At 36.6% G+C, this 72089-nt stretch overlaps 4 protein-coding genes and 1 long non-coding RNA gene across 13 annotated transcripts; 2 read left to right on the top strand and 3 right to left on the bottom strand.

Moving 5' to 3' along the window:
- Positions 1 to 15262: 15262 nt before the first annotated feature.
- Positions 15263 to 17209, bottom strand: LOC110919391 (60S ribosomal protein L4; the record flags this gene model as incomplete). The annotated part of the gene is made up of 2 exons (XM_022163664.2): positions 15263 to 15268; positions 16394 to 17209. Coding segments are annotated over 2 exons (822 nt in total), but the record flags the coding sequence as incomplete, so codon positions are not given.
- A 197-nt stretch (positions 17210 to 17406) lies between these two features.
- LOC110916055 lies at positions 17407 to 23859 on the top strand. 9 transcript variants are annotated; one of them, XR_004884082.1, is made up of 9 exons: positions 17409 to 17642; positions 19128 to 19602; positions 20237 to 20354; positions 21874 to 22007; positions 22459 to 22544; positions 22794 to 22902; positions 23193 to 23302; positions 23406 to 23438; positions 23566 to 23732. XR_004884082.1 is itself a non-coding variant. In XM_022160800.2 (9 exons), the coding sequence occupies exons 1-8, from the start codon at positions 17564 to 17566 to the stop codon at positions 23623 to 23625; spliced, it is 1095 nt and encodes a 364-aa protein (XP_022016492.1). In that variant the 5' UTR covers positions 17409 to 17563; the 3' UTR covers positions 23626 to 23634; positions 23787 to 23859. The 9 variants fall into 9 exon arrangements, 4 of the variants coding, with proteins under 4 accessions (XP_022016494.1, XP_022016492.1, XP_022016496.1 ...); XM_022160800.2 differs by lacking the exon at positions 22794 to 22902 and adding an exon at positions 23787 to 23859 and having other exon boundaries at positions 23566 to 23634; XR_004884080.1 differs by lacking the exon at positions 22794 to 22902 and having other exon boundaries at positions 17407 to 17642; positions 22428 to 22620.
- A 10229-nt stretch (positions 23860 to 34088) lies between these two features.
- On the top strand, positions 34089 to 34790 carry LOC110917382. Its single transcript, XR_002580524.2, has 2 exons — positions 34089 to 34312; positions 34399 to 34790. It is a non-coding gene; the product is annotated as an uncharacterized LOC110917382 (long non-coding RNA).
- Positions 34791 to 36415: 1625 nt separating this feature from the next.
- On the bottom strand, positions 36416 to 46520 carry LOC110916750 (beta-glucosidase 42). The gene is made up of 13 exons (XM_022161430.2): positions 46354 to 46520; positions 40201 to 40267; positions 40035 to 40093; positions 39813 to 39888; positions 39610 to 39684; positions 39442 to 39529; positions 39048 to 39273; positions 38865 to 38980; positions 38572 to 38783; positions 38281 to 38312; positions 37705 to 37807; positions 37219 to 37327; positions 36416 to 36788 (listed from the first exon to the last, which is right to left on the bottom strand). The coding sequence occupies exons 1-13, from the start codon at positions 46477 to 46479 to the stop codon at positions 36551 to 36553; spliced, it is 1527 nt and encodes a 508-aa protein (XP_022017122.1). The 5' UTR covers positions 46480 to 46520; the 3' UTR covers positions 36416 to 36550.
- Positions 46521 to 52476: 5956 nt separating this feature from the next.
- On the bottom strand, positions 52477 to 59526 carry LOC110915465 (beta-glucosidase 42-like). Its single transcript, XM_022160168.2, has 13 exons — positions 59292 to 59526; positions 57645 to 57711; positions 57489 to 57547; positions 56725 to 56800; positions 56527 to 56601; positions 56357 to 56444; positions 55419 to 55644; positions 54800 to 54915; positions 54514 to 54725; positions 54197 to 54228; positions 53809 to 53911; positions 53471 to 53579; positions 52477 to 52905 (listed from the first exon to the last, which is right to left on the bottom strand). The coding sequence occupies exons 1-13, from the start codon at positions 59415 to 59417 to the stop codon at positions 52710 to 52712; spliced, it is 1485 nt and encodes a 494-aa protein (XP_022015860.1). The 5' UTR covers positions 59418 to 59526; the 3' UTR covers positions 52477 to 52709.
- Between the last annotated feature and the right edge of the window lie 12563 nt (positions 59527 to 72089).

The raw sequence follows: 72089 nt of genomic DNA, 5'->3' as shown, positions 1-72089 counted from the left end.
GGCACGGTATGGCACGTTTTCCCGCTGCACTAGTACGAGGTCATCCGGGGTTTAGGGAATGTGACTCTTTCCTGGACAACTCACAGTCCTTAAACTGTGTTTATGTTGTGTTTGTGTTGTTGAACAATGTTTAGGTTGTAGGGTGTTTCCCGTTAAAAACAATGTTGTTGTTGTTGGATTTTAAACTAAATTGAATGGATGATCTTGCATGATTTTATTTCATATAGCTTTGTTATGATTAAGCTATGGTATTAAGAAGTCACACCAAATTAACCACGCTTCCGCAAAGCCAGGGTGTGACATTACATTGGTGGTTTGTTTGGGTAAGTGATTTGAGTAACGAGACGTGTGTAATGTGATACAAGCATGGTGGATACGCCGCTGGTACTTCCTATATATAAGTGCTTGTATTATATTACATGTCGTAGCGTTATTTAAATCATTCAATTTGGACTTATACATTTTATACAAATAACATATTTTTCACAAGACATTGTTTTACAAAACAGTTTGTTTTATACAAATTCATTTTACTTGGTTATTCATTTAACCTTACATTATTCTTTTAAATATACATATCTATCATCGCTTTTCAAATGATTTATAAAACAAAACATTTTACAAGGATCATATGACTGACTTTTTGTTAAACAACTTTTTCTAAACTTATAAGTCATGAATCCTAAATCAATAAAACCTATGTACTCGCCGGCATTTTTATGCTGACGTACCTATTTTCACATGTGTTTCAGGAGATGATGCATAGGATTGATCAAGATACACATAGGTGGACTTGGGCCTTAGTGACAATAAAAGATGCAAGACTAGTAAATTTTGTTGTACTTATTTGTTTGTTAAGACGTTGTAACTCTTTTAATCAATAAAACAACATTTCAACTTTCCATGTGTTATGAAACAATGATTCTGTTACAACACTCCCTGACGATTCCGCCACGTTTTGTTGTTTTACGTGGTCAGGGTGTGACATTTAGGGATGTGGATACTAAAAAAGGGGCTAAGAAAGTGGTTTTTCTAGTTAATAAAGATAAACCGAAATTTGAATATAGGCCGGTTGGGTCGAAACCTAATAGAGAGGTGAAAAACTCGGATCCGTCTGCTAGTGGGGTATCTAACAACCCGTTTGGGGTTCTTAGGGACTATCAGGATGATGATGGGCAAATGAATGAGGGGTTGGGTGATGATTTAGATGACCCGGATGACGACGAGGTAGTGGAAATGTACAATGAGAGTAATGAGTTTATCATGAAGGGTACCAAAAGTTCTAGTGATTTAAAAGGGGCAAGCACTCCTTCTTCAGAGGTTTTAAATGGGTAGTCTAGCCGTTTGGAATATTAGGGGGTTGAACCATCCCCTGAAACAAATGGAGGTTCGCCAGGTCGTAAAATGCAACAAGTTGAGTCTTTATGCGATTCTAGAGTCTCATGTTGATGTTAGTAACTTGGGTAGAGTGTGTAAAGCGGTCTTCCGTAATTGGAACTGGACGTCGAATGGAGGTAGGTGTACGAAAGGTGCTCGTATTATCATTGGCTGGGATCCTGGGGTATTTGATGTTATGGTCCTACAGCAAACGGATCAGATTATGCACCTTCATCTTGTCAGTAAAGCTAACAAAAAGGTTTTCTTGTGTTCAGTGGTCTGTGCGGCTAATTATTATGTCACTCGTCGAGAGTTGTGGCACCAGTTGTCTATGCATAAAGTGTTAGTTAACGATAGTCCTTAGGTTATCATGGGAGACTTTAATTCGGCCCTTTATCTCGAGGATAAGTCCATGGGTGTCTCCTCTATCACGGCTTGTATGAAGGAGTTTCAAATTTGTGTAGAGAAGATTGAGGTGTTTGATATTAATAGTACGGGCATGCATTTCACTTGGAACCAGAAACCGAAGAAGGGTGTGGGGCTTCTAAAGAAGATTGATTGGGTTTTGGGTAATTCTCCTTTTGTTGATGCTTTTCCTGGTGCGTACGTCTTATTCAAACCGTATGGGGTTTCGGACCATTGTCCATGTATTCTTAATCTCCCGGTTGCTGAAAAAGTCAAGCCGAGATCGTTTAAGTTTGCTAATCTATTGATTCATAAACCTGAATTCCTTGATATTGTGAAATCAAAGTGGGATACTCATATTAATGGCGTCCATCAGTTTTGTGTTGCTAAGAAACTTCGGCTTCTGAAAACTCCGTTGCGGGCTCTTCTGTTTAAACAAGGAAACCTTCACAAAAAGGTTGGTGATCTTCGGGTCAAACTGGAGGGTATTCAACTTGATATTGATCGTGATCCTATGAACAATGCTCTCCGTGTTGCTGAGTCTACCATCCAACGTGACTTTCAAAAGGCTTGCTTGGATGAGGAACGTTTCCAAAAGCAGAAATCTAAGGTGGATTGGTTGGTGGCAGGTGACTCTAACACCAAGTTTTTTCATATGTCCTTGAAGTGTAGGAACCATATTACTCAAATTGATGCGGTTATCAACGCTAATGGGGTTAGCTATGAGGGCGATAATGTTTCTACAGCTTTTGTCAAACATTATGAGGACTTTCTGGGTTGCAAAGGGGACGTGTCCCTCCAACCGGCGCCGGATCTTTTCACTAAAACCTTGAGCTCGGAAGTTGCCGCTAATATGATTCGTCAGGTTACTTTGGAAGAGATTAAGGCAGCTATGTTTAATATTGGCAATGATAAAGCACCAGGGCCTGATGGGTACACTGCAGCATTTTTTAAAAGTGCTTGGCATATTATTGGTTCTGATGTATCCAATGCAGTTCTTGATTTCTTTAACAAAGGGAAGTTACTACAGGAGCTGAACCATACGCTTATTGTTCTGATCCCTAAAGTCCCCACACCTTCGCTTATTACGGATTACAGGCCGATTTCATGTTGCAATGTTCTATTCAAATGTATTAGCAAGATCGTTACTGGCCGTATGAAAGGAGCGTTGGATAGTATTGTCAGCATAAACCAATCGGCTTTTGTGCCAGGTAGGAAGATTTCGGATAACATCCTCCTTACCCAGGAATTAATGCATAATTACCATAGGAGTTTCGGGCCCCTAGATGTGCTTTCAAAGTGGACATTCAGAAAGCGTATGACACGGTTGATTAGAGTTTTCTGAAAAATGTGCTGCTTGGTTTTGGGTTTGCGGAACGGATGGTGGAGTGGATTATGTTATGTGTCTCGTCCACGTCTTATTCAGTTTGTATTAATGGAAATACCCACGGGTATTTTAAAGGAGGTAGAGGTTTAAGACAAGGTGATCCGATGTCCCCGTATTTATTTACTCTTGTCATGGAGATCTTGACCTGTATCCTTCAACATGCTACCAGAATTGACTCGTCTTTCAGATTTCATAACAGGTGTGAAAAGCAAAAAATCATTAACCTGTGTTTTGCAGACGATTTGTTCCTGTTTTCTAGAGGTGACGTGGCTTCAGTTAAATGTATTATGGATTCCCTCTCAAGATTTTCTAAGATGTCAGGTTTGGTTCCTAGTGTCCAGAAAAGCACGGGTTTTTTTTGTAATGTGCGTAATCAGGTTAAATGTGCTATTATGAGTATTATGCCTTTTGTTGAAGGAGTGCTTCCTGTGAGGTATCTGGGTGTGCCCCTTATTACTTCGAGACTTCTTTATAAGGATTGTAGTATTCTTATTGAAAGACTGGAGAAACGTATCTCAAACTGGAAAAATAAGCTCCTCTCTTTTGCTGGTAGACTCCAACTGATTATTTCTGTATTGTCTTCTATGCACATCTACTGGTCTTCTGTCTTCATTTTACCTGCTCGGGTGATATTGGAATTGGAAACTAAAATGAGACGTTTTCTTTTGGGCTCAAGGACCCAACCAGCATGGGAAGGCCAAGGTTTCGTGGAAAGCGGTTTGTGTCCCTAAGTATGAAGGTGGTCTCGGCATTCGTCGTATTGGTGATGTTAATAAGTCCTTAATTACGTCGCATGTTTGGAGCATTTTGTCTAAGCGAGAGTCTTTATGGGTGGACTGGATATACTCCTACCGGCTAAAGAATAGAAATTTCTGGGAATGTAAATCCCCATCGAATTGCTGTTGGAGTTGGAGGAAAATCTTGCAAATTCGGCCTCTTCTTAGATCTTTTATATGGTCCAAAATTGGCGATGGAAAAAGTACTTCAGCTTGGTACGATTACTGGTGTGATGCTGGACCCCTCGACAGTTTTTTATCTCCTAGAACCATCACTAATGCGGGGTTTTCGCTTCATGCTAGTGTAGCCGATATTTTAAATAACGGGACATGGTTGTGGCCTGCTGCGTGGAGAGATTTGTTCCCCGTTTTAAATCAAATTAATGTGCATATTCAGCCGAGTGTAAATGATAGGATTATTTGGAAGGTTGGTAATGATTTTCGGACCCACTCGTCGGCCACGGTTTGGGATTCAATTCGGATATCGGAGCCAGACGTCTCATGGGTGAATATTGTGTGGTTTTCTTAGTGTATCCCAAGGCATGCTTTTCTCATGTGGTTGATTATGAGGCGTAAACTTCTTACTCAGGATAAAATTTTACAGTGGGGAGCCGAGAGAAGAGGAAACATGAACATGATGTGTTGCTTGTTGTGCTATGCTGATTATGACTCGCACAACCATCTGTTTTTTGAATGTCAATACTCTGCGCAGGTTTGGAATATCATCAGGAGCAAAGTGGGGATGTCAAGTGTAGATGTGAGTTGGAGTAGTATAGTGGACTGGTTAGCGGCCCGGGCATGGTCAAAATCCGCTGCTAATTATGTTTGTCAGTTGGTTGTTGCTGCTTCGGCTTACATGATTTGGCAGGAAAGGAATGCACGCTTATTCAGGAATCATGCTCGCCCTCCAGATACGCTGGGTGCAACGATTATCAATATTGTCCGTTACAAGCTGATGGGAGCGAGGTTCAAGAACACAGCCAACGTGAGAAGGTTGTTGGAAGACTGGGAGATCCACGGGGATGAGCTTATTGATGCGGCCGGCTGATTGACTATAGAGTTCTATGTTTTTCTAGATTGTTAGTCTAGTTGTGGTTGTTTGGTTGTTCTTTGTTTTGCGTTTGCTTGGTTGTTGGTTTACTTTGATGGGGCATGTCCCATGTCTGAACTAGTGGGGGTATTTCCTCACTACTTGTTTTATTTGGCGTTGTGCATATATAGAATCACCGGGGTAACCCTTTACCCAAAAAAGTGCAGGTTGTACGAATCACGGGCGGTTATTACGAAGAATAGAGATCGAAGACCGAGTCACAAGATAGATTGAACGGGAATAATTGAGTATGTGGTTTAGCAAACAGGACTTATACCTTATTTTTGTAAAAGATACATATTAAAACGAACTTTCAAGTAAGTCAAGATGTTGTAATGAAAGAAACTTTTATGGCATGAATTTCCGCTGCGACTTTTTGTTAAATACGTATTAGGGCCTTACAAGTTGGTATCAGAGCCCGGTTTGAGAGAAATCAAGTATGAGGAGGTAAATACTTGAACTCAAACCCGTGTGCTCTTGTGACCAGGAACCCGTACAATCCAAGACTCGATCAAGATCTAAAGGTAGAAGCGAATGTAAGTATGTACTCAAATATGCATATAAAGAAAACTAACAGTATGTTGTGTGTAAGGTAACCATGATTATTTGGAGAGGATGATCTGCGAATGCGGTCTAGGACCGACACCAAGGCGTGTAATAAGACAAATTTGAACCCAGGTACGTAAATTCATATGTGGGTACATGTAATGATAAAACCTATTAAAGGAAGGATAATGATGAAATAGTAATGAAGTTTTGAAATGTTACACGTGCCGAAATCTAATCCTTCGGACATAAGGTGATGATTACATGAAGGCACGAAACCAGTATGTGGATTGCGTACCTGGCCAGTACGCGAGAAACATATGACGTTCGTGAGACCATGATAATGTTGCAGGTATGTCGAAAGGATTGGGTATTAGGTGGACATGTGGGTGAGAATAATAAGACTCTCAAGAAAATTTAAAGCACCTTATTTAAATGGAACGTGTGAATGATATGTTTGAACCCGCGAGACGGATTCAAACATAGAAGTAATGGAATGTATGAATGATATGTTTGAACCCGCGAGACGGATTCAAACATAGAAGTAATGGAATGTATGAATGATATGTTTGAACCCGCGAGATGGATTCAAACATAGAAGTAATGGAATGCATGAATGATATGTTTGAACCCGCGAGACGGATTCAAACATAGAAATAAGGGAATGTATGAATGATATGTTTGAACCCGCGAGACGGATTCAAACATAAAAGTGATGGAATGTATGAATGATATGTTGATATCCGCGAGGCGGATTCAAAACATAAAGAGATGAAAGGTATGAGCGATATGTATGAATCCGCGAGACGGATTTAAGAACGAAAGAATGACCATAAATGGCACGCAAACCTAAATTTGAGTCAAGGAAAGAAGTTTTGATTAAGCTACATGTTAGATGTGTTGATAACTGACCCTTGGGAGTCGGAATAAATGACGGGCTATGACTTGAACAGTAACTTAAGTATGGATGGGAAGGGGAAGTTTTGCAAAAAGGTTAATGAAATAATAATAAGAATGAAAGAATTGTGAGCATTTAAAACCCCAAATAAAATAAATTTGGAGAAAAAGTAATAATGACATGTACCGATGGAAAATGCTAATTTTGATGTTGGGCTTGTTGGCCATGTTCATCTGAACAAGACATTGTTGAAAGGATGCGCATAGGCGGATACTCAACAAATTAATGGAAGCAATCAATGTAGGTATTGCATGAACTCATGAAGAAACGGGCCGACTCGGGCCACAAACCGTTGGGATACACAACGAAATCAAGGTTAGTAAGATGTTTAGCTTGTGATTATGAGTAAGTATTGATATAATTAAATGTTTATAGTATGCTTATGATGATATGTTGACCCCTCGTATGAACATGAAGATAATTAGAAGTAACAATAGTAATGGGATGTTGAGGTTGACTCAAAGTGAACAAAATGAAAGATTGTATATGATGTGTGAGTAGAATGAAATAAATCGATTTATTTCAATTAGTAAATGTATGAATGTAATATGCTTAAATAGGAAGTTAGAAACAAGCCGTAGACTTAGGTCTGTATGAATAATAATTGTATACAATTGGAATAGATTCAATGAATGAAACGCTAGTGATGATATGTGCTAGGAGCTAGCATTATAAAGTAAAAGAAACTAATAAGAGCTCTGGATCAGACCCTGACCCTTGTGTGATTATGAGAGTAAATTACTAATTTAAGAAGATAGGGACAATGCGTACGATTATATTTATTCATGAATAAGACTTATGTAAAGATCCCGAATGTATTCATGTTGTATTGAGCATCGTGAATGGATAGGTGAAAAAGTAAGAGTAGCATTGGTCTACTAAAAATGAGAAAGGTTTCGGGGACGAAACCTTCTTTAAGGGGGGTAGACTTGTAACGCCCCAAAATCCGAATTTATATATTCGCTAGTATGTTTCCAATGTAAAACATAAAACAAAATGACTAGGCTATTTAACCTAGTTAAATAGTTAGTCAAAACAAACAAGGAATGAAATTGGGACAATTATGAACAAGTAACAAACATGAGGGGCTGAACTTAAAGATTTAAGATGAAATTTGTGTAAAATACAAAGTCAGTAGTTTTTGTGTGTGTGTGTCGATACCAACAAAGGGAAGAGGAGGAGAATGCTCAAAAGATGCAATTTGCTCAAATTGAAAGGGGAATTCAACCCAAATCTAATGCATGTACCTGAATTCTTAATCATCTAGCCCTAAAAATCACTTGGTAAGTTGTAATTTTTGATTTGGTGATTTTGATATGAAGTGGGTTTTGATCAATCCACGAATTTGTATGAAATTGAGCATGAATATGTGTTAGTATCATCCTAGGAAACATGTGTTAGGCATAAATTCGATTCATTTGATGTTTTAAGATAAAAACCCACTAGTTGGGTGATGAAGATGACATGGGTGTTTCACCATGTCCAAGCCTTGCTCAATTCGTGATGTAGTGTAAGGTATTAGATGGATTAATGTTAAATGGATTGAGTATTTTATAGAATATGCATGATGTTTGGCTATGATAATGATTTGTGAAAGATTATGTTAATCCATAGATGAACTAGGAAGAATGTGCTTTAATTAGTTGTACAATGTGCACTAAATGCTGTACGTACACCAAGTGTATGATAAAATGTCTAAGTGAAGTTAAGATGTGAGATTGTATGAAATGGCTTGATATATATGAATGAGATGAGGTAATGATGTAATTAGTAGTATACTAACTTGAAGAATGTGCTTTAATTGGAACTCATACAAGAATTCGGGTTGAATGTATGTCTTAGTCAAGACTATGCATTAAGGACTTGTACGTTGTGTTTAATATCACTAAGTGATCATGTGATTGTAAGCACATTTGCATCGTGAGTAAGAAATGTATATAGTGTCATTGATATAGCATAAATGATGTTACGGATATATGTGGATAAGTCGGAAGTTCATATGATAAACTGTTGACTTCTGAAAGTCAACTACACATAGGAAGCATAATTTGACTTGTTGTTGTAAAGGTAGGATATTAGAAAGTCGTATGGTACATGTTACATCAATACGCGTTATATGGAATGACATGGTAAATTGTATGAGTTTGAAAGGATGTGAACTTGGGTATATGTCTTATGCTTGTTATAATTGACTAATGAAAGCCAAATGTGAAATATGAATTGATATGATCTTTAACATGTACAATTGTGTATGCTAACGAGAATGTGAATTGATGGCATGAAAGTAGAGGAATCATGTCAAGATGGACTCAAGCATGAAAGGCTAACGGGTCAAGAGGAGGCAAGGAAGTGGATACGGACACGGATGCACAAGGTAAGTGATTTCCGAATCACTTCTTAGTTTGTTAAGTAAGGTTATGTTCTAGTTAATTAGGCATGATAATTGAAGTCAAATAAGAAGGGTTGTATGAAATTGATGATTTACGTTAAGTAGGCCGAATGGGTCAAAAATGTGGTTTTATTACTATACCGGAAGGGTTGTATAAGTAATTGATTACGGTACTATAACCGGGTATGGGTAGAATTGTACATAAGTACGCTAATCAAGAATCGGAGACGCGGATTAATAGTCTAAAGACTCGGTTGTGAGTCATGGTTAATAGACAAACAATTTCGCATTTGAAATTGTATTTACAAAGTTTGCTTTCGTATAAATGAATGACATGAATAGGTTTAACGCATACCGGGTATCGAGTTTCATAAATCCCAAGTACGAACCCCGAATAATGGAAAAGTATTATAGTTATAACGTTTATGTAAGTTTTGGGTTAAAATAAATGAGTAGTTTGACGAAAACATGAACGGGTCAAATAAGTGAAAGCGGGTATATAAAGCCGAGAGCTTTAAGTGAATATTTTCCTTAAACTGGATGTTGGATTTCAAGTTCATATGACAGAATGTGAATTTACAAGCATGTAGGAAGAAACGGGAGGTTAAACGGGTAAACGGTTCAAAAGTTATGCGCGTTTTAGTGCGTACGGACGACGAAACGGAACTGCAGAAAAATGCATTTTCTAGAGGGCGTCGCCGACGGCCTCCCCATGTTCAAAAACCTGAAATTTGTTATCTAAGTTGATTTGGGTATAGTAGGCTTCGGTTTGTTATCCGTGGACCACGACGGGCCTCCCAAACATGATTTTGATCGTTCCTTTGACGTTTATGGGCTATAAATCTAAGTCTAAGTACCATGTAATTAATGTATGGATATATAAGAGGTATGTAAGATCTTGGACATGTACGTAAGAGTGTATGTACATATGTAGACGTGTATTTAAGTATGTATGAAGGTACTTATGAGTGTATGCAAGTAAGTAGAGACGTAGTAATGCATGTATGTATGTAGACGTGTATTTATGTATATGTGAAGATACGTATGTGTATATGTACGTATGTAGAGGCGTAGTGATGTATGTGCGTACGTAGATGTGTATATGGTATATATGAAGGTACGTATGAATGTATACATGTATGTAGAGATATAGGAAGGTATGTATGTATGTAGATGTGTATGTATGCATGTAAGAATGTATGTATGCATGATTTAGATACGTCGAGTAATACGTTATTAATAGTGTGCCTTGAGAATGAAAAGTAATGCAGGTACATTATTGAAGCCTCACCAGGATATGGATACACAGATGAAATGCTTAAAGTTAGAAAGATAACGAAATGGGAAGTGTACGAGATTGAATCTTGTTTATGTATTGTGTACTAATGTTATGAATGTATGTGGTGAGTGCAGGTTGTACGAATCACGGGCGGTTATTACGAAGAATAGAGATCGAAGACCGAGTCACAAGATAGATTGTACGGGAATAATTGAGTATGTGCTTTAGCAAACAGGACTTATACCTTATTTTTGTAAAAGATACATATTAAAACGAACTTTCAAGTAAGTCAAGATGTTGTAATGAAAGAATTTTTTATGGCACGAATTTCCGCTGCGACTTTTTGTTAAATACGTATTAGGGCCTTACACAACAAAACCTGGAACAGCATAGCATTGCTCGATGAAGTCCTCCACTCTCCTCCATCAGAGTTCCAGAAGAATGCAGAAGAGTTTCTGACACAACTTCTAAAACAGGATCAGAAAATCTGCAACATGCTAACTGACCTGAAATTCAAAAGAGACCATAAAATCACATGGAGAAAGGCCAGAGTCTACGAAATCCTAGCATGTGTTAACTCTAGCGTGTAATACTTTATAAATATTTCATTAAATTTGTATTTTTCTATGTAGTAGTTCATTTTAATAATATAAACATGCATCTTAACATATTCTAAAATGTCAGTGTAAATAAAAACTCTCAACATCATCAACAGTTAATCAAAATAAGAAACAAACCTAAAATGCAAAGGTCTCTTCTCAACTGTTGTAGCATATATGACTTTTCACGATATTGCATGAATCTATACTTTCTATAAAAGGAGAAAATTTTCCTGACGCAAGAAAACCTGACTTTTGATTTAATGAAAATCGAACAATGCAAGTCTCCCATCAAAGAAGATACCACATGCAACTTTTCACGATGTTGCAACAATGATACTGCAACATCGATATTGAAAGGTTGATGTGTGATGGGAAGCTTCATTGAAACGATGATGTTGGAACAATGATACTGGAACGATAACATGTAAACATAATCAACAAACATTCGAACAAAGAAGTGTAATCGGAAATTAGCGGCTGAATCACGAGAAAGATGCATCTGAGAGAGAGATACGCTCACAGATGTGAGCGGGAGAGATTTGAATGTGGAGCCAGATTATTAACCCTTATTTATAGGATTAGAATATATGGTTTGAATTTTGAATGTGGAGCCAGAATTTTGAATCTCAACAGATGTTTATTGGGAACTGATGTTTGATTATAAAATTATAAAATGTTGAGGGCAGATGTTTAAACAAAAGTTTAAATGTTGAGGATTTATATGGGCAGACCTTTCCTCAGCAGAGGTTTGGAATATGAATATGGGCCAACTTTGAATTTTAAAGCTTTTAATATTAGGCTTTATGATGTAATAATGACATAAGAAAAGTCTTGTTGGACATGCTCTCTAGCTGACACATCAGCTTTTCTTATGTCATTTGGATTTCTCCTTTTATAGAAAGTATAGATAGATGTGTAATCACGTAATGAGTATTCAAAATCACGTAGTCAGGTGCTGGTATTCAAAATCACGTAATCACATAATGAACTAATGGGTATTCAAAATCATGTAATTTTTTATGAAAACTATAGCAATAGGTTGTTTTAGCCATTTGAAAATCAATGGGGAAGTTTTTTAAGTGAGAAAGGACTAAATTAACCTTTAAGCCAAGGACACTTATCCTTCTCTAATTCTCACGTACACTTCGTATGAAATTTTTGTCTTGTACAAGAACCAACCTCTAAATAAAAATATATGTTCTTTAAGATATTTACATTACTATATTTATTCAACCGGTATAATATATAGAGTTTTTAAAAAATGTAATTTTTTTATTATTTAGTATACAAAATTACATTTATTCAACCAGTGTAATACACATGATTTTTAAAGAATAACTTTTTAATATTTGGTATATAAAATTACATCTATTTAACCCGTACAATACACGGTGTTCTTACAGATATCGCCAAACCTTTTCGGTTGTTAATGGCGGTCAAGATCCGGGTCTGCGGACTTGACCCGGTAGCATTGTCGGGTCGGATTATGGCGAGATGGCGTTTACCAGAGAAGAAGTTGATGCACTCATGAATACCAAGATCTGAACCAAAGATAAGTTCAATCTTAAGGTGGGTTTCTAAAATTTTTATCTGATTTTATTTTGAAGGGTGATTTTTAGGAAAAAAAGTGACATGATGATAGATTATATTAAAAAGCTTAGAATGTGTGTAAGATGGTATCAAGAATTTGAAGGGGTATATCTCTAGAACATGAAAGTTTGGTCGGAGCTTGCTTTTCTAGCGTCTTGCAGAGGTGGTGTCAGAGATAATGAAAATGATTCTTTTTTTAATTAGGGTGGGGTCGGAGGTCGAGTATATATACACAGTTATATTTTTTAGGTGGAGGAGGGGTTAGCAGATTAACATCGAGTTCAGCAAATTACAGGATAAAATCTTAACTTTAAGGAGATAGTGACGGAGATAAGGGATTAATACAAAAAGAACAACTCGAAATCGATTAGAACGAGGACTCCGAGTCACCGGGTAAAAACGAAAGAGAAGACTGTGGAAATGAAATCTTTATATATAAAAATATATACACACATTGGCGCCAAGTCATCAAGAATTGGCCACGGATAAAAAACCTAACTGAGTTAGTGTTTGGTTAACGACGTGACACCAGAACACATTAAGTCTATCTCCAATGCATCCTTAACACCCTTGTCCTTAAAAGCCCTTACCATTGGAGCAATGATGCCCTTTGAAACCCTTAACAATGGAGCCCTTTAATTATGGATGCATGTTTGTATTGGTTTTGGTGATAAGGTGGACCTAGACTAAAAAAAAGAACAACTTTTATTTAAGTATTGTGTGTAGTGAGTAGGTGATGAGGTGGAAATTTAGAAGAGTAAGGATATTTGTAGGGTTGGAGATGAAATGAAGGTTTTTAGGGATTTGTAAGGATATGATGTCGCAGTTAAGACTATCTCCAATTCTAAGGGTGCCCTTAGGCGCCCTTAGCTGCCTAGTCAGCTGCCACATCATATTCTTACAAATCCTTAAAAATCCTTAAAAACCATAATTTTATTTCCAACTATATAAATATCCTTACATATCCTTACATTTTCCACATCATTACCTATTTTTTATTTAAACTTAATTATCTAAATTATTAAAATGTAAATGTATTATAATTAAATGATTATACAATCAATATACGTAAATAAATATGAAATTTAAAATAAAAAGTAAACAATATTTAAGAAAACACACACACACATATATATATAGGGGTAGGGGACCGCTAAAATGAAAACCACATCCAGTTGTAAGAACCATGAGAACTACACCGTACGGGGCGAGTTGGACCAAATTTTTTTTTCATAAACGTATATGCGTGTATTATAAACACATTTGTAAAAAAAAATTCAAAAAAAAATGTGTTCTGTGTAGTTTTGAGCACAACAAGTTTGTGTTTACGGGTACCGTAAATTTAATTTACGGTACCCGTAAACACAAACTTGTGGTGCTCAAAACTACACACACGACATTTTTTTTGAATTTTTTTTACAAATGTGTTATAATACACGCATTTACGTTTATGAAAAAAAATTTCGTCCAACTCGCCCCGGATCAAAAAATTCTCATGGTTCTTACAACTGGAGGTGGTTTTCATTTTAGCGGTCCCCTATATATATATATATATATATATATATATATATATATATATATATATATTATAGATATATCTTTACATATCCTTACATTTTCTACATCATCATCCATTTTTTCTTTAAATTTACTTACTTAGATTATTGAAATGGATTTAATTAATTAAATGATTAGATAATTATTATTACTATATATTACTATATTATTATTACTATATATTATTACTATATATTACTAAACGAATTGCAATGAATAGTAATTTTAATATTATAATAATATATGGTTTTTTTAATACTTTTATTATTTTCATATTATAATAATAGTTAGAGTAAAGTTCTTTTTGAGTCCCTGTGGTTTGTGTATTTTAACCATTTGAATTCAAAAACCAAACTTTTCTTGATTTGAGTCCCTGTAGTTTCTAATTTTAACCATTTGAATCCAAAATGTAAACAACATTTAAATTAGAAACATTTGGTTTTTGGATTCAAATGGTTAAAATTAGACACCACAGGGACTCAAATGGTTAAAATTAGAAAGCACGGGGACTCAAATCAAGACAAGTTTGGTTTTTGGATTCAAATGAATAAAATACACAAACCACAGGGACTCAAAAAGGACTTTACTCTAATAGTTATTTTCTTTATCTTTTAACTTTAATCATTTTTTTAATACCAGGGGTTGGGATAAACTTGCTGTCAACCGGTATCGAACCAGTACTGGTATCAAAAATAATGGTACGGTCCTGTTCGGTATCAGTACATGAAGGTAAAAAACGACACTAATACAGAAAACGCCAAAGTTGGTGCCGAATTGATATTGAAAATCTTTTGGTTCGGGAAATTCAGTGCTGCTGCCCGGTACCATTTGCTCATCCCTGATCACGGTTACCGTACGAACAACGGTATCGTACAACTTTTTTTTGTTGATTTTCTTCAACTTTTAGTTTTTTCTTTTTTTAGTTTCATGGCCAATACAGAAACAGTACTGATACCAAAAATACCGGTTACAGTATCAGTTTAGGAAGGTAAAAAACGGTAGTGAACCGGTACCAAGAACGCCAAAAGTCGGTACCGAATTGGTACTTAAGATCTTTCGGTTCAGCAAATTTGGTACTGGTACCCAAAACAATTTGATCATCTCTGACCACGTGTTTCATACGAACAACATCGTTACCATACAACTTTTTTGTTGATTTTCTTTCGGTTATCTTTTAGTGTTTTTTTTACATTTTCTTTTTGTTCTTGTCAGCAGTTCCGTTCGCAACACGCTGGTAGTGATTTCAAAACACATGTAAACACATACTAAATAACAAAAGAAATTCGCCGCAACGCGGCGAACTTCTTTAAACCTAGTTAATATAAGTAATATCAAAAATAAAAACTAAATAAAAACATAAATACATGAATTAATGGTCATTGAATATGAAATCCGTTCAACAAATTCTCTTATTTTAGAAGTTTAAGTTTTAAAGGTTAGTAAACTCTTAATGGTAAATAAATGTATGCCTTTATGTGAGAAGTAAATAAAATAATTTAATTCTTCTTGAATAAATGCTCCAAAGAAAAAGTATAAAATAAAGAAATTAGCACACTAACCAAAACAAATGAAGCCCTTGCAGAAATGTTTTTCTTTTGGATATACCAAAATCAAGTGTTTTCCAATGGGCCCTTAAACAAGGATTTATTTCAAGTCATCTTGGATGGAATTATGGATCTCCCATTGGAGATACTCTAAGGATGCTTAAGGGCACCCGTAGCATTGGAGATAGTCTAAGAGGCTGTTTGGCAACATCTGAATAGTTAAGTGCTGAACCAGTAAGATGTCTGAACCATTAAGTGTTGAACCAGTAAGAGGTCTGAACCATTAAGAGCCTGTATAATGCTTAACCGTTCAGAGGCAAATGTCTGACCAATTCAGATTAGAGGTCTTAACCATTCAGACTATGTATAATGCTTAACCATTCAGAGGCAAATGTCTGAACCATTCAGACATCTGCTCGTGAAACAAACAGTCTGAATCATTAAGTGCTGAACCAATAAGAGGTCTGAACCATTAAGAACACCGTTAAGAGATAAATAAACAACCCCTAAGTGTTAAGTTGAGGGTGACAACGACCAATAACGGGGTAATAAAATCTAATAACCCTTATTTATTTTAGAGTAAACTGCCATTTTGGTCCCTGTGGTTTGGACACTTTTGTCATTTTAGTCCAAATCTCAAACTTTTTAAATCTGGGTCCCTGTGGTTTCACTTTTATTGCCATTTTAGTCCAAAATTCAAAAACCCCCTTTTTTTACTGTTACAGCCTGTTTATTTTGTCTTTTGTGCAGGGGCATTTTTGTCCAACTGATTTTCATTTAACATATTAATAATTAATAAACTAAATAAAATATATTTAATTCTATTAAATACCTTTATTTAATTCCTTTAAATACTCTTACTAAAAAACGAATCGAAATTGAATGAAATATACCTTAGAAATGGGCTGCCTCTTGTTGTCAAGCTTCTCCTTCTTAGCCTTCTTCCTCTGATCCTCAGCAAGCACAGCCATCCTCTTAGCAGTCTTGGCACACGGGTTCAACCTCAGCATAGTATTCAAATTCTTCAAAGGATTCTTCTTCATCGTCACCCTCTTAACCTCCTTTTTAATCGGCTTCACAACCGACTGCGCCTCATCCGAATTAATAATCCTCGCCAAATCGACATTCTCCATCTTCGCCCTGGGCAACACATACCCCCTCTTCTTCTCACTCACCTTATCAACTGAACCGTAAATCGAATCCAACTTCTCAAAAGCCGATTTCGTCCAAATCATAAACCTACTTGAATGTCCACCAGGAGCCAATTTCAACAAATTCAACCTCTCCACATTAGCAATCTCCACATCAGGTATGTTCCTAAACGCTTTCACTAACTTAGCACCCTCAGTTCCGTACACAATCAACGGTCCTTTTCGGTTAATATACCTTCTGTTCCTCATCTTCCCCTTTCCAGGCCTAATCCCAACCGAATCCTTCGCCTTTTCAGCATCCGAATACGCACCGATCTGTTTCAAAACCTTTGCAGCATGCGTTTTCTCCACACCTTCAGCTGAGTCACTAACAACTAGTGGTAACTCCGGCATCGTCTCAATCCGGTGGCCACGCGCCATCACAAGCGACGAAACCGCAGACGCAGCGATCGCCGAAATGACGGCATATCGTTTCTGGTTAACGTTAATCTTTCTATGCCAGCGGCGCCAGATCCTCGTGGGAGCGAACATACGGCCACCGGCGACATCTGTAAATGCGGAAGATTATGATCTTTGTCTTAAATAAGATTATTTAAAGGAATTAAATATATTTTATTTAGTTTATTAATTATTAATATGTTAAATGAAAATCAATTAGACAGAAATGCCCCTACACAAAACCGTAGATACCAAAATGGCAGTTTACTCTTTATTTTATTTTATTTTATTTTATTTTGATGTTTACAAAAAAGCAGCCCCAAACAGGCGGAGAAAACCCTTTTCTTAACTTCTTGTTCTTCTTCTTCCATTGGCAAAAAAGTTGGATGGGTTTTGGGGTTTTGGAGAATGAGATAGTGCTCTTCAATCAATATAGTTAGTTTCCATTCTCATTTCATTGTTTGTTTGTTGCAGATGCTGCTCTTCGTAAACGGTGTCGTCTCACCTACCGCCCCCCCTTCTCCGGTCACAACCTTGCTTCAATCATACCCTGGTTTGCTCCCTTCCTTCCTTCCTTCCTTCCTTCCTTGTTCATCCTCTCCATTATTTTCATTATTCTATAATTTGCTCATTCATTCTTTGCAATCAGTTATTGGCCAAATGTCACCCTAAAATAATCGGAATCAATCATAATGGGGTTATTACCCAAACACGTTACAGATCCTAATACAAATATATGGTATCGTTTTTTTAAATACAGTGTCACCCCTCATATGTCAACTCGTACTTGCACACATATGTTTAGTAGCTAAACTACAAGGGGCATAATGAGTGGTTCCGCTCAAAACGGGTTTAGGTTAGACTGGCCGGGCTGTCAACTAGCTGAGCCAGGCCTGGCTCGTTTACAAACCGAGCCGAGCCAGCTCATTTATCTTAACGAGCTGAAACGACCCAACTCTTTTATTTTTGTTATCAAAATTAATCGTATATGTTTACACATATTGATACATATAAAACAAAATATATATGTATACATACGCATAATGCAGACTTCGTAAATTAAAGAATTTGTAATTTATATAGATTAAAATTTGTGTTATACAGTATACTTTTGGGTTATAGTTTATACATACAACAACAACAACGAACATACCGTGTAAAATCCCACCAATAACAAAGCTATTGGTGTTTGGTATCGTCCGGGGAGAGTAAGAAGTAGCAAAGCTATAGTTTATTTAAAATTTGGGCTGCATTTCGAATGAGTCAAATTCGAGCGGGCTTTGAGCAAGTTGTGAGGTTTTTGAACAACCATAAAAACGGTTTGTCTTGAAGTAAGGGTCAAGCAGTACCAGATGAGTTTTCCCATAATGATTTTACTTTTAATTCTTCATGAATATTGAATGCATTAGTGATTACGAAAATACTCTTTATTTTTTGTTAAAATGATATGGGAAAGATCTAAGTCCTTGAATAGAATGATCTGAGATACGCATTAAAAATATGCTTGACCCATTCTCCTTCCTAAGTTTTTTTCTTTTTTTTTTCTTACCCGTTTGAGATAAATACGCCCCGCTTGCGGTATGCGCATATAATGTATATATGTGTGGGTACTCGGGGGGCAAAAGTGAAAGTGCACTAATTTTAACGTTATTTTAGTAATTGCGTGAAAATAATGTTAAAAGAGGGGGATGGTTGATCATGCATCATGTGGTGGCGTTGATAGCCGAAAGACAAGGGGGTACATGCACTAATTGGCCTTTGTCTTAATTGCCGAGTGTTATGTGCCTTATGTCCAAGGTTTGATGCAAAACTACCATCGAGCCGGGGGTCTCACTGGAAGCAGCCTCTCTATTCCTACGGGGTAGAGGTAAGGCTGTCTACATCTTACCCTCCTCAGACCCTACCTCAGCTTATTGGTGGGATTTACTGAGTATGATGATGATGACCCGTTTGAGATAAAACACAACCCAAATTGACAAACTGATAAATACACGAGGTGAAACTTCTATCACTAATGACTGAATTGTGCACATGTCAGGTGCTTACACAACCTTTAGAACTCAAAACAGCTGTTTAGAATTGGTGTTCTATGAAAGGCATTTGCAAAGGCTTGCTAATTCTGCAAAGATTCTTTTCGAATCATGCCCGAAACTTCTATTCCAGCCAGAAATCAGTTCAACATCAGCATACCTGCAACAAATGAAGTCTATAGAATGGGAATCAATGATTCCGTCTTTTGTTAATGATTCAATGACAAAAGCAATACCCTATGCACTGAAAGAGAGAAAAGGTGAAACAGAATTAGCATTCACTGCTCTCGTCACGGGAAATTTGGAGAATTTGATTCCCGATAAGAGGGTAGATGAAGAAGATATTAATAGGGTTTTTGATATGCATCTACATGTTAGTTTATATGATCCTATTGTATTTGGGGTCCGGACAAATGGTGCTCATCTGGCTGTTGTGGGCCGCGCTAGGGATATTGCAAATGCGAAGTATTCGGATTGGGTGAGGCAAGTACAATGTAACTAGTAAGTTAATGCGGCTAAATGAGCAGTTGGGTAACGGGTCAAAATGGGTTCGGTGAACATGTGAGATTTTTCTCTTGACGTGAAACACTTTTTGTCCAATATCTTATCTTTTTAGTAAATCAATGTATATTATATTAAAATACCCTGGTATATACGCGCTATTTTACATTATACGCGCTATTTTACATGTATATTTAACAAAAACCTAAAATCCAGCAGTTTTATAGCTATATTTAATTGCTATCTAGCACTACAGACCATAGCGAGCATGGACCTCTACACCACGCTATTCGCTATAGCGATCGTAGCGATCGCTATTGACAACTATGAATGGGTCAAAATGGGCTTGGTAACATGTCAAAATGGGTTCCAGTCAAATGATGAATTTTTGAACGAACCTATTGGGTCGGGTGTCTTACTACGGTTTTGGTTCAACATCTTAAGTTTTTTTTAATAAGTAAAAAACTGTCAAGTACAACTTCCGCGATTTGCAGCCCATTTGACCCGAAATTGACCCACTCATAATAAATGGGTCGAAATTGTCACCAAGATTCATGCAAAATTAATGTGTTACTTTCTAGGACGTGAAAGATCTGAAAATATGATTATTAAGCAGGATTAGGAAACCTTTGGAGAAATTGAGGCCTCCATCAGCTACCGAGCTCTTGCTATCAAATGATGGAGATCAGATTCTTGAGGGTTGTTTGACAAATTTTTTTGTTCTTTCTCGTAAGGTATGCTGTTAAAGCTGGCAATTTCAGTCTTTCTAAGTAAATGAGTCGATTCAGGTTATTATTTATTCTTAACAAATTATAAGGGAAAATAAAAAAATTAGCTACAAAGAAAGTGGTTTGTACCTTCTAAATCATTTTATTAAAAAAATAGATTATTATATTAAAATAATGTAACAGTTACTTACGTCTCTTTTTGATTGGCAGATAGTATTTGACACCCTAATTATTTGTTTGCTCTAAAGAGTTTGGATGAAATTGTGTTACGGTTGACCCAACCAAACCTGCACCACAAGTGCCTCTTTTGACTTGAACCCTTTTGCCTACTTGCTTTCTTTTTTGTTTAGGTTTAAATTAGTGCAACAAAATGTAACTGGTACAGTGGGACAATCTTGCACTGGAATTGTTGAAATGCCTTTTAATACTTGAAAGAAAACAAAATGTTCTATATCCAACGCGTCAAACAGATAAAAACAAAAAAAATACTAAAAAAGGAAATGGGTTGAACGGGACAAAAGTCGCCCAAAGTGTTTGCTTTTGAATGCTTAATAGTACCTCCTAGATCATTTTATCTAAAATATCAGTTTATCACTGAAATAACAAAGCTATATATCTCTCTATTTTATAGAACTGATTTTTTTGGGCAAATTGGATTTTAAATAATCCCACCTTTCTCAATTTGGCCGATAATAATCCCAACTCTGTTCTTGGCCGATAATAATCCGAACTGGTCCACTTTTGGCCGATAATAGTTTGCGTTAAATATAGCTTAAAGGAGTTAAGTTTTTTTTTCGAATTACAAGCTGATGTTTTAGGGCTTTTGATTAGAACGAGGATACGAGTTGATTGATGTAAAATTTACCTCGAAATACTGCCCCAAACGACGAAAACGGTGCTTCAATTCGGGTGTTTAAACTTCCCATTAACAAAAATCAAGCCGTTTGAAGCATCGTTTCGAGGTAAGTTTTACATAAATCGACTCGTATCCTCGTTCTGATCAAAATCCATAAAACATTAGTTTGTAATTCGGAAAAAAAAGCTTAACTCCGTTAAGCTATTTTTAACGGCGGACTATTATCGGCCAAAAGTGGACCAGTTCGGATTATTATCGGCCAATAACGGAGTTGGGATTATTATCGGCCAAATTGAGAAAGTTGGGATTATTTAAATCCAATTTGCCTTTTTTTTGTGTGTGTGTGTAAATCTGACACACAAGTTATTTGTAACTTTCTAAAAAGTTTGGACAAATGTCATTTGGTCAACCCGTGCCACAAGTACTTATTTTGACCAAGCTCTTTTGCTTACTCAATCTTCAACTTAATTTAAAGTTAGTGCAACAAAATGTAAAACCGATACAGTGGTAAAAGTGTAAAACCATATGCTTGGGCTGTTCTTTAATTGTTTAAGAGATCACAAAGAATACAATGCTAACTGTAAGTTGCATCTTAGACTTCAGTCATTGTTATTTTGTTTAACTTTGATTAGATATATCATCCAGCTTATCTTTCTTTTTGTCATGCAGGATGATATAGAAGAAGACAGTGAATATGCAGAAAATGAATTACGAAAAAACAAATATGGCTATTCTCTTGAATTACAAACAGCTCCGATAAGTGATGGTGTTCTTCCAGGAGTAGTGCGGGAAGTGGTCATTGAGTAAGTTATGTATAATTCAATTGACAAATTTCTATTTGAGTAAAGTACACAGATAGTCCCTCTGGTTTTTCCAAAATTTTGGATTTGGTCCCTAGCTTTTTAAAAGTACACGTATGGTCCCGTTGGTTTGCACTTTGTAACACATTTAGTCTCCCACTTTTGCCAAAAGTACATGGATGGTCCCTGTGGTTTGCACTTTATAACGCATTTAGTCTCTAACTTGGACCTCCTGAAACCTTTAGATTTGTTGGCTGGGGACTAAATGCGTAACAAAGTGCAAACCACAGGGACCATCCGTGTACTTTTGGAAAACTAGGGACCAAATCCAAAATTTTGAAAAACCACAAGGACTATACGTGTACTTTCCTTTTTCTATTTTTACAACTTGGCATTCTATATTTGCAAATTAACTTAGTTTAGGGGCCATGTGAATGCCACTTTTGTTTTACAGGGTATGTTTGAAAATTGGAATCCCAATACGAGAAGTTGCCCCATCGTGGTCCAAACGTCACTTGTGGGAAGAAGCGTTTATTACGAGTACGCTCTTTACTCCAAAGGTTCTATTGTGAAGTGGGATAACATATAGCAATCGTTTTGCAAAACATTGGCAAAAGTAAGACGTTGAAGGATATAGATGTGATAACATTATTGCGGAAAAATAAAAAGAAATAAAAGGGTAAAAAAAAGTTATGAAACACAATTGTTGATTCAAAAAAAACCCAAAATGTGCAGAAAGGTAGATATGTTGTTGAGTTTAAAAGATTCACTTAAAGAGTAGCATTACAGGTATGGCTAAATGCGCTGTTTTGACGGGCTAGGTAACGGGTCAACATACGCTTGGGTCAAAACGAGCAATTTTGGTTCGAATCTTTTTCTCTATTTTTATAAATCATTGGTAAGTAGCATATGAACACAAATATATAATTCAACTTTTTGTATAAAAAACTAGGGGGGGGGGGGGGGGGGTTTGCCTTGAAAATACACTTAGGGTGGCTTATGGAAAGTTTATTCTCTTCAACCTACAACTTGTTGCCTTTTTAGCTGTTTTTTTATTAAATCCGTTAGAAATAAAAATAATCCGAATCGACTCATCTATATCTAAACAGGTTGAACTAGCATGCAGTTAGTAACTACTTTTTGTGTTGATTATTATTACACATAGTAAAGAATTGTATCTTTTTACAGACAGCTTAAGGCTTTTGCAGCATGTGGAAACAATTCGAGTTCCGAGTTCGTGGAACTCACTGAGTTCTAAGACCTGGAAGGAGGTAACATGGGAGGAGAAACAATTTGAGGTTTGTAATATTATAACCCTCATTGAAATACAAACTTATATATGACGCGTGTAGGCTTTGTTTTCTTGCTCATGAAAAAATGATTTATTGATTTTTATATTAGGAGGGTCCTGGAAGCATAACTGCTATAATCCAGGTAAAGTGTATTGTTTATTGCTTTTGACATGTATATAATTGGTCGACGAGACACACGCATTTGAGTACACTTGAGCCTGCTTTGAACCCGTTTGACCATTTTCTTTATTGCAATTGTAATTGTGCAGAAGGAAGTCTTGAAGATGGCAAAGCTTGAAGACCACTCTGTCAAATCATTTCTTAAGTGATGTAATTAGATCAATGTGTGTTCTTTTAGTTTTTCTATTTTTTACTGTAGTAGTTATGACCGTACAAACCTTTTTTACGGAGTTGAGATATGTTTGTTTTTTTGTCACATAAGCATTCTAGGATTACACTGTACAACATATATATACACAAAGAAGCGGAGACAAAAATAGGATAACATAACTGAGCTCTTCTATTGCTCATGAATTTTGGGGTGTTGTATTATGAACCTATTTTCGTGACATAATATTATCGAATACTGTATAGCATATAACATAACATAATATATATATATAATATTATATAAAGTAAAAGAAGATATTGGTAAATTCATGATTTTCCTCTTTGATTATGATAACATGGTCTATCTTGAAACCGTCGCTTCAATTCTTGATGTATTGGCAATTTACCTAGTGAAACTCTTGTTTTTTTTCATCAAAGACAATCTTACTCGCATAATTATCATATACTGATTTCTTCGCTCACAAGAAACGTATGTTTCGCCAGTTAACTCATAACCATCCATGAGCGAAAATGAGTGTAAATCAACGATTCTTATCCAAGTGAGATCATCAGAGTAAATGTTAAAAGTGCCAATGATTAATTGCCCATATAAATTTTGTTTATCAATCATCAATACGCTATAGTTTTAATTATTAAAATCCAATTTGTATAAAAAAACATAGTTATATATTACCTAAAACACAACTAAAACTAGGGATGAATTCGATTTTGTATCGAAATATACCTATAATAAATTCGGTACGGTAGCGGTTTGATATCGAAAATGAATAACCAAAAAAGAAAAACACTAAAAATGAATAACCGATCCGACTGCGTGGCGAGGCCAATACACGCGAGGTGATCACGACCATCCAATCTTAATACTTGAGGCTGTGGCGTCACAAGATTTGTGGATCTGGCATTCTTTCTTTGGTCTCCCTGGTTTACTCAACGACCTCAACGTGCTATACCAATCGGCGATCTTTAGCGATGTCGTTAATGGAACCGGTCCGGACACCCGTTTTACAGTTTCTGGGGTTGAGTATAGACGCGGGTACTATCTTGCTGACAGAATATATCCGTCTTGGTCTACAATTGTCAATACTATTCCATTTCCCGAGGACGAAAAAAGGAAAAAATTCGCCAAGCGTCAAGAAAAGACATAGAACGTTGTTTTGGTGTTTTACAAAAAAAATGGGCCATCATTCAACAACTGGCACGTGCGTTCACCCCGAAGAGGTTGCGCCTTTGTATGTACGCTTGCATTTTGCTCCATAACATGATTATTGAAGATGAAGGTCGTGCGATTTGTGAGTATGATGAGAATGCATCTTACGAGAATACTGTCCCGGTAGATCCGACGCAACAGGATTTAAACTCGTTCGCGCTAACCAACGACTACTGTCACAGCCCCCGATCCCTAGTTCCCGGGAACGGGCGGCCGCGAGCCAGTTTCGGTGGTATCACGTTTATTTATCCAATTTGGCAGCGGAAATTTTCATCAGGACCGTAGTTAGGAAATATTTAATCAGAGTAAACCACCATATTTTATAACATTAAACATATGGGTAAAACCCAAGTTTTTCAATACACACATTTTATAGGAATAAATCCTATTTATTTAAAAACATCCATTTTATTCTTAGGTAACTTTATTGCCACTTTTCCAAGCCTCCAGTGCTGTCCAGCTGGCTTCTATTTGACTTTCACATTTTGTTACCTGAAATGCGTTTTAAAAAGATTTTGTCAGTGGGAAATACTGGTGAGTGAATCCCATTTTAATCATGTTTAAATAAAAAGTAATTTCACAGTGAACAGTATTGAGGGCGATCCCGCAATTACATTTGTTTCCAAGTTATACCAATTATCACCCGTTGGTACTGTCAGACCTGACTTGTGGAAATGTTACTCCTTAACCAGGTAGTAACAAATTTTGTATACAAAACCCCAACACACCCACGATAATTGTATTCTTACAAATACTCAATAACTGTTATTCGCATAGAAAGGTATTTAAGGTTTTGTAAAAACAGTTAACAAAATGTGGATCAACTCACATTGCTGTTTTAGGTTATCCTTTAGGGTTTCCTGGTGAATATCTATAATTTACACAAATGCACACGTGTTAGTATAATAACCCATTTTAACATTAGTAATACCCTCCCCGAGACGGCATTCCAACGACTACGTCGGGCAGAACCACGACAGCCGTTACGGAACCCTAGATCAATTGGGCAGAGTATCTAATACGCCTCCAAGGGTTATAATACTTACATCGTAGCAGAACCTCGCTAATTAGGGGGTATAATGCCCGGGTATAATAACGCCACTACAGAAAATTGAGATTGAAAGAAAGAAATGAACGATCGGACTGAAGGCCCGTTGCCTTCTATTTATAGGGCTGTAATTGCGTCCTCACATGGCCCGCGTCAAGAATGGGCCAAGCTTACGCGGCCCGCGTCAACGCTGGGTCAACACGTAGCTTGGCTGGGTCACCTAGTAGGCTTGCCGGGTGTTGGGCCACGTGGCCGCACCGGGCTTTGCCACATTCTGAAACACTCGCGGCCCGCATCAACTTAAACGAAATCATACGCGGCCCGCATGAACTAAAGATTTCAGCGGAGTCCGGTTACACCTTAATGCGGCCCGCGTTAAGTTGAGGTGAGGTCCTACGCGGCCCGCCTCAGCTTAATTTTTAGTGTTTTTAATTTATTTTATATATTATAATCTATCTTGGGCTCGGTTTTCATATACGGGGTGCATATAAAGACATGTTGAGACATTTTAAGATGTATTAGGGTGTCAAAATTATTATGAGGGTGTCGGTTTTACCGAGGGTTGTTATATCCTCCCCACCTTGTTTTAGAGCTCGTCCTCGAGATCTACTAGAACAAGTGTGGATATTTCCTTTGCATTTCTGATTCAAGCTCCCATGTGTATTCAGGTCCTCTTTTGGAGTCCCATTTCACTTTGACCAGAACTAATCTCTTATGCTTGAGATTCTTAATTTTCCTATCTTCAATCTGTAGAGGTCTCTCTACAAATTTGAGTTGTTCATTTACCTCTATATCTTTAAGAGATACTATGAGTGATTCATCGGCTAGACACTTTTTGAGATTAGATACATGAAATACATCATGTATTCCTGCCATTTCCTCAGGCAGTTGTAGCTGATAGGCTACAGGTCCTACTCTTTTAAGAATCTTGAAAGGTCCAATATACCTGGGACTTAACTTTCCTCTTTTGATAAATCTTACCACTCCTTTGCAAGGAGAGACTTTTATCAATACTTTATCTCTTACTTGAAATTCTAATGGTTTGCGTCTGTTATCAGCGTAGCTCTTTTGTCGATCACGCGCTGCTTTCAGTCGATCCTTGACTTGAATGATTTTATCAGTTGTTTCTTGTACTATCTCGGGTCCAGATAGTTGTTTTTCCCCAATTTCTGCCCAACAGACTGGGGTTCTGCACTTTCGTCCATAAAGTGCTTCGAATGGTGCAGCATTGATACTTGTGTGGTAACTGTTATTATAAGAAAATTCTATTAAAGGTAAGTGTTCGTCCCAATTACCTCTGAAATCAATTACACAAGCTCTAAGCATGTCTTCCATAGTCTGGATTGTTCTTTCGCTTTGTCCGTCCGTTTAAGGATGATAAGCTGTGCTTAAGTTCAACTTGGTTCCCATTGCTTTTTGGAAACTTGACCAAAAATGAGAAGTAAAACGGCTATCCCTATCAGAAACAATTGATAAAGGAATTCCATGTAATGAAACAATTTCATTTACATATAATTTGGCTAATTGTTCCATACTAAAGGTTTCCTTCATTGGTAGGAAATGAGCTGACTTGGTTAATCTATCTACAATCACCCAGATTGTATCATTACCTTTTCTTGTTTTGGGTAATTTGGTAACAAAATCCATTGTTATCAATTCCCATTTCCAAACTGGCATTTCTAATTGTTGTAACAAACCTGAGGGTTTCTGATGTTCGGCTTTAACTTGTGAGCAAGTTAGACATTTAGAAACATAGGCTGCTACATCCTTTTTTATTCCTATCCACCAGAAATTTTTCCTTAAATCCTGGTACATTTTATCATTTCCTGGATGCATCGTATATTTAGATTTATGGGCTTCTTCTAATATACGGTGACGTAAATTTCCTAATTTAGGTATCCACATTCTCTTTTTATGGAACCTCCAAATTCCATCTGTTCCTTTTTCTAATTCCTTAATCATTCCTTTTAATTTTTCAGTGTCTTCTTTGATTATTGATTCTTGTGCTGTTCTAATCTGATCATTTAAATCTACTTGTAGATTTAATTTAAGAGAACGTACCCTTTTTGGCTCTTCGTGATACTTTCGACTTAAAGCATCAGCCACCACATTTGCTTTTCCTGTGTGATACTGGATATCACAATCATAATCACTAAGTAACTCCATCCATCGTCTTTGTCTCATATTCAGTTCTTTTTGCCCAAAAACATACCTTAAGCTCTTATGATCTGTGAATATGGTAAACTTACTACCATAAAGATAATGTCTCCAAATTTTAAGGGCAAAAATTATAGCTCCTAATTCCAAATCATGGGTTGAATAATTTTCTTCATGACTCTTAAGCTGTCTAGAGGCATAAGCTATAACCTTTTGACGTTGCATTAATACACATCCATAACCTAACTTAGAAGCGTCACAAAAGACTACAAAGTCTTCAGTTCCTTCTGGTAACGCTAGTATAGGTGTATGGGTTAATCTTTGCTTAAGGATTCTAAAAGCTTCTTCTTGTTTTGGTCCCCATTCAAACTTAACAGATTTACAGGTTAACTTAGTTAAAGGAATGGCTATTCTAGAAAAATCTCGGATAAATCTTCTATAATAACCGGCCAATCCTAAGAAACTTCTAACCTCAGTTGGTGACTCAGGGGTTTTCCATCTGGTAATTGCCTCGATCTTTGTTGGATCAACATGAATTCCTTCATGATTAACTAAATGTCCGAGAAATTGTACCTGTTCTAACCAAAATTCGCATTTTGAAAATTTAGCATAAAGCTTTTCCTTTCTCAATAAACTTAAAAGTAAGTGCAAGTGCTTTGCATGCTCCTCTTTACTTTTAGAGCAAATTAGAATATCATCTATGAAGACAATTATGAATTTATCCAAATATGGCTTACATATTCGGTTCATCATGTCCATAAATGCGGCTGGGGCATTGGTTAAACCAAATGGCATGACAGAAAATTTATAATGACCATACCTCGTTCTGAATGCGGTTTTAGGGATATCCTCTTCCTGTACCTTTAATTGATGATATCCTGATCTTAAATCGATTTTAGAGAAGAATCGAGCTCATTGAAGTTGATCAAACAAATCATCGATCCTCGGTAATGGATACCGATTCTTAATCGTGACTTTGTTTAATTCGCGGTAGTCAATGCAGATACGCATTGATCCGTCCTTCTTTTTGACGAACAATATCGGTGCTCCCCATGGCGATGAGCTTGGCTGTATGAATCCTTTCTCCAACAATTCGTCTAGTTGTTTCTTCAGTTCTTGCATTTCGGCGGGTGCCAAACGATAAGGTGCTTTGGCAATCGGTGCTGTCCCTGGTAGCAGATGGATTCTGAATTCAACTTCCCTGTCTGGCGGTAGTCCTGGCAATTCTTCTGGGAAGATATCTGAAAACTGAGACGCTACTGGAATGTCTTTTAATTCTTTTCTTTTAGTGTTAGTGATTATAGAAATCAAATACACTATAGATCCTTTCCTTATATAACTCGCAGTTTTCATCACATAGATGAATTTAGTGGATCTAGATGGTTTATCTCCTTTAATTGTGATCTTTTCACCTCTTGGTGATTTTACCTGAATTGACTTTTGATCACATAAGATATTGGCTTTATTGGCTATTAACCAATCCATTCCTAACACGACATCAAATCCTACCAGATTCATTGGGTAAAGGTTTGCAATAAATTTTTGATTAAAAATTTCTATTCTTGCTCCTTGCAAGATTTCAGAAATCTTAACGGTTTCTCCATTTGCTGTCTCTACTAGACATTCTTGTGGTAGTTTAGTTAATGATTGATTTAGGAGTTTGCAAAATGAAGTATTAATAAAACTTTGGTTTGCACCAGAGTCAAATAATACTTCAGCAAAAATATCATTAACTAAAAACGTACCAGCAATGACGTCCGGAATCATCCTGGCTTCATCTGCAGTTAGAACAAATGCTCTAGCATTTTTAGTATTCTTGTTGTTTGCAGCTGTAGCCAATTTCGGACAGTTTGTCTTAATATGACCTTTTTCTCCACAGTTGTAGCACATTCCATTACTGGTTTTTCTCCTGCAATTTTCTTCCTTGTGTCCTGGCGCTTTACAGTAATTGCAGTAAGTAGAGCATCTTCCAGAATGCTTCTTCTTGCAGTTTCTGCAGTATGGTGCTGAGGTAGAACCTACATTTCTACGGTTGTAATTCCCAAAATGGAATTCTTGAGTAAGCCTTTGGGTTAGGTTTCTCCTCTGATCTTCTTCTTTAGTACGGATTAACTCATCTGTCAAGGTATTGGCTAGTTCTACAGCTTCTTCTATAGTTTGGGGTCTAACTGCCTTGACTACATGTCTAATCTCTCCAATTAATCCCCAGATATAACGGGAGATTAACACTGGTTCAGGTGATGCAAGGGTTGGTACTATCCTAGCATATTCAAAGAATGTGGTAGTGTAACCCTTACTGTCTACCCCGGTCATTCTAAGATTCAGGAACTTATTGGCTATCTGTTCCTTTTCATTGGGAGGGCAAAATTTTCTTTCTACCATGTTTTTGAATTCCTCCCATTCCATGCTATAAATTCTATCACTTCCTCTTGACTGGAGGATAGTGTTCCACCATTCTAAGGCTGCGTTTTTAAACAGATTTGAAGCAAACATTATCTTATCTTCTTCAGCACACTTGCTTATTTTCAGAACAGCCTCAGTTTTCTCTATCCAGCGTAGGGCTGTAATGGGTCCTTCATTGCCCGAGAATTCTATTGGTTTACAGGACCATAATTCTTTGTAAGAACAACCATATGGCATGGTTCTTCTTCTTTTGGGGATGGGCGCTTGAAATACGAGTCCATTGTTCACGCTGTGTTCCGGTTCACTTGATCGTTTACTACTATGCTTACTTTTATTATTTGCTTCTTGAACCGTTTGAATAATAAATGGCATTGCATCTATAATTCCTTGGGCCACTATGTGTTGAACGGTACTATTATCCATTTGGTTTCCATTGTTTGGATTCTCATTAACCACGTTATTGTTACTCTGGTTATCGTTATTCAGATTATCTTGATTTCCTTCGTCGGCCATCTGAATTTTAAACATTTACCAAATATTAATATCACAAATAATATTTGAATATAGCCAATCACATGACAAGCACTTTTTGGTCAAAAACGTCGAGCATTGCGACTTTTACTCTATTTATATAGTATGCATCATTACACACCAGTACTGAAATTTAAATTACAATACCGACTGAAATGTAAAGCTACAATACTAATAGTAGGCATCCGTAGTTTTTTTTTTCTAACACATACACACATATATTATTTTATTATATTATATTATATTATTATTATTACTACTACCGCTCCTGCCATCACATTCACTGATATGGATTCATCCAAAAATCCATATTACGCTCGTCGTATTTCCATATGAGGCGTTCTCCCACCTGTCGCATTCTCTCACTGCTTTCTAAAATTTCCTCACCGAAGGTCCTAAGTTCTTGGACATTTTCTGCACTCATTGGGGGTGCAGGTTCTAGGACTGGGTTTGGAATATAGGGTGCGGGTTCCTAATATGGAGGCATAGGGGTCTGGTATGGGTATGGATTCTCTAAAATTTCCCTAACATATGCATCACTAATGTTGTAGGGATCTTGAGGATCTAACCCTGGATAGGCTCCTAAGTTGGGTATTGGCACATTTTCCTGTATTGGGTTTTGTTGCACGTAATCCCTAACATCGTCCCACCAGGGGTCGTAGTTATTTGGGTCTAGGAGATTTGGTGCAGGTACCCTAGGTATCTCCTCCGGGTTGTAATCAGGCATTTCTATTTGATTTTCTACTTACATGGGTTGGTCAGGATTTTGTGGTTGTGGTTGGGGTGCTAGCATTTGTTCCAGGTTTGGGTCAGCAGCAGTGGTTACTAAGATATGAATATTGGCTATACCCCTATTGAGCATATCCTGATTATAGGCATCAATCTCTCTTTTTGCTGCGGCTAACACTCGCTGTTCCTGCAACTTTTTCATACGTTTTCTACGCTCGTGTGCTCCCCTACAGAACCATCCCCTCTTTTTCTGAGGAAATGGCTCTTCAGATTAAGCCTTAAACACAAAGATTCCTTCTTCCGTATCAGCAGAGTACCCCTGAGAGGGCAGGCTGAGAAGAGGAGGTGCCTTCGCTCCTAGGCGAACCAGACAATTGACGATACGCGTCAGAGGGTCCTTGGTCGCTCATACTGTAAACTAACAAATAGTCAGATAACACATAGCAAGAAAATACAATTATGCACGTATTTTCGTAATTTATTTCCTAACACTTTGAATTTTGATGTCAGCAGAACACTTCTGTGGCTGAATCAGTGGCATAGCTCTGATACCACCTTCTGTCACAACCCCCGATCCATAGTTCCCGAAAACAGGCGGCCGCGAGCCAGTTTCAGTGGTATCACGTTTATTTATCCAATTTGGCAGCGAAAATTTTCATCAGGACCGTAGTTAGGAAATATTTAATCAGAGTAAACCACCATATTTTATAACATTAAACATATGGGTAAAACCCAAGTTTTTCAATACACACATTTTATAGGAATAAATCCTATTTATTTAAAAACATCCATTTTATTCTTAGGTGACTTTATTGCCACTTTTCCAAGCCTCCAGTGCTGTCCAGCTGGCTTCTATTTGGCTTTCACATTTTGTTATTTGAAATGCGTTTTAAAAACATTTTGTCAGTGGGAAATACTGGTGAGTGAATCCCATTTTAATCATGTTTAAATAAAAAGTAATTTCACAGTGAACAGTATTGAGGGCGATCCCGCAATTACATTTGTTTCCAAGTTATACCAATTATCACCCGTTGGTACTGTCAGACCTGACTTGTGGAAATGTTACTCCTTAACCAGGTAGTAACAAATTTTGTATACAAAACCCCAACATACCCACGATAATTGTATTCTTACAAATACTCAATAACTGTTATTCGCATAGAAAGGTATTTAAGGTTTTGTAAAAACAGTTAACAAAAAGTGGATCAACTCACATTACTGTTTTAGGTTATCCTTTAGGGTTTCCTGGTGAATATCTATAATTTACACAAATGCACGTGTGTTAGTATAATAACCCATTTTAACATTAGTAATACCCTCCCCGAGACGGCATTCCAACGACTACGTCGGGCAGAACCACGACAGCCGTTACGGAACCCTAGATCAATCGGGCAGAGTATCTAATACGTCTCCAGGGGTTATAATACTTACATCGTAGCAGAACCTCGCTAATTAGGGGGTATAATGCCCGGGTATAATAACGCCACTACAGAAAATTGAGATTGAAAGAAAGAAATGAACGATCGGGCTGAAGGCCCGTTGCCTTCTATTTATAGGGCTGTAATTGCGTCCTCATGCGGCCCGCGTTAAGAATGGGCCAAGCTTACGCGGCCCGCGTCAAGCGTCAACGCTGGGTCAACGCGTAGCTTGGCTGGGTCACCTAGTAGGCTTGCCGGGTGTTGGGCCACGTGGCCGCACCGGGCTTTGCCACATTCTGAAACACTCGCGGCCCGCATCAACTTAAACGAAATCATACGCGGCCCGCATGAACTAAAGATTTCAGCGGAGTCCGGTTACACCTTAATGCGGCCCGCGTTAAGTTGAGGTGAGGTCCTACGCGACCCACCTCAGCTTAATTTTTAGTGTTTTTAATTTGTTTTATATATTATAATCTATTTTGGGCTCGGTTTTCATATACGGGGTGCATATAAAGACATGTTGAGACATTTTAAGATGTATTAGAGTGTCAAAATTATTATGAGGGTGTCGGTTTTACCGAGGGTTGTTATAACTACACGCATGCAAACCTTCAACGTGATTTGGTAGGTCATATATGGAACAACGCAAACGACGGGGACGGTGACGAAGACGAAGACGAGGACGAGTAGTGTAATTTTTAAATGTTGTCTTTTTTTTTATAAATTTTAGGTAGTGTATTTTTTTTAGGTTATGTAATTTTTATTTATGTTATGTAATAGATTTTATTATCTTCTTTTATGTCTTATTTTTATTTAAATTTTGAATTGTTTTTATAAAACTAAACAAATAAAAAAGTTAAACAATAAAATTTAAACAAACAAAATAAATTAAACAATAAAAAATTAGGTGGGGTAGCCCCATCCTCCACCCCTCAAATTACAAAATTACAAGGAGACCGAGATGGTGATGTGACGCCTACATAACCCTCATGGGGATGAGCCTCCCCGTACCCACTGGTCTAAGTTACCGGTATATGTAGTGTGGCAAATTCCTACATAACAAACCCCTAAACCTTTGAAGATCACATAAACAATGTGGAAGGACACAATGTGGAAGGACAAGAGCCCCGGAGTTAAGATTCTCTGGGTATGGACCATCGGAACTGCCGCCGGTAACTAATCTCTCCGCCCTACCTTCTTACTTTCCCCATAATCTCCGATCTAACATCACCTGTGTGTATGTGTGTGTGTGATCCAGTGCTTGTTGCAAATGTAGCCACAAGTAGAGTAAGTGACATGAACAAGATCATCAATGTCCCTGAAGAATCTTCGTCTCCTCCTGTTGATCAACAAACAACGGACTCCATCATAACTGGTACGGTTCTAGATTCAAGCTTAGAGAAAGAAAACTGACAAGCTAAGTTTTTTTTTTAAAGATTTTGTATGTTGAAGAGTTTTATATTTTGGAATTTGATTGTTGAATTGGAATATGGGTTGGATCTATGCATCATGTGTGATTGTGTAGTCTTTTGTTTTGTTATGATCTGGGTGCATGTCAGGTGTTCGATGAAATGTCTGAGAGAGGGTTATATGTATGTATGTATTAGTCAGGGTAACAATATTGTTTGATGAATTATGTGTTTTGACTTTTGATTGCGTGCACGATAGGTGTTTGATGAATTGTAACACTTAGTAATTACTATCAACCAAATATTGTTTGTTTCGACTACAATGAGCTTACATATTTGTTTTTAGTTGCTCGAGTCATGGGCATAGCATAGTGGGGGCGGGAGGGGGCGACCGACCCCCCGAACTTTTCGCTCAGTAGTGGAGAGTATGTAGTTTTCGTATAGAAATTTTTGGGTATACACGTTTTTGACCCCCCGGTTTTATAGAAATTTTTTGGTATATGCGTTTTCGACCTCCCGCTTGGAAATTTCAAGCTTCGGCACTGACTCGAGTACTAGCTGGTCAGCTATCCTGGATCACTTCCACACAACTACATTTAACTGTGGAGTTTTCCTTTTTTTCAAAGCTACTGTGCCCGTGGTATCATGGAGCTTTTCTTATGAACCCATCATCTTCCATGTCACATGATAGTTATAGGATTTACATGTTAGACAATGTCTCTTGTTATTGTAATCAGAATTATTTCAGTTTTAAGAATTTAATTTTAATAGGATTTTTAACATTCAAAATTTAGAAGTTGTGTATACATGGTTTTAAACACTTGATAAATTAAAACCCTTCTGTATTCTGATAAAGATCAAAGTTTAATGTATTCTTATGGTGGAAGTGATAGGAGGAAAGTACGAAACGGATAGATAATTTTGAAATAAAATGGAAAACGGATAGATCTACGGTCCGTTTATGATACAGAAACACCACATTAAGGTACGGTAGGGCAAACCTACACTGAGATAGAATACAGATACACCACTAACTCCGAATAGGGTCCAAAAAACACCATTCAAGATGCCACACTTGAATACACCACTAACTCCGAACAGGGTCCAAAAAACACCGTTCAAGATGCCACACTTGAACTAGCAATGGAGTATCAATTCTAACCCACAATCCAATGCGATAAAATTAACACAATTTTTTAAACTCATAAAACTCACTAACTATTTTCATTCATTCATTTCAAGTACATAAAGGAAACTAGAAGACAACCCCACGTTGCAAACATCTAGGAAAGTGGGAAATAACCAACTCAAAATAAAAATAAAAATAAAATAATATAGAAATAAAATAACTTGCATGAAAAAGAGAAATTAGGAAATTTGAAATAATGAAGTGATGCATTATGGTGGACATAAGGCATGGTGGCTTGGGTTTTGCATGGACATTAGAATCTCCCTCATGGATATCAGGTCAAATATTGTTGCGACTTGCGGACTTGATCAACCCATTGGCTAGCAATTTTAAATCATCATGCTTTATCGGGTCGCAATTGCTATCAGGAGAGGCACATTACTCGGATGGAGGCGGGTTGGGTGGGTACTTGTGGGTACACCGCCGCAACCCATACGAGTAAGGAGAGTGGGTTCTTTTTTGAGTTATACTACCCAGGAGAGGATAAAAATTGGCCGTTGCCAATGAGAGAGGAACTAGGGTAGGAGAGTGTCCCCTCCCTTTCCGATAGATTTGGGTTGAAATGAGGTGGCACAGTATTATTGGATAGTGGTATGGGTACATGCAGGTTGAGCTAGAAGTGCCCATACTATTTCTTTCAACATTACAAGGATCACTTCATATCCATGCTAGCATATTTGTTTACCCCTATTTATAGCAAAAACCATATTTTATGAAATATATAAATACCTTATTTTGCGGTTTTGCTACAACATAGTACAATCTTGGTCGAAGTTTGAGACATCATACATAAATACCATATTTTGGTTGTTCTATATCCAAAAATTGGATAACATATGATGTTTATATGTTTCAGTCAAGTCTTTGCCATTTTCCTCATCTTCACCTTTCAAGAACTTCAAGAACCAATATGCAGACGACTTTGGATGACGAGTGAGACCATTTATATAATCAACATAAATCAAACCGAACCGCTTTGTATAACCAAAGCACCACTCAAAATTATCCACCATTGACCACACGAAGTACCCCCTCACGTCTACTCCGTCCCTGCAACATAATTTTTTGTACAACATAAGAGCAAGGTAAAATATTGTGTATACATTAATTGTATAGGTGGCAGTTTCAACCCGCTTACTACATGGGTCAACTATTATAATGTAAATAAATGTATTCAAATGCTCCTTTAACGATATTATTAAACAAAGTTAGTTATAATTGTGATAATATAAATTTCTAATCATATTTAGCACATTAATTATTAATATAATGTTTAAAATAAGAACAAAAACTAGTATCAACATAACACTTGTCCTGAGATGTTGGTCCAATGGTCAAAAGGCCTGCCTCCCCTAGTGGAGACGTAGGTTCGATTTCCGCTTGGATCATTTTCGAGGGACATTTGGGTGAAGGGACGAATCAGGGCTTTAATCCCGGGTTCGAACCTGACGGGGGGCAAGGGTCACATAGATGAACTCACTTGATAGCCAGATAAACAGATGCAAGATATCCCTCAAAGTAAGCAACTCTCTGTTTGTCATCCAACATTTTACGTAGGGGAGATGCAACATTGTCTTCATCGTCCATACCTATAGATGGGCGACAAAGTATTCAGTACATACACACACATATATAGTGGCGCGTTTAATACATAATGATGTTTAAGTAGATAACATCAAGAACCACATAAGCATATTGTACATATTGTTAGGAACATAATCACGTAGTGGGAGAGAGAAAGAGAGGCGGTTCAAAAACCATCTTATGTGTCACATTTAAAGCAATATGTACAAATGTTTATACAACACTCAGTTTAGTTTTCTCCTTCAACATGGTTTTGTTTTGAACATCCCTCTATACACGTTTGTGTCCAAGCATTTGGTCGATTTGAAGCCTCTGAAGTGGACTAGAATGCATACGTTCACTAGAAATTTGTAAGTAAATTTAAAAATTAGTATATACATACCGTTTTCAGTAATGTAGATTGGCGGGTTATTGTATTTCTGAGCTATGTAATTAAGATTTTTCCACATACCCCATGGAACAACATACAACCATGGCGATGCTGCCTGCCATGAGATAAATTCAAATTAAAGTAGCAGTGGTGCCCCGATGGTATGCTCTAGAGTCTAGCGGTAGCTATATGAGTGGGTTGGTTAACAGGTCAAAGTCGGTTTGGGTTGAAATGGGGTGACTTTTTGTACGGGTCACAGCAAGCTATGATGGGTTAAGTTGGCCCGCTAAACTTTTTTGTCCTTTATCTTAAACTTTCCATACAAATATAGAAGACCTTACTTAAGATTGAGAAAACAAAATTAGTACAATAACAAATCATAGTTTTTGAATAAATATTTTTGGGAGTTGTATGTCTTAAAAGTAGACTTTGGGTGACTTCTAGCCCGATTTACCGACCCCCCCCCCCCAACTAAATTTTTTAGTTTGGCCAATTTACGATAAGGCACCCAAAACGACCCATTCATAAGCATATGGATCGAAATTCCCACCTCTAGTATGCATGCACAAATATACATATCATCCATACCTTTTCACCAATCGACCCGTTTTTCCAAGTAGCTGAAAAACAAAATTGGAGAACCATGGTAAACCTTCAAAAGAATAATGAGTCTGCTAAAAATATGAAGGTGAAAAACTAGTTGTGAAGGCTTGTTTTCATAGTTCTGGCCAGAAGGGGTAGAGCCAACCCTATATATATGTATGCATGCGCACATGTACATATATATAGAGAGAGAACGCATATGAATTTCGTATGTGTGTATGTATGTTTGTATATGCACTCACAAGCACGATTATTTGGCAGTGGAACGTAGCGTACCTATTCTTGTTCCCTCTTGTGCACTATAATAATCACTTTTATCTTTGTTTGTACTATGTGACACAAATCTTGATGTATAGTGATTCAAGCCAACAAAATCCACTGAATTTCTTAGTAATTCTTTATCTTTCTGGGAAAATACTGGAAGCTTGTCTCCAACTCTCTCCTGCATAGATATAGGATACTCTCCAAAAAATATTGGATCCAAGAACCTAAACAATGTATTCACATCATGCAAAACATAACATAATTACATGAATAAGTATTTAGAAATAAAGTATAAGTCAACCTACCATCCAAGCTGAAAGTCAACATGCCTTGCTGCAGCAGCTATATCTTCTTCTTTATCTGTTAAGGCCTCTGCCCATTCACAATCAACAACCAATCCTATTTCTCCACCTTGCAGATCCTGTTTTTAGTTCTATAAATATTTGTATTACTAACTGAGTTTATAAAACAATTTAGTATTCATTCACCTTAAATTTTGTTCTATATATTGAAACAGCTTCTGCATGGGCCAAAAGCTGGTGGTGGGCAACCAAATATGGTTCGGCTGAGTGACTGTCACTTCTTCCGGGTGCAAATAAACCAGTAGAATATCCGTTTACTGCTGTCTCAAGGGGTTCATTGATTGTAATCCACTTCTTCACTCTATCACCAAAACTTGCAAAGCAAGTTTCTGCATAGATCGCGAAATACTTTCTGCATGTTTGGTACATGCATAAATTTAATTTAAAAAAAATAATAATGTAACAGTTTAGGCAACTTTTGACCCGTTTATCCCGTCCTACCCATTATCAATAAAATACAAACCAAAGTGACACGTTTCATATTTAAGATTGTGGGTAAGGACAAAAGACGGAAACTTACACTATTGAGTCGCTTAACCACCCTCCCATCGAGTCATTAAGATACAACGGAAGATCCCAATGGTATAACGTTACACACGGCTCAATTCCTGAAATAGTATATTTGCAATTTACTTATAACAACTTAATCTTCATGGTAGAAAAAAAAAACAATTTTATCTGTTCATACCCTTTTCAAGTAGGTAGTTTATAAGATTATTGTAATACATGATCCCTTCATAGTTGACTTGGGTTCCAAGCCCATCTGTAAAGAAAAAGACATAGTTTTTACAAGAACCACTTTGGCAATTTTATTAGGTCATTATGGTAACAACAAGCATTAAGCTGAATCATATTGGGTACGTTTCTTTGTTTGGTAACAACAGGCGTTACCTGGATAGATACGTGACCATGATATAGAAAATCGGTAAGCACTGAAACCCAATTTGGCAATAAGATTAACATCTTCCTGTATTTTAAAAAATGTTAAAGGTGGATGAGTAATTCAAAAATACTAAAAATGCATGAGTACAAGAAAATTGACTGTTACTTTTCTAAGCAGGGTGACTAAATGTATGCAAATTCACAAATGCCAACGTTGTACGAAAACAAAACCTTGTAACGATGGTACTGATCTACTGCTATATCTCCGTCTTTCCCGTCAAAAATCTTGCCTGGCAGACCAAGATAAATTTTAAAAAAGAGAGTAAAATAGACTTCCTTTACGGTTGATGTCACGATGTGTCGAAAGAATATAGATCTAACAAGTGAAACAATAAACCTTTTGTGTGTGCGAAAGCATCCCATATAGAAGGACCTTTTCCACCCTCACTGGCTGCTCCTTCAACCTGCCATATATATATATATATATATATATAGCATCAAACAAGAGAACATACTATGAAACCGTATGTATGTATATGTGTGTGTCTGTAGGCCATAACAGCCTCTTAAGAGACCTTTCAAACAATGAAACCAACCCAAAATATCATGATTTAACGGTTTATAGTGTAACAACCCGAATAATCTTATCAAAGCCTAGCGTGACATGTGTCCGGAAACTCTCCAATTAATTCAAATATGTTGAAGGAGATGGATAAAATTATTAAAAAGAATGTTGATTAAAAGTTGAGGACTTAAAGTGCCTAAAAGGGCGTTTTTATAATTTTGGGAGGTCCTTTGCGGACCGTATGGGCTTAGCCCTTGAGGTCCGTAAGGCATTCAAATTATTCAGAGCGCATGGGTCCCTTGTGGACCGTAAGGCTTGAGCCCTTGCGGTCCGTAAGGGGTTCGTTGGCAGTAAAGCAGCAACTGGCAGTTACAGCCTGCATTCATGCCACCTTTACTCGCGAATTTGCCATACCTCTCCTTCTTAAGACACCTGGGATGCCACTAATCTCATCCTTAACACCCCTGGTAATACTTGGCATGATTAGGAAACATGAGAATTATTATAAATAGGTCCATAAGCTCACTAGTTCACTCACACCTTTCTCAATTCACTCTCAATCTGCTTTGGAGCTGCCTCTGATCTTTTGGAGCCTCCCTCTTGAGTTCTAAAAGTTCCTCCTATCACTATTAAGTGTTCTCTTTAGTCTTTAGCTCATTTCAGTTTTATAGTTAGAATTTATCCGAAAGTCAAGCAGTTTGACTTTTGCTTTAACTTTCAGTTCTGACCATTTTGGTCAAGTCAAAACCTGATTAAATTTCCCACGTGATCATTATATCATAGGGTATAATTCCCTGCAGTTACACCCCCTGATCATCACCTTTGGGCAGAGTCAAACTTATATTTATTAAAAAGTCAAAAATGCCCTTTTTGGCGTAAACTTAAATAAAATGGTTCTAAGCATATGTAACCTACATTCTAACTTTAATACTAGTTATATAACATCATAAAATGTAGTTAAATATATCGGACTCGTCATAGACCCATTCGACCACCTGAACCTGTTTTTACGTGCACGACTAATTAAAATGGTATAAACCATATAAACTATTCGTATCGGGTCAAATCTTTTCAAAACCTTTCCAAATCCGAATGCTTGGTTAAATAACATGTATCCCACAAGACTTCTCATTCGACGGGTATAAACCACATTCTATCCGGTCAACGCTTAATCTAGCGGAACCGAGCAAAATTCTAAAGTTAACGGGTCAAGTCAAAAGATAATAATTCTGTTCAATCCAGAACATAGAGCTCTCCAGTAATTGCGCCTAAGATTAATAAACTTTGAATACGACTTTGCTATGGTAAATACTTTTTAGACACTTTTATATTAAAACTTGCGATATGTCATATGCCACTTGGTACGGGTATCCTAAATGAGCAAATGCTTACAAATGTGGGTATTCATTTTAATCCGTTTTGCTTGATAACGCATTAAACGTTTGGAGGTTAATAGTACCGTATTCGGGCGTCCCGATTCATTTAATTGTAAATGGTCATTAAGTGCGGGGTGTATGCATACACCTGACAGACACAAATATTTTTGGCGTGTATATCGATCACATATTGGTTATAATACTGATTCCCGAATGTACGACAAGCCTGCAATTTGGTAACAAGAAAATATCCCAATGATTATTGAATAAAAATATCTTTTTTAAAAACGTTTTCTAAAATGCATCGATTAATAGTATTTACCAGTGAGAACTGACGTATTCTAAAGATTAACCGCAGGTGACGAACCTCAATAGTAGGCTGGATATGGTTCGGCAATAAGCTTTGGAATTTGCGACTCCACGGCTAAAGACCTATGATGTCTTAAGTCCTTTTTATTTCGATCCTACCTTGTAGGATATTTGTACCAAACAAGATGTTATATATTTCATTTAATATAATTTCAAGTTTTCATAACTTGTATTTTATCATTCTTTTACTTCCGCTGTCAATTGTGATACTGTTATCCTACCGTCACACATAAACCATAAGTCCGGGCCCACCGGGAAAATCAGGGTGTGACATATAGGTTAAGTAATAGCATGCTAATTCATAAGAAATGCATCCTTCATGTAAAGTTCACCTAAGGATGTTGAGTAAATCGAAGAAAAGAATAATATCCCACTCTGAGAGTAGGTCATGAGGAGGGTGAGATAAGCGTAAATGTTACATCTATCTATTGAGAAAGAGAGATTGCTTTCCTAGGAGACCCGACTAAAAAAGGAAATTCACTAGAATAATAACCATTTGACTAATGGCTCAGGTTTATCTTCAAGACAGGAGAGACACATGGGTTTGGATAGGCGATTCTGATGGAAAATTCTCGATAGGGGCTGTGAAAAGACTGCTCGATAAGGGCACTGATCACAACAACAACTTCGTTTTGGAATGGTGTAAGTGGATACCTATCAAGTGTAATGTGTTTTGTTGGAGGGCGGAAATGGATTGGATTCCCACTAAAACAACGCTTAGAAACAGGAACATTATCATTAATGACACGTTGTGCCCTCTTTGCGGGTGTGATGATGAATCGGTAGACCACCTCTTCATCGGGTGTGGGGTGGCGACAATAGTTTGGCTTCATATCAGTTCTTGGTGTCGGGTGCCCAACTTATACGCGTTCTCCATTCATGACTTCATGGTTATTCACAATTTCTTGGATCTAAAGGAACCGGATAAAGAAGTCTTACATGGGATGATGGGATCATTATGATTAGGTGTTGGAACATTTGGAAGGTCAGGAACGATCTCATCTTCTCAAACAAGACCGCTCGGATCGAAGACATCATCAATAACGTTAAATTGATGGGTTATTTTTGGTTTAAAAGTAGATCTAAATTGATTAGTATCTCATGGGAAAGAAACTAGTGTAAATTTGTAATTATGTAATTTGTTGTTTTTGTGGCTGCACGGGTTTCGGGTTTTGGCGCGTTTTAATGAAGTTCACCTTTCAAAGAAAAAAAAGACTAATGTATATTTACAAAAATGACCCTTGACTTTATTTTTACCAAAGTAACCTTTGACCAGGGAGTGGCAGGGACATTGCGCTAACTCCTCATTCCTCACATGCCCGAAAATTTTCGCCTGACGCAAGATGTTGACCCTTGACTATATTTTTATTGTTTTTGAGATACAACTTATTTTTCTTCTACTAATACAACATTTTTAAATATTTTCCCAATGTTTTCTTTCTAAGAGTTAAATGCCATTTTAGTCCCTGTGGTTTGAGCCATTTTACCAGTTTAGTCCAATGGTTTCATTTTTAACCTATGGGTCCAAAAAGGTTTCACAATTGCCATTTTAGTCCACTTAGTTAACTTCATTCATTTTTTCTGTTAACGAGAATGTCAATTTGGTCATTTTGTATGTAATTCTGTTAACTAAAAGGGCAATTCAACCATATAAAATGACCGAATTGGCCTTCTAGTTAACAGAAAAAATGGATGAAGTTAACCCAGTGGACTAAAATGTCAACTGTGAAACCTTTTTAGATCCACAGGTTAAAAATGAAACCTTTGGACTAAACTGACAAAATGGCTCAAACTACTGGGAATAAAATGGCATTTAACTCTAAATTTTAAGAGAAAAATGCCCGGATAGTCCCTGTGGTTTCGTCTTTTTTCACCTATAGTCCTCAACTTTCTAAAATTACCTGAATAGTCCCCAAGTTTTCAATTTTCGTTCCCGGATAGTCCCTGGCGTGAATGAAGGTTACTTTTCTCAGTTAAGTTGATGTGAAATTACAAAAATACCCTTAGTGTTAAATTAATACTACAAAGTTAAAAAACATATGCTTAATAATTTGAGATTTATGTGAGACCCACCCACTTCATCTTCTTCACTACACCTACAGAACCTGAACCTAATTATGTGCAATCATCAACTTCATACCTGCAACACTAACTCCACCAATAATGGCGTTTTTCGATCTCAACATCCCCTAAACAGATTCACCAAACCAAACCTCCACTAACAACAAATCCAAAATTGAAACCCTAAATAACTGTAAAACCCAAGCAGATTGCAACCGGAGAAAAAGAGATAAACCTCAGAATCGGTTTAATGACTGTTGAATACCAAATCGCATATTGCAAACCAGAGAAAAAGAGATAAACCTCTGCAGATTTCTTTGGTAACATCAACAAATCAAATTCCAAATCCGTTTCAATCAAAATCGAAATTTGCAATTAGATTAACAGAGGAAACAAAGAATGACACACCAAAACAGGATTGAGTGTTTTCCGATCAACCTTTTGATCTGAGAAACGGTTGATTTTGGATTTGCAGTGACGAATGCAGCACAGACTAAACCACAGGTTGATTTTGATTTTGGGGTCCCAGACCCATTGTTATGTATCATAAATATGTTGACATCAGATGTGGTGGATCATTGCAGATCCATCTTATGGTCTTGTTTTTTGGGGAAAATAAACATGGAGTATGAACATTATCAAGATTTAATGGTTTGCTTTTATGGATTCGTTGCTTTTGGGGAAAATAAACATTTACACTGTGTTCCAGAGTTTACTAACGGAAGGAAAGGAAAGGAAACAAAAAGAAAGTAAAAATATTTTGTGTTCCAGAGTTTCATTTAAGGAAGGAAAAGAAAGGAAAATAAAACATGTCGTGTTCCCGAGTTTCATTTAAGGAAGGAAAAGAAAGGAAATGACGGGAAAGCTAGGCTAAATTCTTTAATTTTTCTTTCCTTCCGATTTGGGAGGAAACGGTGGGAAAGTAATCTTTTATTTTCCTTTCTCGTCCTTTCCTTTCTCACTTTTGCTTTCTTTTCTTATCCCTCGTTAAGTTAACTCGGGAACATAGCGTTAGTATGAACAGGGAGGAGATGGCGTGTGAAGAAGGTTGTGATGGTGGTGGATGCTGTGAAGAGAGAGGGGGAGAGGCAGTAAAGAGAGAAGGTAGGTAGGTTAGAGAGAGAGAGAGTGGGTTAAATATAAGTGCAGGTAACCTTTCAAAAAAAAATATAAGTGCAGGTTTAATTTATTAGTTTTTTTTAATTATAAGGGCATCTTAGTAATTCCACATCCACTTAACACCAAAAACTAACCTCCATTCATATCAGGGACTATCCGGGAACAAAAGTTGAAATGTTGGGGACTATTCAGGTAATTTTAGAAAGTTGGGGACTATAGGTGAAATAAAGCGAAACCACAGGGACTATCCGGGCATTTTTCTCAAATTTTAATTTTGTTACTTTTGGCATAAGGTTCACTTATCTTGCGTGGGTGTAGCGTAAGACACTTCTATTATTTCTTAATTTTTTATTACTTTTAGCTCAAGATTAGTGCAACATTTCCATATTCCTATGCTAACGTGACGTAGGGTCTGACGAAACGGACACGTGTATACATGTTATTTTATGAATTTTTTGGTTAAAAGATGGTCAGTGGTCTTTACTCCTTTTGTTAATTTCCTTTTAGCCAAAATGCCTTTTAAGCGATAAAAAAAAAATTCCTCTCTTTTATGGCATAAAACGTTAGACTAACTTTTGCTTAAGTTCAGGTAAAGTGTGACCGAGTTATAAACTAGGGTTTTTTTTTTTAAGATAGTTTTTAATCCTAGTTTAAATCAAATAGATTTCTTGTTTATTAACCTGTAAGGTTTATAAATAAGGGATTATATTGTAAACTTAATATCGATAATTAATAAGAAACGTGAATAAGTGTTGATTCCATAAGTTCGTAACATACCCGATCTTCTTTCACAAAAATACAAGTAACATCAAATATATATATAACACTAAAAGAGAAAATGAAAGAGTAAAAACATAATAAAAAGATTTTGTGAAGTTGACATATTATGTGGTCTGCTTAGGTGGAATCTGAATAACATGCATCCTAATGTTGGTCATTATATTTTTATAAAAGATTTTGTCACTATGGTTACTTTGTAATGACTTGATTGTTGCATTAAACTACCCCGAAACTAATGCAAGCATATACAAAATCAATACGGACCGGATAGAAAGACAACCTGGTAAGCAGAAGTAGCGACGCCAAAGAGGAACTTCGCGGGGAAATCAGCACGACAAAGTTTATGATCAGTCGGAATCATGGAGTTCCATTCTTCCTCCATCAATCTCTTTCTCTCGTTCTCCATTATTGATTGAGCAAGAGTTCCTCAAGAAATACAAAGTATGTTGTTGATTTTTACTCCCCACGAGACCTATTTATAAACCACCCTCTAAACCAAGAAACATGGTGGGTTTAAAATCTATACGGTACGTTTTTCATACTTTAACACTTTACTTGTTCATTTTTTTCTAGGAATATAAAGTTGTATATAAATATCATATTCATCATCAATATTTATCATTTTCGAAAAAATTAATATAAGTTTATGCTTTTAAAAAAAGAATAAACCTTTTTTGGTCCAAAATTGCTAAACTTCGGTGAAAATTGGGCCCTTCGGCCCACCTAACCAGCCTAGTTGGTTTGGTTTGTCTTTTTTTCAAAACTATAGTTAGCAATTTGATCTAAAATTTTTATCAAAATTAACCGAACCGTATCGTGAACAATGTTACTCCTCACCAAACCATAAAATACAAAGAGTGGATGGTTGATTGTACTATTCTTATTTATAAACTGAAACTTAGAATCATACAATTTTGATAACTAAATTACATAAAATCATTACAAATTAAACTAAAATACCTTATTATTTTGTGCAAAAGTGTATAAATTTCAATTGGAAAGTTAAAAGTGTAAAACAACTCAATGTAGCTAGAATGAACCAACCACTTAAAAGAAAATTCTCGGGTTCGGCTATATGTAATGAATCAGATTACTTTTTACATAGTACATGTAAAAAAACTAGTATCGACTGCTATATACTAGAAAAATTATCCGAAATCACTTGATCTCAGTACCTAACACTAGAGACCGCCCAAACCCAATTCGTCATATAGATACAAACCCAAACCCAAACCCAAAGCTAAAGTACAAATCATAATTTATTTTGGGACCGGAATGCTAAACCGGAAGGAAAGTTTGATTATGAGACCTTATATTACGATGATGTCTAGATGGTTTAGCCTAGTTTTTATACCGTTGCATAACCCTGGATTTGTGCGAACCGACCAAAGTATAATTTTTTAAATTAGATTAAAAAAATGGTGTTTTATTTTTTGTTATAAACACACCTTAATCGAACAAGAATGCACTCATTAAATTAACATTTTTTTAATACAAAACATGCATGAAATCTACCAAACTTATGTACTAATCAACCCAACCCAACTCCACCCGTACCATTATGAAATGTTATAAAAAATCAAATAATTGAGTGTTTATTTAACTACAAAACATGTAAAGGTTTGTTGTTGAGTTGTAATCTCACCAAACCATACAAATACAAATAATGTGTGGTTGTTGGTTAATTAAAAATAAAAGTTAAAATCATAAATATGATAATTGTATTAGATCCATTATACACTGAAATAAAAAGTGTAAAACAAGTAGAAACTAGAGATGGGCATATCCGGTTCTTTTTAATAACCGGAATCGGTTCTAAACCGTACCCAGTTCTTGAATGAGTGTTAATGGAACCGGTTCTTGGTGTAATCGGTTCCAGTTCCTATCTGGGTTTTAACCATTAAAACTAGAACCGAGTGTAACCGGTTCCGCATAGGGTTGGAACTGGTTCTTGGTGTAACCGGTTCCAGTTCCTATCCGGGTTTTAACCATTAAAAATACTGTAGGAACCAGTTCCTACCCGCGTTTCATTCATCTTTTATGTGTTATCAAATTACGAACCTGATTAACTCATCAATTGGCTTTCTTCTTAGTTTAGTTTTCTTGTGTTCTTCCATGACGTCTGGTATATGGGAAAGTACATTTACATTATATATTTAATAGAATATATGATAATGTAATCTAAAGGCAGAAAATATTAAAAAGGGTAAATTACTTTTTGGCTAAATTGCACTTTTCGTCCTTTATGTTTCAGGGTTTTTGCAGGCGCTGTCCTTTAAGTTTAAAAATTACACTCTATGTCCTTTATGTTTGCAACCTATAACATGCGGTGTCCTTTATGTTTGCAACCTATAACAGGCGGTGTCCTTTATGTTTGCAACCTATAACAAGCGATGTCCTTTCTCATAAACCCAGAAAGGACATAGAGTGTAAACATAAAGGACATAGAGTGTAATTTTTAAACTTAAAGGACAGCGCCTGCAAAAACCCTGAAACATAAAGGACGAAAAGTGCAATTTAGCCTTACTTTTTGAGTCCCTGTGTTTTAGAGGTTTTAACTAGTTGAGTCCAAAAGCAAAAAGTTTAACGACCTGAGTCCCTATAAGCATTTTCTTTAACCATTTGAGTCCTTTTGAGTCCAAATTTTAACATTTTGAGTCCAATTTTTTAGACTCAAATCGTTATAAAATGAACAAAATTGGACTCAAAACGTTATAAAATAAATGGCTAGGGACTCAGGCGTTAAACTTTTTGATTTTAGACTCAAGTGGTTAAAACCACTAAAACACAGGGACTCAAAAAGTAATTTACTCTATTAAAAAAAAGCAAAAGATAAAACTCTGCCACAAGTACTAAAGGTTGTCATTGTGTAAACAACTATTACCCTAGCCTAGGCTAGTAAACTAATCACAGTCTTGAAAACACTGTAATAAATCATCTCCTTTATTTTGCTCTGCATCGCCATATCTCACCTCAAACACAACTTGCAGACGTCAACTCCGGCTACCGGAAAAAGCGACAACCTATGTAATTTCACTCTTTTGTATTCATCCCAACGTCTCTACCGTCACGCTGATGCTGGTTTTGGTCCGGGTATGAACCGGGTACGAACCTACAGGTAGAAACCGGGTACGAACCGATTTTATTTATAAAATGTGGAACCGGGTTGGAACCAACGGGTTTTTTTGAACCCGGAACCAGTTCTTCTATAAGACGAGTAGGAACTGGAACCAGTTCCAGATCGATTCTACCGGTTCAAGTTTGGAACCGGTTATTATGCCCATCTGTAGTAGAAACAATAAAAAGTGCTATGGTGTTTAACTTTTGATTGGAAAGTGAAAACAATAAAAAGTGTAAAACAAGTAGAAACAATGATAATTAACAGAGTAAATTACAAGTTTTGTCCTTAATGTTTGTACCAAATTACAGGCGGTGTCCTTTACCTTTAAATTTGACTAGTTTTGTCCTTAACGTTTCAAAATCTTGCACGTTATGTCCATTAACCCTAACTCAGTCAGATTTTTTTTGTTAAATAAGGGTATTCTTGTCATTTTACCTTCTTAGGGACTGTTGAGTACATAATTTGATATTCAAGGGACTAATTTTGTAAGAAATAAAAAATAAATTATAAATATTAAAAGGGTCAATCTATTTGGACACCTTATCTGCCTATTTAGACACCCTTTGCCTCGTATAGGCCTCGTATAGGCCTATACGAGGCGTATAGGGTTACATCAAAATCAGTGCCTGACTCATGTCACTTCTGGTTTGACCCCTTCAAGACGCCTCGTATAGGCCTATACTGGGCGTATAGGACCCTTCGTATAGGCCTCATATGTGACCCTTTGCCCCTTATATGCCTCGTATAGGCCTATACTGGGCGTCTTGAAGGGTTTTTTTTTTTTTTTTTTTTTTTTTTAACAAACATTTTATACAATATTAATCGTTTTAGCAAACTTTTATACAAAAACAAGTTTTTTTATTTTAAATAATTAATATTAGGACCCCTCGTTGGTTTTTTTTAGTTGAATTAGGCCTATACTGAGGGCAATTCAGGGGTTTAATGGTCTTTTGGAGCCTTCGTATAGCCCCAGTATAGCCCTATACTGGGCGTCTATTTTTATTTTTTTTGTTTTTTCTTTTTAAACATTAAAAAAAGAAAACAAAAAAAAAATAATAGACGCCCAGTATAGGGCTATACTGGGCGTATACGAGGGGTCCAAAAGACCATTATAGCCCTGAATTAGGCCTATACTGGGGGCAATTCAGGGGTTTAATGGTCTTTTGGACCCTTCGTATAGCCCCAGTATAGCCCTATACTGGGCGTCTTGAAGGGTTTTTTTTTTTTTAACAAACATTTTATACAATATTAATCGTTTTAGCAAACTTTTATACAAAAACAATAAAACTTTTTTTAAAAAAACAACTCAAATTACCCCACCAAAACACCCATTTTTTTACTCAAAAAACATCACCCTCCAAAAACAATCAAATTACCCTACCAAAACATCTATTTTTCAACTCAAAAAAAAAAAAAACCAACGAGGGGTCCTAATATTAATTATTTAAAATAAAAAAACTTGTTTTTGTATAAAAGTTTTGCTAAAACGATTAATATTGTTAAAATGTTTGTTAAAAAAAAAAAAAACCCCTTATATACGCCTAGTATAGGCCTATACTAGGCATATAAGAGAGGCAAAAAAGACCAATTTACCCCCAGTATAGGCCTAAATCAGGGGCTAAATGGTCTTTTTTCCCCTAGACGCCCAGTATAGGCCTATACGAGGCGAATACGAGGCAAATAAGACAAAATATGACATAATCAGAGATTCTCTTGGAAATTGAAAAAGGCTATACGCCTCGTATAGGTCTATACGAGGCGTCTTGAAGGGTGTCCAAATAGGCAATAAGGTGTGTAAATATGTAGACCCTATTAAAAACTTGAATATTCTCTCTCTCTCACTCTCTCTATCACACACCACCCACTACCACCACCTTCCACCACCACCACCTCCACCCCCACCACTGCCCTCCAGCCGGTGCCACACACCACTTACCAAAGGGATTGTTAGGGGCAAGGTATCTGTTGCCTAGGTTTCCACTTCCACCAATGGCATACATCTCCCAGTGGGTGTAGTCATTGTTCACCATATGGAAATTTCCATGTCTGCATCTGAAAATTTATACAAACAAATCCAAAACACCCGATCAGCCACCTTCCACCATTGAACAAAATGGCCACGGCGGCGCCACCGCCCTCCCGGAAGCAAATCCTCTCACTTTTCGTCTCATTCCTTCGATTATCCCGTCAATTCACCGATTACAACATAAGAGAGTACACAAAGCGCCGTACAATCGACGCATTTTGCCAAAAAAAACCCTAACAAACCCTAGCTCTGTTGTCGCCGCCTTCTCCGATGGCAATTATCAGCTGCAGGTTGCCAAACGGCAAGCCCTAGTGTACCATATGTACTCGCCGGAAGTCAAAAGCATCATGGAGATTAAGTATTGATTGGTGTTTGTTTATGTTGTTAAGGTTTTATAATGGTTTATACATAGAGAGTGAATACTGTGGTTTTGGATGGTTGATACAGGGGTGTGTGGCGGCGGCTGAAGGGCAGTGGTGGGGGTGGAGGTGGTGGTGGAAGGTGGTGGTAGTGGGTGGTGTGTGATAGAGAGAGTCAGAGATAGAGGGAGAGAATATTCTAGGTTTTTAATATTTATAATTTATTTTTTATTTCTTACAAAATTAGTCCCTTGAATATTAAATTATTTACTCAACAGTCCCTAAGGAGGTAAAATGACAAGAATACCCTTATTTAACAAAAAAAATTTGACTGAGTTAGGATTAAAGGACATAATGTGTAAGATTTTGAAACGTTAAGGACAAAACTAGTCAAATTTAAAGATAAAGGACACCGCCTGTAATTTGGTACAAACAAAAAGGACAAAACTTGTAATTTACTCTAATTAATATATACACTCACACACGTGTGATAACGACATCTGGCCGTCACCCAATCAAAATTATTTGTTTTGCCTACCAGTAGCTCACAGTTTTGCTTTTGAAGGACATGAATCTTGAAAACTTTCCAATCTAAACACGTTTAACTGTGTGGTTCTCTTTTCACATGTATCCAATGCAATCGGAGACATTACCTGAAGCATGTGTTTAATTCAACAGCTCTTTTCAAATGCTTGCATGGCCATTCATAATCCAGGGGCGGACCTACCTTAGGGGAAGGGGTAGCCTCCGCTACCGCTTGGCGCTCCGGCGGTAGTGTAAATTTTGGAAAAATTTGATGTTTTTTCGATTTCGTTACCGTTTTTTATAAAACGTTACTGCTACGAAGATTTTCTAGATCCGCCACTGTCATAATCTACTACTAAAAGCTGATAAATATAAGTCAGGATAACATCTGTATATCATAAAGACACTGCATCACGTTAATCTACAAATCAATTCTACCATTAAAATTGGTTAACACATCCATTGAAGCAACTACTCGCAAACAACTCTTACGCATCTCTAAAGGTACAACATTAGTCGATGAACTTTGAGACGTATTTAAATATCATACTTTGATTGTGTTTATATCCAAAAAATGGATCACAAATGATGTTTATATGTTTCGGTTAGTCTTCTTTGCCATTTTTCCCCTCTTCGCCTCTCAGGAATTTCAAGAACCAATATGCAGACGATTTTGGATGACGAGTGAGACCGTTCTTGTAATCAACATATATCAAACCGAACCGCTTTGTATAACCTTGAGCCCACTCAAAATTATCCACTAATGACCATGCAAAGTATCCCCTCACATCCACTCCTTCCCTTCAACAACAAATTTTTGTATAGTGTAAGAACAGGTAACATATTGTGTATACATGAATTGGATAGGTGGTGTACTACAAATGGGTCAACTTTAAGTGTTTTATATCTAATAGTCAAACAGATTAAGCCATGAGAGTATCTAACCTCCTCAACCACTTTGATAATATAAATGTTTTCAATTGCTTGTAAGACACTTTATTTAACAAAGTTAGTTATTATTGTAGTAATATAACTTTCTAATCATATTTATCACATTAAATATTAACATCGTGTTCAACATAATTGTAAAAGGAGAGTAATCCAACCCAACATGTTTCGACCAATATTGTCGAATTTTTTGAATAAAACTGATTCAAGAGTTTCTAAAAAGCAATATATTTTGGGCAGTTCTTTTAACCATTCACCCCTATTCCTTTTTAGGTATATTTTTTAAATTAACCCTATTAGACTGAAAAATAATTATAACCCAATCAAATTATCGTTACGCATATAGTCTAAATTGCCCTCTCTACTATTATAAAACAAAATTTCATCATAAATCGAACGTTAAAATAGCGGAACTCACTTGATAGCCAGAGAAACAGAAGCAAGATATCCCTTAAAGTAAGTAACTCTCAGTTTGTCATCCAACATTTCATGTAGAAGAGATGCATCGTTGTCTTCATCGTCCATACCTATACATGGGTGATAAAATTTCAAAACACGCGCACATGCGCATGCACACACATATATATATAGGGGTGTGTTCAATACATAACGATTGTTTTAATAGAGATTAAACATCCCTCTATATATATGTATGTGTGTGTCCAAGCATTTGGTTGATTTGAAGCCTTGAAAGTGGACTAGAATGCATATGTTTACAAGAAATTGTAAACTAATTTAGAATTACTAAAGACATACCATTTTCAGTAATGTATATTGGCGGATTATTGTACTTTTGAGCTACGTACTTAAGAACTTTCCGGAGACCCCATGGAACAACATATAGCCATGGTGATGCTGCCTGCCATGAGATATAAATTTAAAACAAAGTAGAATAAATTACTATAATAAAAAATCAAAAATTTAGAATAAATATTATTGGGAGTTTTATGTCGTAAAAATAGACTTTGGGTGACTACCAATCCGATTGACCTACTTTCATCTTAGCTAAATTTTTTAGCTTAGCCTATTTGAGATAAAACACAACCTAAAACGACCCATTCAAAAGTAAATAGATCGAAATTCCCACCTCTGGTATGCATGCACAAATATACATATTTGTATGATTGAAGATATAGTAGATTACCTTTTCACCAATTGCTCCGTTTTCCCATACATCTGAAAAACAAAAATGAAGGGCCATGGTAAACCTTCAATGGTTATACTAATTACATATACATACAGATTTTTATATACACACAAAAGCTTAAAAACTAAAGAACACATATGAGCCCTTAGATAAAAAAAATAAAGGTCAAAATCGAGTATATTCACATGTGCATTAAAAGTTAATTCGTGTTTGCACACACACATATATGTGTGTGCGTATATTTATATGTATGTATGTACGTATATATGAACGACAGTCAGACACATGATTATTTGGCAAAGGAAGTAATGTACCTATTCTTGTTGCCTCTTGTACTCTATAATAATTATTTTCTGCTTTATTTGTCCAATGTGACACAAATCTTGATGTATAGTGATTCAAGCCAACAAAATCCAATGAGTTTCTTAGTAATTCTTTATCTTTCTGGGAAAATACTGGAAGCTTGTCTCCAACCCTCTCCTGCATAGATTTAGGATATTCTCCAAAAAATATTGGATCCAAGTACCTAAATAATAAAATAAAATATTAAAAAAACTTAACACGAATAAATATTTTAATATGAAGTACAACTCAGCCTACCATCCAAGCTGAAAGTCAATACGCCTTGCTGCAGCAGCTATATCTTCTTCTTTATCTGTTAAGGCCTCTGCCCATTCACAATCAACAACCAATCCTATTTCTCCACCTTGCAGATCCTATGTTGAATATAATAAATATTTGGATTACTAACCGATTTTATAAGCTAGAAAAGGGTAAAATGTCATTTTCGTCCCTGAGGTTTGGCCAGTTTTGCGACTTTCGTCCAAAGGTTTGTTTTTCGGCATCTGGATCCAAAAGGTTTAAAATCTAGCCATATTCATATGGCTCGTTAACTCCATCCATTTTTCTCTGTTAAGTCAAGGTTTTGTCTTTTTTATTAACTTAAAGGGCAATTCGGTCTTTTTCACTTTATGTACAAGCATTTAGCATAACGTAAAAGTACTCAAAATACCCTTACTAAATAAAAAGACGAAAATACCCCTGACTTAATGGAGAAAAATGGATGGAGTTGACGAGTTGGATGAAAATGTCAAGATTTCAAACCTTTTGGATCCAGATGCGAAAAAACAAACCTTTGGATGAAAGTCGCAAAACTAGCCAAACATCAGGAACGAAAATGGAATTTTACTCGCTAAATATTAAAAACATTAATGTCCACCTTAAATTTTGTTCTATATATTGAAACTGCTTCTGCATGGGCCAAAAGCTGGTGGTGGGCAGCCAAATATGGTTCAGCTGACTGATGGTCACATTTTCCGGGTGCAAATACACCGGTAAAATATCCATTTACTGCCGTCTGAAGGGGCTCGTTGATTGTAATCCACTTCTTCACTCTATCACCAAAACTTGCAAAGCAAGTTTCGGCATAGATAGCGAAATACTTTCTGTATATTTGGTACATGGTTAATATTAAATAATAATAAGAATAATAATAAAAACTAAAAATGAGACTTATAAAAGTACTAAAACAGTGTGAAGTAAAATTGCAGTTATAGGTCCAGATTAATAATTTTACTTGAGTTTTCAGAATGTTTAATAATGGTAATTTTGGGATAAGTACATTACTGCTTACTTTGCAATTTATGCCATTTTATTATGCACATTACTATTTTTTTGGGTCACTAATAATAATAATCTTATTTATAAGACTTTGAATTAAGATATAAATTTACATTTATTATTTATAATTTTATAACTAAATACTATCTAAATTAAGATTTATCTTATTTAAATACTTAAGTATTTAATTACTAAATATTTACATAATATTAACAATAATAATAACACCACCACCAACAATAATAATAATAACAATAATGCCCAAATATAATCAGTGTTTAAAGTAGGTCAGGTTAGATTGCGGTCTTCAAAAGAGGCTTAGTGACACCCATCGCAACGCGCGGGCCAACCCACTAGTTTAAACAGATAGATAATTACTTTTAATTAATCAACTTAGGAGTTAGGACAATGTCAGCATATAATTACACTTTCGACAACTTTTAACTGTTTAACCTACCCGTTATCATTAAAAATACAAACTGAAGTGACAAGTTTCATAACCAAGATAGTGGGAAAGGACAAAAGGTGAAAACTTACACTACTGAGTCACTTAACCATCCTCCCATTGACTCATCAAGATGCAATGGAATATCCCAATGGTATAATGTTACACACGGCTCAATTCCTGCAATTGTATAATTGCAATTTACTTGTAACAACTTAATCCTCATTAAAGAAAAAGAGCAACAAATTTTATTGGTTCATACCCTTTTCAAGAAGGTAGTTTATAAGATTGTTGTAATACATGATCCCTTCCTTGTTGACTTTGGTTCCCAGCCCATCTGTAAAGAAAGATATAATTTTGAGTTGATCCACTTTCATCACAAAACCAAAAACAAATGTCGAAAAACCTGCATTTATGATGCAACCACTTGTTAGGTTATTGTCTTAACAGCAGGCATTACCTGGATAGATACGAGACCAGGATATAGAAAATCGGTAAGCACTGAAACCCAATTTGGCAATAAGGTCAACATCTTCCTGTATTTCAAATAAATTAATATGGATAAGCTAACGGACACAAAGGAAATTATTTAATAATCATACATTATATATACTATCAATTTGCTATTTTGTCACATCAACCAACTTTGGCCCCTCAACTTTGGCATTAACCAACTTTCGCCCCTCAAGTTTAAAAATGACATGTTTAGCCCCTCAACTTTGATAATGGCATGTTTCACCCCTTACCTAAAACAACTTTAGCCCCTCAACTTTAATAATGACATGTTTAGCCCCTCAAGTAAAACAACTTTAGCCCCTCAACTTTAATAATAAACAAATTTAGCCCCTCAACTTTAATAATAAACAGCTTTAACCCCTCAACTTTAATAATGACATGTTTAGCCCTTCAACTAAAACATCATACAACTTTAACTCTCGCAATTTGCTTATTTTTATCTACGTTCCGATAAAAATACTATGGTCATTGGCCCCTCAAAGTAAACAAAGGAAGTTGATGTCTCAATAGTAAGCAAAAAAAACTAGCTTCACATCTTATTAAAGTAACTACATGGTAAACGAATGATTACTTCTTCTAGAAAAAAAGGAAAATAAAAAACAAAGCCTATGTAGGCTAACGGCTTTCCAGCCTTGGTTCAAACGGTATACCAAATTTTCCTTAAATGAATGCAAATCCATAAATGCCAATGTTGTACAAAAACAAAACCTTGTAACGATGGTACTGATCTACTGCTATATTTCCGCCTTTCCCATCTTTTATCTTGCCTGGTAGACCAAGAGAGAGAAAAAAAGCAAAATAAACTTCCTTAGCAGTTGATGTCATGATCTGTCAAAGAATATACTAACAAGTAAAACAATAAACCTTCTGTGTGTGTGAAAGCATCCCATATACAAGGACCCCTACCGCCCTCATTGGCAGCGCCTTCAACCTGCAATATAGCAACAAACAAGAGAATATGGTAAGAAACTGTTATGTGTGTGTGTGTTGTGTGCAGGGCATAACAGCATCTTATCCAAACTAAACCTGTTATGATTACAACGCTGTATATGTTAGGTGATAACATATTAGTTCATAAGACATGAATCCTTACTGTAAAGTTACCCAATCATGTAGGGATGTCTAATAAATCAACGTGAAAAGTTATTAGCAAGCTAATAAGTTAAACACAAGCCATAACTCATCTAACCAAGTGATAGAGAATGTGAGATCAAAAACATGTATCACAATAGCAGAGGCAACCACCTGCTTATGGTTGCTGTGATCTAGATATGACAATTAGGTGTCAACTTTTTAACTTTAACTTCCGAATCATTTCAGTACTTCGACTAAAATTCGGTCAAAATCAAATTGATATGTGAAGTTGACATCCTATGAGGTTGCTTAGGTGTCATCACAGACTCAGTGATATGGATCCTGATGTTAACAATATCGTCATTATGGTTTTATGATAATTAAAGATTTGGTCACTGTAGTTACTTTGTAATGATTTGATTATTGCATTGACAATTTCTAAGAAATCTATAACTTTACTTAATTTTGACAATAATACGAGTATTATCATCCGAAACTAAGAGTACAAGTATTTTATTGTAAATGTGACTGTAATAATACAAAAATGATATTAATTAATATATTTTCTTCCTTGAAATACATATTCAACTATAAAATTCTGTATGCTGTCATATGCTGATATCACAAAGACACCGAAGTGTCGTTATATCATGTTGGTCATGTAGTGAAACATCATCTAGTTGCAACAATAATTATACAGTGCATCTGTGTTTATCCATTTGTATAAAAAAATACTTGTACTAGTAGCTTCTCTGAAAGTACATCAGTTAATCTATCTTGTTTACCCCCATAGAACTTCTTTGTGCTTCATGAAAACAAGGATCCCGTTTTAAAAAGCATGTATCAGTTCATCAAAACCTTTTAGGTTATGATTTCAACTAAACATAAGTTCAACAATTCGAATCAAGCAGTACCGCATTTCAGTATTCATAGATTCAGGAAAAACTAAATCTGAAACGGCGATTCAAGTTCATTGCAGAAATATAAAAATAAAATAGAAACCTAAAAATCATATGGAGTTGTCAAATTAACTAGACATGAAATTAGATACTATCAATTAACGATTTCAAAAATAAACAGTAGTGCATTTCAACATTCATAGATTCAGAAAAACCTAAATCTGATTCAAGGATCAAGCGTTTCACTGCAGAAATATAAAAATTAAATAGAAACCTAAAAATCATATGAACTTATCAATGTAACTAACATGAATTTTGATATTATCAAGTAGCGATTCTAAAAATAAACACTACTGCATTTCAGCATTCATAGATTCAGGAAAACATAAATCTGAAACAACGATTCAGGGATCAATCGAAGAGCATATGAACTTATCGAATTAACCAAATCGAGATTCAAGGATCAATAGATTGATCGAATCATTCGGAGAGCATTGAAATCGAGGAATGATATGAAGAATCGGAATAGAAAGAGAACCTGATAAGCAGAAGTGGCGACACCGAAGAGGAAATTGGGCGGGAAATGAGCACGAGAGAGTTGATGACCAGTTGGAAACATGGAGTTCCATTCCTCCTCCATTAATCTCTTTCTCTCGTTCTCCATTATTGATCGAGTTCAACTTCCACTGTGAGCAACAAGTTCCTGAAGAAGAAGAAGAAGATGTAGAATAAGAAAGTGTAAATGTTGTTGTTGACTTGTACTACCTACCACCAGCATATCGTCTCAACCCGACCTATTAAACAAGTAAACACAAATACAACATGAAATCTTATCATGTCAGATTTTTCAAACACAAACACGGACCTGATAATAAATAGGTTACACTAAACGACCTGTGTTAAGACACGAAAAATTTACCAACGTATCATATAACCTGAAAAGACAAGAACACGACATGTTAAGACATGAACATCTATACTATCTATAATAAGAGAAGATGAGCTGATGTAAAACTGCCTATGTGTCAAATTCTAAGGTATGCCACATGTCAATGCTGATGTCATAAATTCGTTTACAATATTTATATATATAAAAACTATTATATAGATACCATTTTAATTTGAAATCTGGCTTCACTTTTGAAATTTAAAGTTCAAACCATTCTTTAAATCCCTCTCTCTCAAACCTAAAATCAAATTCAAAATTCAAACCCTCATCTTCTCTTTCTCTCTCTCAAATTCCATCAGATCGAGATCAAAAGATCTGCATCTGTCCTTTTCTCTTGATCCAACTTAAATCAAAGAAGAAAAAAACGCCATGGATTGAACTTATATCTGCATCCTTCCATCGCCAAAACTACAACTCATCTTCTTTTCATTTTTATTCGGCTTCCTCCCCAATCCATCGCCTTCCAGATCCAAAACCAAAAGAGACCAATGAAGATCTTACATCTAAGATCCTTAGAGTTCGTTATTATTATCACGAATTTGAGATTTAACTACGATTACAAGTTTTGGGGATTTTGATTTCAGGTTAGTGGTTTGATTTATCATATTGCGTTTTTATACATGTTTGATTACATGAGCGATTTAAGATAAATTGATTAATTACAATGGCCTCTTCATGAATTCAGCTAATATTTCCAGCTGTGATGCACTTCAATGTATGCACCAGTTAGATTTTGTTATAACTAAGGAAGTTCAATTCTGTATTTGAACAACTTAAGGTTAGAATTAGATCAAGATAGTGAATCCGGTGTTTCTAATATACACTGGCTGATGGAAGTCGGTGACCAGGTTCATGAGAAAATCATAGAACTTGTAGGCTGTAACGGAAACAGAGTTTTAGCCGGCTCATTAGAGTATGTAAGCTCCAATACTAAAGGCTTATGCATCAATAGGTTCGTTGTTTGAAGTTCAATCGATTGTATGTCTTTCTTCCAAGACATATCCGATCTCTAATAGCTGAAGTTGGAACCTCGCTTGAATTTTTGGGTTTCACATTTGTTGCTCTGTTTTACCATTCATCCCTGTAATTTTTGGGTGTAACTTGGATTATCTTATTTTGATTTCATACAGATACGCTTATCAATTAGTAGCATCCCGCAACTGCTCGATTCCTGCTTTTTCAGGTGCGTCTTATACACTATGTTGTTTATGTAAAATCAATATTTGATGCTTCCATTGGTCTGCCAATTAGTGCGTATCTCTGATTTGCCCAACATTTGTTTGATTATCGTTAGTTTGATGTGAATCTGTTTATTATTACTAACGAAATCGAAAGCTGGATTGTCATACATTTGGAGTGTATGAGTAGTCATATTTTGTTATAAAACATTTTTTTTTCTAGGGATAAAATGAATATATGGGCTCAAATGCAAGGAGAGTAGCTAATGTAATTTACAAATCAAGCTGGGACTTCATTTTCTTGCATACCACAACAACAACAACATGTTTTGCAGAACTTTAAAGGTCCCCATGATCTGCTTAATATGGAGCTTGCACAACAGTTTAGACAAGATATGATCTAAGTTCTTTTGAATATTTTTTGGGGCCGACTATATGATGATCTCATGGCTCGATTGAATATAGGTAAAATGCCGACCGACTTGACTCAACTGTGTGATTTTTTTAATTTGTAGTTTTAATGGAACTTACAAAATCATCAAAATGTGGAAAATATATGCACCTCCAGGGATATGGGATAGATCAATCCTTCCTCAATCAAGTTCGTTTGACAACGTCTTTCATCTTCCTCTATTTAAGAAAAGTTTACAGTGGCTAAATTTTTAATGAGTTTTCATATAGATTTTTAATAATATATGCTTTTAATGACAATTGTGGTTTACATGTTTTCATTTATGCTAGGTTTGACTATGTTTTCGATATTTTTTCTAGACAAATTCAGTTGGTAGCAATTATCATTTGTCATGTTGTCTATATTGCAGGTAATAGTGAGAGGGTCATAAGGGACATGCCAGAACGGTTTTCATGTCAAAGCGCTAAGACCCAATGGTTGCTGCAACTGAATTAGTTGTATCTATACGAAGATTATGTAAAAATCCTTATGATTTTATAACAAACGACAGTTCTGTTGACCACTGCATTTTCTCTAAAAATGCGAGTAATGTCATTTGTGGCCAGGCAAGTACTCAATGAAGTTTGCATTTCTTTTTTTGAGTCCCAAGTGTTCGATCAAAAGCCACAATGAAGTTTGCATTTCTTTTTTTACATTTTTTAAACTATTCCAGCTTAAATGTTGAAGATGGATCTCTAAAAGTTCAAAGAAGAGGTCTTTTGATGCACACGTATCCGTGAGATGGTACTTTAAAGTTGTTAGCTTTACAATTAACTTCTATAAAAGCTTATATGCAATATTTTGCTATATTTTTTCTAGGTACACAAGTTTGTAGGATTGAAAGAACTATATTATGTTGGTTGCCACGGGCTGCACACAATGGGCCTGGTCATCAGGTAGAGCTCCTATTATTACATTTTCTTTCCTGGATTGAAAGAACTATATTACTTTGTGATTTACTTTATTTTTGGGTAGTTTAGAATGTATCGTTTCTAATTGAGAATGGTAGATAAAGAGGGCTGAGAGTGATTACGGTCACCGCCTGCCCTACGCCCTCTTAACAGTTTTTTGTTATTGTTATGTGGTTTTTAGATGGTCCTTGGGTAGTGGTTTGTTGCTCTGCTTAACTCCGAGTTTTGTATATCGTTTGTGATTTGGGTCAGACTAATTTTGTTGATGGGTTTTTGATTTTCCAGGCAGCCGAGCGGTGACAGTTTTTGGGCTGGTGGTTTAATATTACGGATTTTGGAGGTGTTGGTGATGGTATTAGGATGAATAAAACCGTCAGGTATTACATCTTTGTTTGATACATCTATAAGGTATTTGTTAAGTGTACAATTTTAAATATTTGAGTGATCTTCACACCCTAAGCTCATTTGAAATGACTGTTGGGTTAAAACCACTGTTGGGTTAAAACAGTGTTTTAAAACCACTTTTGAAACGACTGTTCGGTTAAACAATGTTTTGAAACCACTGTTAGGTTAAACAGTGTTTGAAACAACTGTTGGGTTAAATAGTGTTTCGAAATGACTATTACGTTAAACAGTGGTTTCAAAACACTGTTGGGTTAACACAGTGTTTTGTGGAGAAAACAGTGGTTCTTTTTTTCCAAACACTGGTTTGACTTTGGTCAAACAGACTTTGGTCAAACAGCGTTTTAACTTTGGTCAAACAGCGTTTTAACTTTGGTCAAACAGACTTTTGAACCACTAAGAATCATATTTTACAAACAGTTGTTTGACCAAAGCCAAACAGCTGTTTGACCAAAGCCAAACAGTTGTTTGACCAAAGCCAAACAACTGCTTGACCAAAGTCAAACAGCGGTTCGACTTTGGTCAAACAACGCTTTACATGTGCTTAGCTTAATACAATAGACGTTATGCCCTTATATTGATGCAGGATGGAGTCATTTTGCTCAATTCACAATAACTGTGGTGAATAAAGACCCCAAGAAATCAAAATATTCTGGTTGGTTTTCCTTTTTTTTTCTTCTTGTGATTATTATTGTCATGAGCTTATGATTATTTTTTTAATCAATGAAACATATTTTTGTAGATACGTTACATCGCTTCTAGAAGAAAGAGCATGACTGGGGATGGAAAAATATCACACCCCTATTTTCCACGTGTCACCGGTGGGCCCGGTGGGGGTTCCGTGACGTAGTTGATATCGTCATAGTCAAACATACAATATATAAATGTACAGCGGAAGCAAAAGAAAGATTTATTTCAACTTAATAATATTGTAATATCCAAGTATCACAAAATAGTCGAAATAAATCCACAGGCGGATCAAACAAAGAGGAAACTTTATTTCAACAGACTTCATGCATCCTAAGCTTGCGAGACTTCTATGGATGCTAAGGAGTGGCCAGCCTATTACGCGTAGTACCTGCACTTAGCCTTTTTCTTTTGGAAAATACGTCAGTTTTACACTGGTAAATACAATTTAACTGACTCATTTTGAAAATGTTTAAAAATTTATTTAAATGCGAGTGGCACAAAACTTTTTATAACTTGGGATAATTATTTGCTTAATAATCTTGTAAAAGAATTACTTGTCTGTTATGCGTTCAGTTGCCTGGATCGTACCGGGTTAAAGATTAATAGACACACCACTTAATATAATTCCGCCGCGAGACTTCTCTCGCCGACGATTATACTTTATTGAAATGCACTACGGGTGTACGCCTACACCCGTGTGTGAAGGTCGTGGCCATTCTTTGAATGATGCCAAGGATATCCGGGACATGGTCATTAAACCCCCAAAGGCGTTAAACAAACAAAACAACATTTTTAAACAGGTTAATTTGACAACACTTAACCACCGACCGGTTAAGGTCAATTCCCCGACCAAGCGGCATTTTATATACCATACCCTAAGCCCGTATAGGGAAAATAAGTTAAACGTATTTACCTGAGCAAAGTATAAATCAATACAGCAAGTGCACGTAGCTTTTACTGGGCTCCTAGATCTGGAAATTAAGGTTTTAATAACCTATTAGAATCCTAATGGGTCTTAAGCTTAGACCGGTTAGTTTTATATAAAGATTACGGTTTTAAACGCACGATAAGGCGAAGACCGTTTTAGAATGTGGTTTTGACCCAACAAGCTTGCATGCTTGTTTAATATGGGTAACATAATCACATTCTGGATTTTGAGACCGAAATGATATGGTTTGACCCGTTTCGGCTAAAATGGGTAAACTAGTTACATAAGCTGATCCGAACGCGTAAAGTGCGTAACGAGTAACCATAAGAGTCATATACATGTTTCTGAAGTTAATATGCCTAAAATATGTTGTGATATCAGAATGATATCTTCCATTATGCCCCAAATGGTTTTAAACCAAAACTATGCCTCATAAGGGCATTTTGGTCATTTTATAAGGTGTAAAAGAGTTTTAAATAATAACCTGAGTTACAGGTCTGATTAAATTAGTAAATATGCTTAATTTACTAAGTCATAACAGTAGGGTATCAAATATATGTGAAATTTATAACTTATAACCATACTATGCTCCGTAGGGGCATTTTGGTAATTTCACATATGCTTAAAGGGTCAAACTGATATTCTGAGTTTAAAACACTAGCCTACTGTTAAAATATAAAAATCTTACTGAGTACATCAGTAGGTTTTAACCCCGTATGCTTAACAAGGTTCTAGTGCATACTTATGTGCTAAAAACACTTAAAAAGGCGATTTGGAGCCATTTCCGGGTTTTCTGTAAAAAGATGATATTTTTAATATTCCAGCAGGCTCAAAATAATTTATTTAACATAAAAAATCAGTAGAAAAAGGTTTGGGGTCAAAAGGATTTATAAAACTCATTTTATAGCCCAAAAGGGCAAAACCGGCATAAACCGAATTAAGCTTAGAACACTAAGTTATGCTCAGCCTAAAAATAAATAAAAGTCTCCAAAAATCTCAAAATATTATTTCATAACAGTAGGTTTAAGGTTTTGTATAAAAGTTCGGGTTTAGATAGGCTATATGTAATTTACGCCATTTAATTACTAAAGAAACTTTAATTTACGCTAATGAGCATAACTCTTAATCTACACCTCAAACTGATCTCAAATTTTGGGTGCAAGTTTATAAATCAGTAGCTAAGGTGTCTACCTTTTTACATTTTCAAATATCACCTTTTAAGGTCAAATAGGCATAATGGTCAACATATAAGCGATTAACGGAAACATGCATGTGAATAGGATATCTAATGAACCAAGTTGTATAATCTCAGAGAGTTATACTAACATGCAATTAGGTCCAAAAGAAGCTCTAAAGCAATCCTAAACTTGGCTTGAACGGGTCAGAACTGATAGTCAAAGCAATAGTAAAACTTTGCGACTTTCGGTTCCAATCCGAGCGTAAACTGAAAATTGTCGAGTTGAACATGTTGAAGCATGTTCTTACATTAATTATCAAGTTATTTTAATGATCAAACAGGTTTCATGTGTCCTACATTGATAATTATGCATTAATTTGAAAATAAGCATTCTGTTGACTTTTTAAGATGTGCTTTGACTCGACAATTAACATAGTTAGAGTGGGAATCTGGAAATACCCTTTTAAGGGTTTGTTACCCACATAATTACCTACTTATAAGTACTTTTAATTCGAGATATTAGTGAGTATTTATTGACTAATCTCGAAGTCAAACCTTAATTACGACGGTTTGACTTTTAGCTAATTAACTAAGCTAAAACGAGTTTAGAAAGGTTAAGGACACTTACAAAGGTCCTAATTAAGATTAGGGATGCTAAGAATGCTTGTGGCTGACCAGAGAAGCTCCAGAAGTTAGCTTATGAGAGTTTGCAAATGAATGAACAAATTGTTCACAACTTATGCTCCATATATACTAAATTTGATCTCACAAGATGGTGCCACCATGGTCTACAACTGATACAAGATCATTCCAGGTGCGCCCTATGCATGAAATACCATTGGGGCAGCCCCTGGTATGTAAAACAAACGTTTTAAGTCGGTTTAACAGCTTTAACAGGCAGCTGTCTTTTTTTTCGCATCAGATGACCCCTCGCGTCAAGCGAAGGCCCCCTAAGGAGGCTTCGCATAGCGCGACACCCCTGTGAACGAAATTCAACTTTCCAAATTTGCTGTTTTGGTCCCTGGTCCTGTATTACGTGGTTTTAAGCCCCTAAATTGCATTTCTAGCCCTCTAACTTGATTTTTAAGGGTCTTGGGACTCTTACTAACTTAGTTAAGTCCTTGACTAACTTTGTAACTACTCATAAGACCTCAAAATTCAACGTTGACGCTTTTAACCCCCCGTACACAAATTTGATCATAACTTTCCCATATGATAACGAAACTTTATGAAATTTTAACCACATATTCTAGTGAGTATATTTTATCGTTACAAAGCTTCGGGTCTGCCAAAAAGGTCACTCAGAGGTATACTTTGCACATGTTGACACTTTTAGCCCCTATAGTTTGTAATTTCTCACATTCTTTCATATTTAGCTTCGTATGATCCATGATTTATTCGTTTGAAGGTATAAACATCTTGTAGGGCTATTTTTGAATATAATTATCCATCGTTGACACTTTGGACCCTTATATTACATAGTTTTCCCGTTTGTCAACATTAGTCCCTCTAAAGTATTCTTTCACACATTCAGAGCTTATGACACGTGTTCATACTCTATTGGACATGAATTTTCGAGGTGTTACATCCTCACCCCCTTAAAAGAAATCTCGACCTCGAGATTTATGGAAGTAATTGAGGGTATTTCTCTTTCATTGTGGACTCTAATTCCCACGTATATTCAGGACCTCTGCGGGCATCCCATTTCACCTTGACAATAGGCACAAGCTTCCTTCGAAGCCTTTTTACCCGTCGATCCTCAATCGACACAGGTTTCTCCACAAATTTTAAGCTCTCGTCTATATGCACATCTGCTTGCGGTATGACTAGCGATTCGTCAGCTAGACACTTCTTCAGATTGCAGACGTGGAATACGTTATGAATACCACTGAGCTCTTCAGGTAAGTTTAACTTATAAGCCACTGATCTAATACATTCGATGATCTCGAATGGTCCTATATACCTTGGGCTTAACTTACCTTTCTTACCGAATCTCATCACCCCTTTCCAAGGTGATACCTTGAGTAAAACTTTATCGCCAACCTCAAACTTGAGAGGTTTTCGCCTTTTATCCGCATAGCTTTTCTGTCTATCTCGAGCAGCTTTTAGGCGATCGCGGATCTGGACAATCTTGTCCGTTGTCTCGAAGACTATGTCAGGACCTGATAATTGAGTATCCCCTACTTCTGCCCAACAGATGGGCGTTCTGCACTTCCTACCATATAGTGCTTCAAAAGGTGCAACCTGAATGCTGGTATGGTAGCTATTGTTGTAGGAGAACTCGACCAATGGTAAATGCATGTCCCAACTACCACCTAGATCAATTACACATGCTCGCAGCATGTCTTCCAACGTTTGAATAGTATGCTCACTCTGCCCATCCATCTGAGGATGGTAAGCCGTACTGAAATTTGATTGAGTGCCCAGAGATTGTTGGAAACTCTTCCAAAAATGAGACGTGTACCTAGTATCCCGATCTGAGATAATAGATACTGGTACTCCATGTAAGGTTACAATCTTATCCACGTACAGTTGGGCTAACATGTCGGAGCTGTAAGTCTCTTTAATGGGTAGGAAATGTGCTGACTTAGTCAGTCTATCAACTATGACCCATATAGTATCATTATCTTTCTTTGTCTTTGGCAACTTGGTGATGAAATCCATCGTCACCATTTCCCATTTCCAGGTGGGAATCTCAGGCTGTTGTAGCAAACCTGACGGCTTCTGATGTTCAGCTTTAACTTGAGCACACGTCAAGCATTTAGCTACATAAGCAGCTTGATGCGTGTCAGTGTGTATATATTTTAGATGTATATTTTAAGCCCCTTTTACACTTTTAGCCAAGTTTTAAATTTATAAAACACGATATTCACTAACACTAAACACACATATGGGCAAGTGCACCCATCGTGGACGTAGTATAGTGTTGGTAAGATACCGAGGTCGTCCAAGGACACAAGAGCTTTTAGTACCGGTTTATCCTCAACATCTAATCAAATCAAAATGTTAGAAAAGATTTTTAAGCTAAGAAAATAAAAACTAACTAAATGCTGAAAAATAAAAAAATAAAAATAAAAACAGATAGACAAGATGAATCACTTGGATCCGACTCGTGTATTAGTATAACCTTTGATTATTTTCGCACTTTTGCACTTGTTTAAGAGATTATCTTAGTTATTGTAGTAGGCCCCTCTTTTGAAGGCGACGTTACCCTCAACCCAGTAGTTTGAGTCAGCAAGGATACAATCCTAAAGGGTTGGATTATTGAAAGATAATGAATTAAGTTATTAATGCAAATTATGGTAGGCCCCTCTTTTGGAGGTGACGTTACCCTCGACTAAGTAGTCTGAGTCCGCAGGGATACAGTCCTAAATAGCCGGGTTATAGTATTAATAGTAGTTAACTTATGAGGGGGTCAAAGAGTTTGGATCCCCGCCATCCAATACCTATGGGTATTGAAGGAGATCCTACTAAATTTGACCCAGGTCCCTTGCAGGACCTCTAAACGCTGAACAAGGGCAAGACCCTTACCAAACCGTTCCCTTAACCCCCGACCAGGTAGCCAACATACCTCCATATAGACCGTGGAGATATGAATGGTGAAAATCTTTTATTTTATATAGACAGTAAAATAATGCCAAGACACCACGGACAAACGATAAGGAAAAGTCACCTTCAACATAAGCAACTAGTTATTAAAGTCATTAATACAAAACCAAATAAAAAGTGCAAAAGATTAAAAATAAAAAGTATTATACTAAACACTTGTCTTCACCAAGTGATGTAAGAGACTTAGGCAAACATGGCCTTGATTGTCAAGAACTCTTACGATCAATCTTGGATCCCGAGATGACTCACACACTCTATGATGGACAATGGATGATGGTGGTGGATGATGGTGTTGTGATGGTGGTGGGTGGTGGATGAAGTGTGAGAGAGGTGGTGTGCCAAGGGATGAGTTGCAATGAAGCCAAGCACTCCTATTTATAGGCTGAACAGAAGCCTGGGCACAGCCCCGTGTCCGCTGCACATGGCCCCGTGCCCGTCTGACAATCTCTCTCCTCATTAATTGTAATTCACAATTACAATTAATGCGCCTGCAGTACTTTCGCCATGCCCCCGTGTTCGCTGGGCACGGCCCCGTGGTGGGCAATAGAAGCTTCTATAGGTTTGTCTTATCTGCTGCTTCTTGGGCACGGCCCCGTGCTGGCTGAGCACGGGGCGTGTTCAGTCTTCTGCCTTCTCTGTTTTTCTTGGGAGGATGCTGTCGAGGGGTCGGGCAATCCACTTATGTTCCTTTTCTTGTATTTATGTTAGATTTAGCCGCCTTTTGCTTCTTTTGTTAATTTGAGCTCATTTAATCCTGAAAATACAAAAGGAAGACAAAAACACTCTTTTTCCAACATTAGTACTTAAAAAGGGTTAGTTTTATGCCTCATTTGATGTAATTTATATGTTTTATTTTACACACATCACAGCTATAGACTTCTTCAAGCCTATCCACCAATAGTTTGCCTTTAAATCCTGGTACATCTTATCAGCTCCAGGATGAACAGAGTTCTTGGAACTGTGGGCTTCCTTGAGGATAACATCCCGAAGTCCTCCATATACAGGAACCCATATTCGTCCATTCAATCTCAACATTCCATCCTTATCATAGGTCAACTGTTCTTCAGTCACTCCTAACTTTTCCTTAGGATAGTTAGCTTCCAATACAGCTTCCTTTTGTGCCGCTGACAACCTTTCATTCAAACTGTTCTTGATTTCAATGCTCTTGGCATTGATTCTTATCGGCTTCACTCTCTCCTTTCTACTTAAGGCATCAGCGACTACGTTTGCCTTTCCTGGATGGTATCTTATTTCACAGTCATAATCATTCAGAGTTTCCATCCATCGTCGCTGCCACATATTCAAATCCTTCTGATTGAACAAGTGCTGAAGGCTCTTGTGATCAGAGTAGATCACACACTTAGTCCCATACAGATAATGCCTCCAGAGCTTAAGTGCAAATACAACGGTACCCAATTCCAAGTCATGGGTGGTGTAATTCTTCTCGTGCACCTTTAGTTGACGTGAAGCATAGGCAATGACCTTGCCTTTTTGCATTAACACACAACCCATTCCGGTGTGTGATGCATCACAATAGACCAAAAATTCTTTAATACCTTCAGGTAGAGTCAACACTGGAGCGTTACTCAAGTTCTGCTTCAAGGTATCAAAAGATTCTTGCTGCTTAGGTCCCCAGCCAAACTTAACATTCTTACGTGTTAACGTAGTTAAAGGCGCAGCAATCCTTGAAAAATTTTCAATAAATCGCCTATAGTATCCTACCAAACCTAGGAAGCTACGAATCTCTGTAGGCGTCTTCGGCTCTTGCCAGTTCATGACAGCTTCAACCTTAGCGGGATCTACTTGGATACCACGCTCACTCACAACATGTCCAAGAAATTGGACTTCTCGAAGCCAAAATTCACACTTTGAAAACTTGGCGTAGAGCTTCTCTTGATGAAGCAGCTTAAGAATGCATCGAAGATGCTTCTCGTGGTCAGCTTGGCTTTTCGAGTAGATGAGAATGTCGTCGATGAAGACGATGACGAATTTATCTAAATAAGGCTTGCAGACGCGATTCATGAGATCCATGAATGCGGCAGGTGCGTTAGTGAGCCCAAAAGGCATCATTAGGAACTCGTAATGACCATAACGAGTCCTAAACGCGGTCTTGTGCACATCTTCAATCTTGACCTTCAATTGATGATAGCCTGACCTGAGATCTATCTTGGAAAAATAGCTTGCTCCTTGTAACTGGTCAAACAGATCGTCGATCCTGGGCAAAGGATATCTGTTCTTGATAGTAACCTTATTAAGCTCACGGTAATCAATGCAAAGACGCATTGATCCATCCTTTTTCTTGACGAACAAAATTGGCACTCCCCATGGAGACGAACTAGGTCTAATAAAACCTTTAGCTAGCAAATCATCTAGCTGTGTCCTCAATTCCTTCATCTCTGTTGGTGCTAACCTATAAGGTGCTCTAGCAACAGGTGCAGCTCCGGGGATGATGTCGATTCTGAACTCTACTTGTCTATCTGGTGGCAAACCAGGTAGCTCTTCCGGAAAAACTTCGGGGTTTTCAGAAATGACTGGAATATCTTCAATCCTGGGTTTCTGTTCATCAACAGTCACTTGTGCCATATAAATGACACAACCCTTCTTTAAGCATTTAGATGCTTTGAGCATAGACACCTGCTCGGGTAATCCATGCTGAGTATCTCCCTGAATGGTGAGTGGCTCACCAGATGGAGTCTTGATTACTACTTGCTTCTTGTTACACATTATCTGGGCTTGGTTATGCGATAACCAATCCATGCCTATCACCACATCAAAGCCAGCTAGCTTAAAAGGTAATAAGGACAAAGGAAAAGAGTGGTTCCTAATGGATATGACGCATCCATCTAATACAGTCGAAGCGGTTTCTATGGTTCCATCTGCTAATTCCACTTCATATTTCATACTTAGGGTTTTAACAGGTAATTTCAATAGTTCACAGAACTTATTATCTACAAAAGATTTATCCGCCCCAGAATCAAATAATACTCTTGCGTAGATATCATTTATGAGAAAAGTACCTGTTATGACATTGTCATCCTGAA

Source organism: Helianthus annuus, chromosome 16 (genome assembly GCF_002127325.2).
Source record: "Helianthus annuus cultivar XRQ/B chromosome 16, HanXRQr2.0-SUNRISE, whole genome shotgun sequence".
NCBI lineage: Eukaryota > Viridiplantae > Streptophyta > Magnoliopsida > Asterales > Asteraceae > Helianthus > Helianthus annuus.
Note: the sequence above shows the minus strand (reverse complement) of the source record. Positions and strands in the feature narration are given on the sequence as shown.

Coding starts and splice junctions, on each gene's coding strand:
- LOC110916055 (XM_022160800.2), top strand. CDS start 17,564: ATGCTGCTCTTCGTAAACGGTGTCGTCTCACCTACCGCCCCCCCTTCT. Junction 17,643..19,127: donor CTTGCTTCAATCATACCCTG/GTTTGCTCCCTT, acceptor TGCACATGTCAG/GTGCTTACACAACCTTTAGA. Junction 23,439..23,565: donor GCATAACTGCTATAATCCAG/GTAAAGTGTATT, acceptor GTAATTGTGCAG/AAGGAAGTCTTGAAGATGGC.
- LOC110916750 (XM_022161430.2), bottom strand. CDS start 46,479: ATGGAGAACGAGAGAAAGAGATTGATGGAGGAAGAATGGAACTCCATG. Junction 39,274..39,441: donor TGGTTAAGCGACTCAATAGT/GTAAGTTTCCGT, acceptor CCAAACATGCAG/AAAGTATTTCGCGATCTATG. Junction 37,328..37,704: donor AATCTACATTACTGAAAACG/GTATGTATATAC, acceptor GCCCATCTATAG/GTATGGACGATGAAGACAAT.
- LOC110915465 (XM_022160168.2), bottom strand. CDS start 59,417: ATGGAGAACGAGAGAAAGAGATTAATGGAGGAGGAATGGAACTCCATG. Junction 54,229..54,513: donor ACAAGAGGCAACAAGAATAG/GTACATTACTTC, acceptor TTTGTTTTTCAG/ATGTATGGGAAAACGGAGCA. Junction 53,912..54,196: donor ACGGAGCAATTGGTGAAAAG/GTAATCTACTAT, acceptor ATCTCATGGCAG/GCAGCATCACCATGGCTATA.